Source organism: Bos indicus, chromosome 11 (genome assembly GCF_029378745.1).
Source record: "Bos indicus isolate NIAB-ARS_2022 breed Sahiwal x Tharparkar chromosome 11, NIAB-ARS_B.indTharparkar_mat_pri_1.0, whole genome shotgun sequence".
NCBI lineage: Eukaryota > Metazoa > Chordata > Mammalia > Artiodactyla > Bovidae > Bos > Bos indicus.
The window spans coordinates 9,070,204-9,131,151 of NC_091770.1; the positions used below are offsets into that span (position 1 = coordinate 9,070,204).

Consider the following 60,948-nt stretch of genomic DNA (forward strand, 5'->3'; position numbering starts at 1 on the left):
GGACCGCTTTTGGATCCTCTATGAAGACTTCTCAGGAGAAATGCAAATTTACTCCTTTTTCATTTTCCCAACACCTGATTGAAACCTGCCCGGGGAGCCAACCTTGTAGTGTGGGGTCTTCCTCTCCATGTGGAGAGTGAGGGGTTCACCCGAGCTCTCCTGATTGAGTCTCACCTGCCATCAACCTCTCCGCCGGAGATGCCATCATCACTGTTCCCTTGCAGCTTCCCCACTGTTGCTTAAATTTTTCTCCTGTGATTTCAGTATGCTACCTTGAAGTGAGGGGCAGGTGGTGGGAGGGGCATTTTTCATGATGGTGATTAATGAAGCAGAATATTGCAGGTCAGTTACGTGAGGACCTCAGTTGCAGGTTGCAGAAGCCCCACACTTGGACTTGACACTGAAAAGGAGGGTCTTCTTGGGAGGCTGCCGGGGTATGTGACCCCTGAGGGAGGGGCTGGGTGGACGTCCTGCAGGGCAGGAAAGGGGCTGGTGCTCAGCTCCCAGTCCAGGGTCTTGCTTGCTTGTTCCTTGGGGTTCTTCCCACAGACTACTTGGGACCGAAGGCCACCCCCAAGGAAGCCGTAGTGGAGCAGGGACAGGCCTGGCAGACAGTCCTGTGCCCGGAGGTGAGACCTGGGCACCAGGGTCGGGCTTGGGTCTCTCACCTCAGGGCTGTGCAGAGTGGTCTGGGGCCCCTCACCCCTGGCCCCAGGCTCAGCCGTGCCTGCAGCTCCCCAACAGCGCCAGCGGGGTGGCCGACCCCTGACACTGCCACCAGGTCCAGCTCTGACCCTCCACCTGGCCACCCTGCCTGGTGCCCATGAGCAGCCCAGCCGCTGGCCCCAGCACCCCTCCTGCCCTCGCATCCGCCCATCCTCAGCCCAACCGTGGCGTGCGGTGCTGGTCTGTGCACCTGTCTCCTCCATTAGACGCGGGCCGTGGACTCTGCTTCCTGCCCAGCACCTGGCTCGCAGGGGGCGTGGGAGTGAGCAGGCCACCTCGGGGAGGGCTGTCACTGCCGACCTGTCGTGGGTGGTTCAGGTAACTCAGGAGCTGAGCCCGTCTGCCTGTCTGACCCAGATCGTCCATCTGCCTGCAGCGTCTTCACTGGGGACAAAGCGCTTTGGGGTCCCGCAGGACAGGGGTTGCAGAAAACCCTTGATGGAGTTCCTGTCCTCCAAGCCGTAAGTGTGTGTCTAATTAGAGACACACAACAAACAGAAAACAATTAGACGGCAATTAGGCCCTGCTGGGAAATGTCGACTGAGATAATGACTCGGAGCCAAAGATGGGCCGCCCTCACCTGGCAGGTCGGCTCAAAGCCTGGAGTGACAGCTGCTCAGGAGACCACTGTCCTCTGTCCCCACAGCCTCTGCCCTCCGGCCTGAAAAATGGGGCAGAATCCTGGCGTTCCAGGGCTCCTTGGACCCCTCAGAACCGAAGTGAGACACGGGGCAGTCTCAGAAACCACTCCTAGAGAACCACTGTGACTAGCAATTTGACCAGAAACATTAAAACTGCCCAGAGAAGGAGGTGGGTCCTGCCCACAGGGCAGCGGCCAGAGACTGCACCCTAGCTGCTCCTGGCAGTTGCCCCACTGCACACCAGCCGCCTGCCTGAGGAAATGACAGGAAGTCGGTGCCCACTGTTGCTGCCTGGCGCTGTGCCCTGGGCGTTGCCGTGTCGCGAGGTGGGCTGACCTCGCCAGGCTGGCTGGATTCCTGGTGAGGTCCCTCTTCCAGGCCCTCCTGGATCTGGCTTCCCTTCACTCTGGCCTGGCTGCCCACAGGTGGCGACAAGGGCATCAGTGAACTGTGGCCTGTCACACGGCGTAGGGGGGCTCCCCCTGGAGGCATCTCTGCATACAGATGCCGAGCAAGCTGGAGGCCCGCACACACATCGGCACCAGGGGTTCTCAAGTTGATGCAAATTGAAACCATGAAACTTCCAATCCATGTGGGAACCATGGATCCATGTGGGAACCAGGGTATGAGATGGAAGCACAGGCCCCTTGCCCTGGAGAGACGTCAGGTAGGAGAGTACCACTGGGGAGGAAGGAGCATCGTCCAGTGGGCGGGAGCCTGGGGCTCGTTCGGTCCAGTGGTCACCAACCAGAGGCTCCCCACACGGGAACCAGGAGGTCAGGGGCCAGACGCGGGGTCCCACTGGGGTGCAACCTCTGACACCTCTGACCTTTTCTCAGACGGGGACACCGAGGTGCACCAAGGGGGTGGCTTCCCTTATTGCTGGGTGACAGGGTTCCGAGTTTTTATTCCAACATGCCAACTGATCAAATCCTGACCAGCTGTCATTCCTGAATCATCTGGAGACGTTGATTCGTTGAAAGTGAAGAAGCCAAGTGATGACTATTTCTCTTCTATCAAAGGATATTAATTTATTATGTGCCTGTATTTGATTTATAGAATCTACTTGTGTCTAGATATCTTTAGGCGGTGAAATTATGGATAATTTTTCACTTTCTCCTTTTATGTGTGGTTTGAACTTTTTAAAGCTCATTCATAACTTCTATCACATAAAATAGTGATTTTTCACCGTGACGTGTCCAGATTTTTAGCGGGCAGTACCTTTGTTTAACCACAAGGTGGAGTAGTTTACAACAGAATAAGCAACTCCATGCGGTGAGGTGAAGGGGTGGATTCCCCGGCTCCTCCCCAGGTTCACCTAGGTGATCCATGGATGTTCTAAGGCCCTTGGAAACAGGCGTATTAATTATATTTTCAGATCCATCCGTTGCAGATGAAACTAAATTCTGATATATTTTCATATGCTTACATTTGAATATATAATTATCTCACTTATAAAATTGATTCCTTTTTACTATATTAGTTTTAGGTGTGCAACATAATGATTTGATATTTGCACACAGGCATACTTCATTATTTTACTGTGCTTCCCAGATACTGCATTTTTTTTTTTTACAAATGGAAGGTTTGCGGCAAACCCGTGTTGAGCAAGGCTGTCAGTGCCATTTCCCAAAAGCATCTCCTCTCTTTGTGTTTCTGTGTCCCGTTTTGGTAATTCTCTTGATGTTTCCAACATTTTCATTATTATTAAATTTGCTAGGGTGACATGTGATCAGTAACCTTTGACGTTTTTGTACTGTAATTGTTTTGGGCTGCCATGGGCCATACCCACAAAAGACAGGAACTTCATCGATTAACGTGTGTGTGTTGTGACTGCTCCACTGACCAGCCGTTACTGATCTCTCTCCTTCTCCTTGGGCCTCCACCTTTTCAGAGACACAATATTGAAATTAGGCCAATTGATAGCTCTTCAGTGGCCTCTAGTGTTCAAGTGAAAGGAAGATCCACGTCTCTCTCACTTGAAATAAAAATTTAGAAATGGGGCTTTCCTGGTGGTCCAGTGGTTGAGAATCCTCCTGCCAATGCAGAAGACATGGGTTCAATCCCTGACCCCGGAAGATCCCACGTGCCGCGGAGCAACTAACCCGATGTGCCTCAACAGCTGACCCGAGCTCTAGAGCCCGCGCTCTGCAGCAAGAGAAGCCACTGCCATGAGGCCCACACACCGAGTCGAAGAACCCCCGCTCGCCGCAACTAGAGAAAGCCTGCACGCAGCAACAAAGACCCAGTGCAGCCAAAACTAAATAAATACGTCTTAAAAAAAATGCCAAAAATGGTTAAGCTTAATGAAGAAAGCACATCAAAAGCCACGGCAGGCTGACAGCTAACATTCTTGTGCCAAACAGCCTGCTAGTGGATGCAAAGGAAAGGTCCTTAGAGAAAATGAAAAGTGCTCCCGTGAACACACACAGATGATAAGACATTCTTGCCTCGAAGCAACTCAGCCCAAGAGTCACAACTATCAAGCCTGTGCTCCAGAGCCTGGGAGCCGCAGCCACTGAAGCCCATGCACCCCGGAGCCTGTGCTCTGCAACGAGAGAGCTCACTGCAATGGGAAGCCTGTGGATCAAAACTAGAGAGTTACCCCAGCTCGCCACAACTAGGGAAAACTCTCGCAGCAATGAAGACCCAAAATACAATGAATGAATAAATAATTTTGTTTGAGTTTCTTTCAGAATAATACTGCTTACTGAGAGGGACCCAAGAGTATCTCTGATGGAGACAATGAGATTAAAGTTGTTTTCATGCCAGCTAGCACAGCATCCATCCTGCGGTCCATGAAATTACTCAAAGAGTAATTTCAACTTTCAAGTCATTATTTATGAAAAACATTTTTTAAGGCTATAGCCACCATTGATAGTGACTCCTCCAATGGGTCTGAGAAAAAAAAAATAAGACTCACTGAGGGCTCAGATGATGGTTAGTGTTTTTTAACAATAAAATGTTTTTAATTAAGGTTTGTACATTTCTTAGACATGATACTACACTTAATAGACTATAGTATAGCATAAATGTGACTTTTATGCACTGGGAAACCAAACATTTCATGTGACTCACTTTATTGTGATATTTGCTGTACCCATGGAGGTCTGGAAGCAAACCCACAGCACCTCCGAGGTCTGCCTGTATTGCAAAAGGATCACCATAAGAGGTTGAGTTCCCATATGTTGCTGCTGCTGCTGCTGCTGCTGCTAAGCCACTTCAGTCGTGTCCAATTCTGTGGGACCCCATAGATGGCAGCCCACCAGGCTCCCCCGTCCCTGGGATTCTCCAGGCAAGAATACTGGAGTGGGTTGCCATTTCCTTCTCCAATGCATGAAAGTTAAAAGTGAAAGTGAAGTTGCTCAGTCGTGTCTGACTCTAGCGACCCCATGGACTGCAGCCTACCAGGCTCCTCTGTCCATGGGATTTTCCAGGCAAGACTACTGGAGTGGGGTGCCATTGCCTTCTCTGTTGCTGCACATAGTGACAAATAAATTATTTTTGTGTTGAGGATAAACTGGGTCCTTTTCCAAGAGGTGGATTGTTGGAGACGACCAAGATCTGCCTTCGCAGGACTTGGCCACAGCATCCTGCAGAGAAGGAAGTTTCCTGCAGAGGGAAGGCTGGATGCCCCAGCTGCCTCCTCCAGCTGCCACCCCCAGGACAGCATAGCTCCCCTGAGATGTTGAGTTGCTATTTCAAAATATACATTTACATCAGCGTTTTTAATATTAATAAACTGTCTAAATGCTAGTTTACAAAAAAAAGAAAAGTGGAGAGAATTTAACTCAAAATAGTGGAAGGCAAGTGTTACAAGACTGAGACACAGCATCAACCCATTTAGGATGGTGATTCATCCTGAGTCTCAGGTGGGAGGGGTGGGGGTGGATGAGACCCCACCCAGGGACATGCCCCCGGGGCTCAGAAGCTCCAGGGACTTGGCCAGGATGGCCATCTCTCCACTTCCCTGCCCTCCGCCCACAATCCATCCTGGCAGGACACGTGGACGGAGAGTGGCAGGAGTTTAATCAGCATGTTTTCTGCCAGAAGCATCCAGGTGCCTGCGGGCTGACCCGGGCTGCACTGGGGAAGGAGACAGCCCTGGCTGGAAACACTCAGCCTCCCCCATCCAAGGCAGATGTGTCACAGAAATGCCGTCTCCTTAGACCTCCATACTGTCAGAGGACCGCGGGGAAGAATTCAGCCATGACCCCATAGACGGCAGCCCACCAGCTCCCCCGTCCCTGGGATTCTCCAGGCAAGAACACTGGAGTGGGTTGCCATTTCCTTCTCCAATGCATGAAAGTGAAAAGTGAAAGGGAAGTAACTCAGTCGTGTCCAACTCCTAGCGACCCCATGGACTGCAACCCACCAGGCTCCTCCATCCATGGGATTTTCCAGGCAAGAGTACTGGAGTGGGTTGCTATTGGTCACACAGAGTCGGACACACTAAAGTGACTTAGCAGCAGCAGCAGCTCTTTCCAATAGGCTGAGAACTAATAAGATATAAAGCTGCTTTTCTGTTGTTCTAACCAGCACTGGCAGCACTCAGATTCAAAGTGAATTTACCAAATGGAGAAAGAGAAAAACCCATCCGGGCTTCCCAGGTGGCTTGGTGGTAAAGAACCCATCTACCAATGCAAGAGACTCAGGAGATGCAGGTTTGATTCCCAGGTCAGGAAGATCCCCTGTAGGGGAAATGGTAACCCACTCCAGTGTTCTTGCCTTGGAAATCCCATGGACAGAGAAGCCTGGTAGGCTATAGTCCTTGGAGTTGGAAGCAGTCAGACATGACTTAGTGATTGAACAAGAATAATAAATCTTACCATGATCCCCAACTGACAGCTAGTAGCATTTTCAGGAGTTCTATTTTGCATATTTTCACATGAGCGCATATTTTCTGTAGTTGTAATTGTAGCATACATACGATTTTAAAACAGATTTTCATTTACTATCGTAACCACTCTGAACTCCATAATTATCATTTTAATGACCTCATAATAGTCCCTCTACTGAGCATATGCTCCCTCATGGACTTAGCTAGTTTCCATACTGTTGGTCACGTGGGCTTGTTAAAAATGATCCTGTAAATAATGTGTCGCCAGCATTCTTGCATGTCTATTTTTTCTTTCATTTACCCTTAGGGCCTGGCTTCCCTGGTGGCTCAGATGGTAAATAATCGCCTGCAATACAGGAGACCTGGGTTCAATCCCTGGGTTGGGAGGATCCCCTGAAGGAGGACGTGGCAACCTGCGTCCTATGGAAAAAATACAAGCACATCCTCGACCGCTACAACCCACTCCAGTATTCTTGCCTGGAGGATCCCCAAGGACAGAAGACCCTGGTGGGCTACAGTCTGTGGGGTTGCAAAGAGTTAGACATGACTGAGCAACTAAGCACACCCTCAGGGTCAGTGCCCTGAACTACCTTGATCAGGTCAATGGCATGAATTGTGACTTTATCCCCAGAGCACCCTGCCGTTTCTGGGGTGCATGTGCCAGCCCCATGGCCAAGGTCAACACTGACCATTCCCTTTTTCAAAGACTCCGGCTTTCCCATGGGCTCTGCCTGGTGGACACCGACAGCCAGCTGTTCCTTCAGCTCCATTCTGTTCTCAGGTGTTCCTCTGCTGAGAGTGAGTCTTGTCTGGTCAGCCTGTCCTCTGGTCTCCCAGACCCAGGAGGTCTGCACAGCTCCTTTCCTTGGTGGGAGTGTGCCTGTTGCTCCCCAGGGCCACCCCCCCACAGCCCCCACCCACTTCCCCTCCTCCTGGTGCCTGTCCATATCCTTCCACACCCCACACACACCCTGCTCTGCCAGGCCCTGGCCCAGGATGCTTCCACCACATGGGGGCCTGGCTTTTTCCAGTATCACCAGGGTGTTAACTGCAGAGGCCCTTTCACTTGGTCTCTGTGAGGCCTGGATCTCATCCTTCTAGACACTTTCTCTCACCTTGGAGCCTGTGTCCTCCTGCCACTTCTCTGTAAGTATCAGCTGTCTCCTCTTTGTTGACCCAGTTCCTAACCATCAGTGTCCCCCAGGTAGGATGGATGGCTCGTGGGGCAGTGCAGTGGGGCCTCACCCCTCTCTCCAGGCTGTCGTATCGGTTCTAAAATTTACAGAAAGTGGTCACAACCCAAGTGCCCATCAACAGATGATGGAGAAACAAAATGCTGTCTGCGTGCGATGGAGTACCAAGTGTGGAGTCCGGGAGGTTTTAGCTCATCCTGGTGCTCACGTGTCTCTGAGCTTGAAATTAAGACGAATGCAAGATTTCAAGCAATATTCTGATACTATGCAAATAAGACAGCAAAGTTTGTTGAAAAACATTAGCATAAGTAACAGGTAAAGTTTATGGGTTTTTCTAATGAGAAAGGCAAGAAATAAAGCTGAGTGTTAATTCCTGCCGATTCATCTATATGATGAGAGGCGTCAGGATGTTATCAAGAAGGAAGCATGCGGCTCCTAGTGAGTCCGGCAGCACCTCTGCATTTAAACTGGAGGGATGTCCCCCTCCTCTCATGTCTCAAAACTTTGTTCAGGGGTTAGAAAGTCCTGGAACATGAATACATTAAATGGAAAACTTCCCCTTTCATCACACAAGAACTTTCCCTGATCACCCGCTGGTTTGCATCAACTACAAAGCAGGAAAGAGCTCATAAAAGGCATTTTTACGCTACTGACTTTATTTTGTTGTGTGTGGGGGAGGCTATTTTTGCACGTAATGGTGAATATGGCTAATTTTTAATTGTTTCCCTAACTTGAAACTCCAGTTTTAACTGGAGTCTTTCCTCCAGTCTGAGGTCAAACAAAACTGTTGTGAGCCTCTAGGTACGTATTTTTGTGTGAACCTAAGTCTTCTTTGGAGAAGGAAATGGTGGCCCACTCCAGTACTCTTGCCTGGAAAATCCCATGGACAGAGGAGCCTGGTAGGCTACAGTCTATGGAGTCGCAAAGAGTTGGACATGACTGAGTGACATCACTTTCACTTTCAAATCTTCATTTCTCTGAACAGTGACCCAAGCGTGCAGGTCACATGGTCACTGCCTATTTGGTTTTATGAGAAACTGCTGAACTGTTAGAGGCTTCCCTGGTGGCAGAGTGGTAAAGAATCCACCTGCCAATGCAGAAGATGTGGTTCGATCCTGGGTTGGGAAGATCCCCTGGAGAAGGGAATGGCAACCCACTACAGTATTCTTGCCTGGAGAATCCCATGGACAGAGCCTGGCGGGCTACAGTCCATGGGGTTGGAAAGAGTCGGACACGACTGAACTATTGGCTGGGGGACTGAACCATTTTACGTTCCCTCTAGCCAGGTGTGAGAGGTCCAACGTCTCTGCATTCGATGTTGTCACTGGTTTTTGTTTTAGCCATTCTGTGTTGTTTCAGTGTAGATTTAATTTGTGTTTCCATAATGGCAAAAGGAAGTGAAGGTGCGGGGAGGAAGTGAAGCGGGGAAAGAGAAGAAGATGTTAGGAAAGGGGGTGACATGGAGGAGAGAAGCCCTGGGGAAGCCAGGGAAGTGAGGACAGAGGAGGCTGTAACCGCAGACAGGAGAAAGCTCCCTTCTTCTGTTAGACTGGAGGGAGGCAGAGTGCAGATGCGGATCACAGGTGCATTTGATGGTGAAAGTGGTATGGACCAGTGACTCTTTCCAGGATGGAAAATGGGGGGGGAGGCCTTTGGGGGGGTGGTTCTCAGTGATTGAGGGGTAATGCTGGTGTTTCCTGCACCAGGGCCAGGAGGCCAGGTGACCTGCAGTGCTAAGACAGGAACTCACCTTTCCAGAAAATGATCCACTGGAAACGGTGCTTGCCGACACAGCCACTACTCACAGCTGTGCGTACAACCGTACTCAACCTGATTTCTAAATACTATTTTGTACTAAAAATGAATCAGGGCTTGTTGGAGAAGTCGCTCCTGTGTCCAAGGCAGGGAATGTACGTGGTGACCTTGGGTGGCCTTGTGCCAGTATCTGTACAGTTCAGTTCAGTTGCTCAGTCACGTCCAACTCTGCAACCCATGGACTGCACTATACAGGCTTCCCTGTCCATCACCAACTCCCCGAGCTTGCTCAAACTCATGTCCATCGAGTTGGTGATGCCATCCCACTATCTCATCATCTGTCGTCCCCTTCTCCTGCCTTCAATCTTTCCTAGCATCAGGGTCTTTTCAAATGAGTCAGTTCTTCACATCAGGTGGCCAAAGTATTGGAGTTTCAGCTTCAGCATCAGTCCTTCCAATGAATATTCAGGACTGATTTCCTGTAGGATGGACTGGTTGGATCTCCTTGCAATCCAAGGGACTCTCAAGAGTCTTCTCCAACACCACCATTCAAAAGCATCAATTCTTCAGCGTTCAGCCTTCTTTATGGTCCAACTCTCACATCCCTACATGACTACTGGAAAAACTATAGCTTTGACTAGACAGACCTTTGTCAACAAAGTAATGTCTCTGCTTTTGAATATGCTGTCTAGGTTGCTCAAAGCTTTTCTTCCAAGGAGCAAGCATCTTTTAATTTCATGGCTGCACTCACCATCTGCAATGATTTTGGAGCCCCCAAAATAAAGTTTGTCACTCTTTCCATTGTTTTCCCATCCATTTGCCGTGAAGTGATGGGACCAGATGCCATGAAGTAATGGGACCGGATGCCATGATCTTCGTTTTCTGAATGTTGAGCTTTAAGCCAACTTTTCCACTCTCCTCTTTCACTTTCATCAAGAGGCTCTTTAGTTCTTTTTTGGTTTTTGTTATAAGGGTGGTGCCATCTGCATATCTGAGGTTATTGATATTTCTCCCAGCAATCTTGATTCCAGCTTTTGCTTCATCCAGCCCAGTGTTTCTCATGATGTACTCTGCATATAAGTTAAATAAGCAGGGTGACAATATACAGCCTTGATATACTCCTTTCCCGATTTGGAACCAGTCTCTCGTTCCATGTCCAGTTCTAACTGTTGCTTCTTGACCTGCATACAGATTTCTCAAGAGGCAGGTCAGGTGGTCTGGTACTCCCATCTCTTTCAGAATTTTCCACAGTTTATTGTGATCCACACAGTCAAAGGCTTTGGCATAGTCAATAAAGCAGAAATAGATGTTTTTCTGGAACTCTCTTGCTTTTTCCATGATCCAGAGGATGTTGGCAATTTGATCTCTTGAGAAAGGTTCTGAATCTTTAATATCATACATGTATACACACTGTGTGGATCACAATAAACTGTGGAAAATTCTGAAAGAGATGGGAATACCAGACCACCTGACCTGCCTCTTGAGAAACCTATGAGACTTCCCTGGTGGCCCAGTGGATGGGAATCCGCCTGCCAGTGCAGGGGACACGGGTTCGATCCCTGGTCTAGGGAGATTCCACATGCCTCAGCCAATTAATCCCACGGGCCACAACTACTAAAGCCTGCGTGCCCTTGAGGCCGTGCTCTGCAACAAGAGAAGCCCGCCCACACACCGAAACAGAGAGGAGCTGCCTCTCACCACAACTCAAAAAGCCTTAGCAGCAACGAAGACCCACACAGCCAACAGTGAATAAGTCAATTATAGAAAAGAAAAGGAAAGCACGTGGAGGCTGCAGGTGAAGTCTGGGGCTGTGGGTGGGGAGCCAGCGGGGCCTTTGGGTGCTGGTGGAGTTCTCTTCCTTGGTCTCCACAGTGACGGCACGCAGTGTCCCCGGGAGAATTATCCGTTCAGCTGCACACGCCTGAACGGATGTTGTGTCCCACAATAAGAAGTGACCTTCCGTATTCAGAGAAGCAGCAGAAATCCAGGTGGCCCACGTAGAAATGCTATTTCAACCCACGGATTCCATTTCACTAATCAAAGTACCTGTTGTCTTTGACAAGGGGAGATGCCTGTGCAATGTAAAATAGAACTAGTTCTTACATAAATGTTATTGAAAAAGCCAGTTTTGAAAATACAAATAGGGCTTCTTAGATAAGCCAAGATGAGAGATACCAAGTTGTCAGAAGATAAACAGTTTTCTAATAATTTGTTGTTGTTTTGTAGTCCCTTCAGTAGTATCCAACTCTCTGTGGCCCCATGGACTGTGGCCCACCAGGCTCCTCTGTCCATGGGACCCTCCAGGCAAGAATACTGGAGTGAGTGGCCATTTCTTTCTCCAGGGGATCGTCCCAACCCTGGGATCAAACACTCATCTCCTGCATTGGCAGGCAGATTCTTTACTGCTGAGCCACTTGGGAAGCCCTTTTAATAATTTATCTCTCCCCAGTTTAGAAGGCTTCCAAGATGCCTTGAGCTAGAAAAGGTCTCTGTGTGTGCATGCTCAGTCGCTCAGGCTCGTCTGAATCTTTGTGACCCCATGGATTGTAGGCCACCAGACTGCTCTGTCCATGGGATTTCCCAGGCAAAAATACTGGAGTGGGTTGCCCTGCCCTCCTCTAGGGGATCTTCCTGACCCAGGGATTGAACCCAGATCTCTCACATTGCAGGTCTGCTGAGCCAATACTCTTCTAAAAATGGAACGAGGACACGAACTGCAGAATCTCCTTTATTTGAATTAACATCCAGCTAACTTAGGGTCTTAAGTGAGAAGTGGCTTTCTCAGGCTTCCTCTGAACATATTAATTATCAAGCAAAATTTGGTTTTCATAAGAACCTTGAGGGGAGCTGCTTGGAGACTACTGTTTCCCAAGGTTCAGGTCCGGGGCTGTTTTGGCCTCATCTTCCCTTCAAGATGTTCTCTGCAGCCTTATCATTACACTGATGACAAAAGGCTGGATGATCAAAATTGAAAGTAACAGGCAGATTCCATCTCTCCTATCTCCATCTTGGGTGAAAATCTCTTCATTTTCAGAGGCTTGGTGTTTTTTTTTTCTTTTTTTTCCCCTTCATTTTAACACATTCATTCTGCTTTGCCCAGAAAATTATTTCGGTCTCAGACAACTCTTATTTATTCATTCCCACGGATGAAAGCAGAAGCCTGGATAATGCAAAATGATACAAATGCAGAAACTCTTTATATTTGACTTTCAAATGTGAGCTTTTACTTACATTTGATTATGCGTGTGTTTAATATTCTGGGGATTTGATTCAGACAAAATAACCAAGTCACAGGACGAGCATCTAACCGGCAAAGTGCGAGCTGCCTCGCTGGGTCCCGACCACATTCCTGAGCACATTGACAGCCCGGAGGACGAGGGCGGGCAGGACTCCAGACAGACAGAGCCTCCCAGCCCACCCTCTTCTGGCTTCCTGGGCATCCCGATGCTCTGCGCCCCCAAACCTGCTGTTCACCTGACAGCAGGTACCGCACGTGCTCTGAGCTCCGTGGCGGGAGCTTCGCCACAAAGATCACACATCTTTCTTTCCTTCCTGTCCAAACTGAGGTTCGGTTGTTTGCACCAGTCCCCCACAGTCAGGAGAGCAGATTCTACCCCTGGGGGCGGGGGTGGGCGTCACGGGGCTGTCCTGGAGTAGTCTTTCCGCCGTATTACCTGTGTTTATAACCAGCCTGTCCCGCAGAGTAAAGCCAACACCTGTGCAAACAGGGTGTGAGGAGTTGCTCTGGGCCAGCCCCTCCGTCCCGCCCCCCTACCCTTGTCATCCACACTGAGGCCCTTGTCCTGATGGTACACCAGCATCCCCTGGCTGGCACCAAGGTCCTCCCCAGCTTTCCTCTCCCCCTCACACCTCCTGTTCTAGAAACTGCAAAGGTTTATGTGTGGCAAAGGTTTCTGCTGGGATTTTATCACCAGGAAAGAACTGGAGGATGCTGGCAGGAAGCTGACATCATTGGTTATATATCAGAGAGGGGTTGGGTCTTACAGATGGAAATTACTAGAGAAGGGAAAAGGAAAGACAAGAAGGAAAAAGAAGGGAGAAAGAGACACCCAGGGAGGAAGAGAGCTTGAAGGCTGGGCCCCAGCATCTCTGGGAGGCAACTGGGCTGGGAGGGAGGGCTCGAAGTCCGGGACTGCTGATCTGGGCACCCCTCGTGACCTTTCCATGTGGCTCAGACTTCTCCCAGCCGGAGAGCCATGTTCTGAATGGGCTTATCCCAAGAGGGAGCACTGGAGGGTGAGTGCTCCAAATGACCCAGATGGAGGCTACATGCCTCTGACGATCTGGTCCCAGAAGACCCCACTGGACCCTTCCTCCGTTCTCTGTTGGCCGAAGCCACCCCAAGCCCATCCAGATTCAGTGGGTGGGGCGCAGACCACACCTCACCCCGTATGATCATCTCAACTCTCTTAGTTTCCAGCTAAGGTGTGAAAGCTCCCTTGTCAGGACAGCCGATTTCCTCTGATGTAGGAGCGTGAGGGTTCAGGTTCCTGTGATGCACGGAGCACTTGGTGGTTAATCATCTGCGGCTCATTATGATGATCTGTGGTCTCTATAACAGTCAATGGCCTGGAACCACAGATGTATTTACTGCCTTCATTTAATTGCTAACATTAGGCTTATTTTCAAGTATTTTCTCTCCATTTGGATGGAGTGCCTTTTATCTGAGCTTACCTTCAGTGTCAATAAGTTTCCCATTTCTTGACAGCTGGACACCCTGATAACATACAGCTCTCCTTCTATTAATCTTCTGTGAACTGATCATTAGGGTTGTGAAATCCATTCATCGCCAAGAGTTGTCCTTTCACAACTGCATGGTCTTCCGTTTAGCTAAACCAAACCCTATTTCTTTACCACGACTAAGGCTCTTTGTCATTTTAATAGTTCTTCCTTAGAGCTGGCACAGAGTGTCAGACTGTCCCCCAAAGAACAAGTAGATGCCGGCAACACTCCATGTTACCTTGGGTGGTAGTTGTTCAATCACTGAGTCATGTCTAGTAGATGCCGGCAACACTCCATGTTACCTTGGGTGGTAGTTGTTCAATCACTGAGTCATGTCTTTTGCATGCTGGACTGCAGCACGCCAGGCTTCCCTGTCCTTCACTATGTCCCGGAGTTTGCTCAAATCCATGTCCCTTGAGTTGGTATTGCTAACCATCTCATCCTCTGTCGCCCCCTTCTCCTGCCTTCAATCCTTCCCAGCATCAGGGTCTTTTCTAATAAGTCAGCTCATTGGAAGGGTTACCTTGGGAGCCTTTGGTAAATTTATTCCCGAGAAGACCCATAGACCTGAATATCCCTCAGATATTCTCCACTGAAGTCTTCCTGTTGGGCTGCTCTCCCCTGAGTAGAATTGGACGCTGAGTGTCACTAGTCCATCTCACTCCACAAAAACTTTAATCTTGGTTTTATTCACCTACATCGTCCCTCATTGATACAAGCAAAGTACATCAAATGGTTTTAAAAACCAGTACAATCCGGATTGTGAGATAGGAAAAGAAAACAGGAAGTCGTGAGTGGGGGAAGGGAGGGGGAGAATAGAGAGAGGAGAGGAGCCTTCCCACTCAGGGCGGCAGATTCAGAGCAACCAGGAGGAGAAGAGGCAAGGTCAAGCGGTCACAATCGGGGAGACTGGGACACCCCTGCCCAGGGCACATTCCTTCCCCCCTCCGGCCCTGTCCTGCCCCCAGGAAGGGTTTGGGGAAGTGCACAGGTGTGAGTTGCCCAAGCTAATGGCTGGGAGGTCCTGGCTTGGGCCGAAACCTCTTGGGAGGGGGGCCTGTGATCTGTGTGCACGCTACACGAGGCACCCCTTGCACCCATCTAGTGGATGACGGACAGGTGTCTGGGTGACGCTGATATTGTTCGTTGGGCTTCCCCAGTGGCTCGGTGGTAAAAAATCTGCCTGCCAATGCAGGAGACGCAGGTTTGATCCCTGGGTCGGGAAGATCCCCTGGAGAATGAAATGGCAACCCACTCCAGTATTCTCGCCTGAGATAAGATGCCATCCAACCATCTCATCCTTTAGGTCCTTGTTATTTATCTATTTAATAAGTGTGAAACTCCTGGAATTTAAATAAAAATTCTTTGTGTGCCTTTTTTCTGGAAGGATGGCCTTCAATCAAAATTCTCAAGGCGTTCAGGCCCAGAAAGGAGTGTCTGGGCCTGGGAGGGGGTCACTGTTCTCTAATTCCTGCTCCACAAACTATCGCAGGCAGGTAACTGCCAGCTCACCGCCTGTCCACCACCAGCTTTAGCGAAAGTCAGGGCCCACCAAGGCTGAGCCGCACAGGTAAAGCGCCGGAACAGACCAGGCAGATGACAACAGTCAGCTGTCAATAAATCATAGTCAGATGATATTAAGAAGTTATTCTTAATTTTGTGACATAGGATAATGATATTGTGATCATGGTTTTTTAAAGTCTTTAGTTAGCCTGGGGGAGTGGGGAGCAGATCAAAGAAGAAAGAAAATGTTGACAATCTTTCAGGCTGGAGCTGAGCACTCCTGGGTTCAGGATACAATTTTTTCTACTTTTGATTTTTAAAATGCCGTAATAAAAAAGTTTAAAAAATAAAAATAAATCCAAGCTACTCTTCATAACAAGATGCAAATCACTCAGCCAGGCGGAAGTGTAACTTCTCCCAGAGAGGGCAAGTTCAGTCGCCACCCTGCACCTTGCAGGTCTGTCTGTCCGACAGGTGCCACGCTTTCGGAAGGAAAACAGGTAAAAGGTGGGTCCCGCTCTTAAAGAGCTGGCGCCCCTCCTCCTCCCCCGCAGCGAGCCCCTCCTGGCCTCGGTTTTGCTCTCCCTGAAATGGGCTGACGTCCCCGTTGGAAGAGGCGCCGGCAGTGAAGGGGGGTGGGTCGGGAGCGCCTCCAGGATTGCCCAGGTGAAGCAGAGGCCGGCATTTTCCAAAGCTGGCTGGGGACGCGGGGGTGGATGGAGAGACTCGTGATTGGGAAGGAGGAAAACACACAGACACACACACTCATCTCCCTCCATCCTCTTCCTCTCACTCCGCCCCCCGAGGGGCGGTACCCTGGTCCCTGGGGGAGGTTTAGGCCCAGGACCCGGGAGCGCGGCGGGCCGGGGAGAAGGGCTTGGGTTTCGCAGCCCCAGCCGGGAGGCCGGTGGTGCGGCGGCCCCTCCCCTGCGATCCCTTCCCCTCCTCCCCGTCTCCTCCGCCCCATCCTCCTCCGGGTCCCCGGCAGCCGAGGCTCTGGGAGCAGCCGGCGGCGCAGCGGCCGCGCAGCCTTTGTCTCGGGGCAGCCGGGCGGAGGGCCCAGCGCAGGCGTAAGTGACCGGTGGCCGGGCGGGGGGGCTCGGCAGGGAGCGGGCCCGGGTCGGGGGCACTCCCTGCGGGGGATGCGGGCCAGCCCGGTTGTCCGGAGCTCGGGCTGTGCGCGCCCGGCCAGGTGGTGCCGGGGCGCGGTGGGCGCGGAGGGGCCGCCGCCGAGAGGGCGCCGAGAGGGGCGCTGGGGTGCGCGGAGGCGGCGCAGGGGTCGTGGGGGAGGTGCCGAGCCGCCGCGCTCTGGGACACTGTGCGCTTTCGCTGGGCGCCGCAGCCTTGCGCCTGCGGACGTGCGGCTTGGGTGCGAGTCCTGTCGGCCGTGTTTCTCAGGGCAGAGGCCACACGGGGACGCAGGAGGCAGAGGACAGGCAGTGATGAAGCAACGGGAGAGGACCGGGCCGGCGTCACCAGCACCAGCACCAGCACCAGCACCATCACCATCACCATCACCACCATCACCATCACTGACCTGCGCCCATCCCGGCTTCCCCCACCTCCTCCCCGGTGTAAAGACAACTTTATCAGATTATTTCCTTTTCACGGGTAATACTTTGAAAAAGCATCGGAGCTCCTCAAATCAGAGATCAGAGGGGCTTGCAGTCATCTGTCCGGGGCCGGTTAACTAAGGTAGCAATCAGGCTTCGATGCTCTCGGTTTTTCTAATTCTGGTCTTGGAGAGGTCTGATTAAAAACTCCCCCTCACTTGGTAATGATGATGATGATGATGTTGATGATGATGATCAAGTATAAAGTAATATCCTCACTAAATTAGATAATCAGGAGTTTAATTTTTTCTCTCTCTCTTTTAATTTTTGGGTGTGAAAATACCAGCAGTAAGTGGAGACAAGAGGAAAATGAAGCTTTTCCAAAAATAATAACCAGGAATAGGGGTAAAAGAGGTCCTTTGTAGAAAAGTCACCCAAGTGGGCTGAAGGCAGTGAGCCCCATCACGTGTGGAGAGTGCTTTTGGTGGTTGGTAGATCTCGATCTCATTACTCTGGATGTGTGTAGTTTCTCACGCTGCCCCAAGAATGTTTCCGTTGCTGTTTCAAACTGGCCTTTCCTTGGTCCAAGGGACCACAGATCAGACCAAAGCACGCACGCGGCTCTGGAGCCATCAGGGCTGTTAGGGAGCCCAAGGTGAGCCCCACAAAACCGGCTCCTTACGAAAAGTGGCTTTCAGAAAATAAGCAGCTAAGTCCCCTCTGTTTTTGCCCACTGGTTAGAAATGAGCCTTGGACATCTGGGTTTTGTGTTCTCGTCCAACTAGACGTAAAGTAGACAATCCTACGTATCTTGATATGCTTGGAAATTTTCTTGCCCAAAAGTCAGGGTAGCAGGACTCCTTTTTTAAAGATGATTGTTATTTATTATCTATTTGTGGCTGCACTGGGCCTGCATGGCTGCGCGGGCTTTTCTCTGGCTGTGGCAGCGGCGGCTGTTCTCTGGAGGCAGTGCTTGAGCGTCTCATTGCGGTGGCATCTCTTGTTGTAGGGCACAGGCTCTAGAGTGTGGGCTTCAGAAGTTGTGGCTCACAGGCTCAGCTGCTCCACAGCAGGTGGGATCTTCCCAGACCAGGGATCAAACCCATGTCTCCTGCATTGGCAGGTGAATTCTGAGTCACCAGGGAAGCCCTAACTTCTTTCTGTTTACTGAAGTATCATTTATACACTTAACTCACTGCACAGCTCAAACTTTACCTATGTTGACCCCCACATAACCTGCTCCCAGAGTAAGAGAGAGAAAATCTCTGTGGTCCGTGAGTGTTCCTCTGTGTCCTTTTCCAGATATAACTTCTTCTTTGGCTGTTCCCAACATAGAAAAATAATTTCTTTTCAGTGTGTTTCAGTCACTCAGTTGTGTCCAACTCTTTGTGACCCCATGGACTGCAGCACGCCAGGCTTCCCTGTCCTTCACCATCTCCCAGAGCTTGCTGAAACTCATGTCCATTGAGTCGGTGATGCCATCCAACCATCTCATCCTCCATTGTCCCCTTCTCCTCCTGCCCTCAGTCTTTTCCAGCATCAGGGTCTTTTCCAATGAGTCGGCTCTTCACATCAGGTGGCCAAAGTGTTGGAGCTTCAGCTTCAGCATCAGTCCTTCCAGTGAATATTTCAGGACTGATTTCCTTTTAGATTGATTTCTTTTCAGTATCTCACATTAAATCTGGTTGGCCTATTCCTTTAGCAAATAGGACTGGAGACTTCCTTGGTGGCTTAGTAGTAAAGAATCTGCCTGCCAATACAGGAGACATTGGTTCAGTCCCTGGTCTGGGAAGGTTCCACATGCCGAGGAGCAACTAAGCCCAGGAGCCACAACTATGGAACCCATGCTCCCTAGAGCCCATGCTTTGCAACAAGAGAAGCCACTGCAGTGAGAAACCCACACACCACAGCTAGAGAGGAGCTCCCACTCGCCGCAGCTAGAGAAAGCCCATGCAGCAACAAAGACCCAGCACAGCCAAAAATCTAAATAAACAAATAATTTTTTTTTTTTAGAAATTTATGACTGAGTCCCAGCCCTGGGCCCAGCACTGCATGGACAGGAGCTCCCCATGGACAGGCAGATAAACCAGATACTTAGATAAGCGGGGGTGACACTGCATGCAGATACAGAACGTTCCAGGCCATATCCTAGTTTTTTTTTTTTTTTTTTCCTGAGGGGGAAAGGGAAGGCTTCTTGGAGGATGTGAATCTTCAAGTTGAGAACTGAAACATGAGCACAAGGTCATCAGTAAAATGTGGTCAGAGGAAAAGGAAAGTCTGTTATGAGTGGCAGGAAGGTCATACATCATGGTTCAGAAAGAAGAGAGTGTGGAGGGTTTGAGGAACAAAAACTCATTGAGGCTGATTGGAGCACAGTCTGGGGGAGGAGTGTGTAGACAGCCGGGGGTCAGCAGGGCCACCAGGAGACTCAGGCCGGGGCAGGGGTGGTGGTGGTTTTCTGGCAGGGAGGAGGCCTGGACACGCATGGAGGATGAGATCTGATTGTCAGCTGGCTGCTGTGCGGTGGGGAGACTACAGAAGGGATGGGGGCCGGGTGACTGCCGTGGCATCCCAGCGAGACACCATGGTGGCCTAGCCAGGCAGTGGCAATGGGAATCAAGGATTGAAAGAGACTTAGGGAACTTCTCTGATGGTTCAGTGGTGAAGAATCCACCTCGCAACGCAAAGACCAGGGGTTTGATCCTTGATCAGGAAACTAAGATCCCACATGCGGCAGAGTGACTAAACCCAGGAGCCACAACTACTGAACCCATGCACTGCAGATGGAGAGTCCGTGTGCTGCCACTAAGACCCACATGAAAAGATAACATAAATAAATATTTAACAAAGAAAGAAACTTAGCAGGCAAAATCAACACGTGTTTGACCTGTGAAGATTCAAGGATGCCCCTTTGGTTTCTTAGATCTCACAAAACTGGTGGACGATGGAGCCATTGGAGATATTGGTGGGGGAAGAATCTGGTTTATATAATATCCTTTTGTGATATATAACTCTCTGAATACCCCTGATCTCAGTTGCCAGTTAGCTTGTGGGATATGTAGGTAGAAATGTCTCCCAGGAAGTTGTAACAGATGTTTTTGGAGCATGTGCTATGTGCTAGGCATTCTGGGGTCACCTAGATGCAACTCTGAATGAACCACACAATGCAAGGGTGAACTATGACCTTGTGAGGCTCACATATATCAGGCCAGAGCTGCAGTCTGGGGGCTTCTGAGTGTAGGTGGTGACGAAGGCTTCAGAGCGAATGGATTTGTTTGGTAAGATTCTAGTGAAAGAGTAGAAGCCAAGGGTTAAGTCTCAAGGGACACCAGCAGACTAAAAAGGGGAGATGGCAGAGAAAGCAAGAAAGGTGTGGTGTTCCGAGGTCCAGGGAGAGGTCCCCAGAGCCACCTGCAGCTAAGTTATGTAAGGTGAGGTCTAGAGGGACTTCCCTGGTGATCAGTGGCTAAAGCTCAGCTCCCAACGCAGGGGTCTGGGTTCCATCCCTGGTCAGTGAATCAGATCCCACGTGCCGCAACTAAGACCCAGTGCTGCCAAATAAAATGAGTAAATAGTAGGAGAAAAAAGATGAGGATCAGCAGCAGCAGCTGACACCAGAAATATAAGTTCTTTTAAAAATTTATAATTATAAATTTATAATTTATAAATTAATTTATAATTGCTCTACAATGCTATGTGTTTCTGCTGTACAACAAAGTGAGTCAGCTCTATGAACACATATATCCACTCCCTCTTGAGCCTCCCACCCCCACCTCCATCCACCCTCAAGGTCATCACAGAGCACCGAGCTGACCTCTCTGCGCTCTTCAGCAGCTTCCCGATAGCTGGCTGTGTTACACCTGGGAGTGTATGTATGTCCGTGCTGCGCTCTCACTCGACCCCTCCATGTCCACAAGTCTGTTTTCGACATCTGTTTCTCTGTTCCTTCCCTGCAAAGAGTTCATCAGTACCATTTTTCTAGATTTCATTTATGTATATTAGTGTACGATGTTTGTTTTTCTCTTTCTTACTGAAGTACACTTTGTATGACAGACTCTGGGTTCATCCACATCACTGCAAATGACTCCATTTCAGTCCTTTTTATGGCTGTATATTTCCATTATATGTATGTATTACATCTTCTTTATTCATTCATCTGTCTATGGACATTGGGGTTGCTTCCACGTCCTGGCTATTTTAAATAATGCTGCTACGAACATGTGGGGTGCATGTGTCTTTTTGAATTATGATTTTCTCAGGGTGTATGTCCAGGAGGGGGATTCCTGGGTCATTGTAGTTTTATTCCTCTTTTCTTAAGGAACCTCCGTAGGTTCTTCTTAGTGGCTGTGTTAATCAGCAGTCTCCCAGGACCACCTGAATCTGAACTGACCCTCTGAATGCTAACCAGACTTCCAGGTGATTCACACGCCCCCCGCCCCCAGAGTTTGAGAACCACTGCTCTACTGTATTAACTAACAAGAAAGTCAGTCACAGGTGCCTGGGAGACTTGGTGAGAGTAATTTCACTGGTGTTACAGCCTGGTTAGGCAAATTTTTTTTAAATTTTAACAAACGTGTTCGGAATTTTTTATTGGGAAATTTCCAATGTTTTATTTTCTTTTGCATGTTTTGAGTTTTTTCCCCTTCTATACAGTAGTTGATCACAGATTCATATTTTGTTTCACCCTGTTCTGTATGATTTGGGGAGTTTTGTTTTTATCTACTTTGAAACACTTCCATGTATACGTACATCCACCTACATCACTGATAATTGATTCGCTGCCCTCGGGTCTGAAAGGGAGGAGTGAAAACAGCAAAGCAGAGTGGAGATGGGTGGATCTCAGCTCTGAATGGCAGCCTGAGAAAGCACCTAGACACCTAAAGTTGTTTCTTCCAGAAAGTTCCAAGACACTGTCTGGGGTGTATTTCTAATTATTTGCACTTGTCGTCATGTGAAGTAATTGGATATGTGTCCTTTTCATCTAAAGTGGGCCAACAGTATAACCTTAATTGTTGTACTTCTGGTGTGCTAATAAGGAGGAGGGCTGCTAGGAACTAGGTCTTCCCCTGACTTTGCTGTCAGATCCCCAAGTATTTCATTTCATTTGATGGGAAGAATTGGAGCATATCACTCTGGTTTGCTGTCATTAGGGGAAATCTGTGGTGGAGGTTCAAGTGAGAAGAGACTAAGGTAGACCTCCAGGCACAGATCCAGGATGCTGTGGACTCGGACCCCGACCCACCCCCACCCCAAGTAAAGCGAATGCCGCAGTGAAGCAAGTCACACAAATCTTTCGGTCTTCCAGTGCATATAAAAGTGATTGGAGGGAGGGACTTCCCTGGTGGTCCAGTGGCTAAGATTTGGCTTTCCCAATGCAGGTGGCTGGGTTTGATCCCTGACCAGGAAACTAAATTCTGCATGCTTCAACTAAGACCCAACACAGGTATGGGGAGGGAGGTGGGAGGGGGGTTCAGGATGGGGAACATGTCTACACCCGTGGCGGATTCATGTTGATGTATGGCAAAACCAATACAATAGTGTAAAGTAATTAGCCTCCAATTAAAATAAATTTATATTAAAAGATTTAAAGATTATTGATACATTGACACTACACTGCAGTCTGTTCAGTGTGCACTGGCATTGTGTCTAAGAAGACAATGTGTATACCTTAATTATAAACACTTTATTGCTGAAAACTGCTAACCATCACCCGAGCCTTCATCGAGTCATGATCTTTCTGCTGGCAGAGGGTCTTGCCTTGATGTGACGGCTGCCGCCTGACCAGGGTGGTAGTTGCTGTCAGTGTAATAACAGAAATAAAATCTCGCTGAAAGTAAACAATCAGCCTCCTTAACCAGAAGCTGAACAAAGTATTAGTTTGTGCACTTGCTCATTTTTCCCATCTGCTGGGTCAGAGGAACCAAATGGACAAAACAGAACATGTTTCACACTTTTCCTGCTAATGACTGTTGACATTCAGTGCCCATGACTTTGGGCCTCAGGCAACAAATGAACTGACAACAGCTCAAGGCACGGAAGCGCTGTGTTCTATACCTCCACAGGTTTCATTAGCGAAGACTCGTTGCCTTGTGGAAGGTTTTCTAGAATATTCTACCTTATGCAGTTGTCCAGGGACATCAGGTAGAAAAGAGTTTGAACAGGAGAGACAGACCTGGGTTTTGGTTCTGACTCCACCTCTGTCCATCCCTGGTGGCTCAGACAGGAAAGACTCTGCCTGCAATGTAGGAGACCTGAATTCAATCCCTGGATTGGGAAGATCCCCTGGAGACGGGAATGGCTACCCACTCCAGTATTCTTGCCTGCAGAATTCGATGGACAGAAGAGCCTGGTGGCTACAGTTCAGGGAGTCAAGAAAGAGTCGGACATGACTAAGTGACTGACATCTTCACGTTTTTTCTGCCTCCATCTAAGTGTCTGACATTTGCAGGTCGCTTACCCCCACCCAGCCCACCCCCACCATCTTGAGCCTCCATTTCCTCTTTTGTTAGCAGGAAGGAAGGTACACAATTGTTCTTCCCAATCCTGCGATAATGCGATTCTGTGCTTCTCTTCCTTCGTGTGCCTTTTCCCATCTTTTTTCTCTTATTCTGAACTTGACACCCGCATACTGGATGCTGTTACCATAATTACCCAATCACAGAGTGCCCCGTGATGGAGAATAAAGTCGCTACTATCTATGCTAAAACTGTTTGGTTATTTTGGAGGGAGGGCGGGTAAGAGCTCCATGCGTGAAGCTCTAATTACAGTAATATAGTACATTAGATTATAGCTCTCTTTTGCCCTATTTTATTGATGATCATAGCTCAGGAAATCCAAGCCAAGATTTTTATTTCCATGCTCACATTCTCTAGATCCCAGGCATCCAAGAAAAGGCCAGCTCTTGAAATGAGAAAAGCTGGACTGAAGTTGTGGCTCCCAGTTGAGGGAGGAGCAGGGAACGGGGCGGGGGCCCTGCATGGCTCTCACCAGTGAAATGCACCTTCCAGTGCCAGCCTGGGCACCCACCCTCTGTATCCTTGGCTCAAGGTCCCCTGGCTGTGCCCCTCACTCAAGCCCATGTCGAGGGGCAACATGGAGGTGTCTACCTAGAGTGTACTTTTTTCTTAAATACATTTGCAGAAGAAATGTTGTTCAGTCGCTAAGTTGTGTCCAACTCTTTGTGACCCCATGGAGTGTAGCACGCCAGGCTCCTCTGTTCTCCAGTCTCCCAGAGTCTGCTCAAATAAATGTCCACTGAGTCAGTGATGCCATTTAACCATCACAACCTCTGCTGCCCCCTTCTCCTTTTGCCTCCCATCTTCCCCAGCATCAGGGTCTTATGACTACAGACATATTAATACATCTTTTGTTACCCAAACGTTATCGACCAGAGTGTTTCATTGTTCACTTCCATAATAAATCTCCAGCCGCAGGCGTTAGTTTCTGCAAAAATCCCTCAGTAAAAAATGTGTTAAAAAAAATACTCAACCTTATAATGGAGTAGAATGCAAGACTTGCATAAATATTTAACATGAGATAGAATGCTTAAGGGCTTCCCAGGTGGCTCAGTGGGTAAAGAATCCACCTGCAATGCAGGAGACTCAGGAGACATGGGTTCATTTCCTGGTTTGAGAGGATCCCCTGGAGGAGGGCATGGCAACCCACTCCAGTATTCTTGCCTGAAGAATCCCATGGACAGAGTAGCCTGGCAGGCTATAGTCCAGGGGGTCACAAAGAATTGAACACGACTGAAGTGTTTGAGCATGCACGCACACAGGATGCTTAAAAGAAACGTCCAGCAGATAGAGGCTAATTTGGGGTCTCTCCCCAGATCCTTACTCATATTCTTCTACTGTTTAGGGCACTTTGGTGGAAATCATTGAAAATGCTAACCAGTAACATTTATGGAGTGCTGTGAGTGGTTCTAAGCATTTGAATGTGATTCTCTGGAGGTTTTATACTTATCCCCATTTTTCAGAGGAGGAATCTGAGATACAAAGAGAAGTTCAATAATTTTCCAGAGTTCACAGAGCTTGTAAGTGGCAGAGCTAAGACTTAACCCCATCAACTTCTCCCTTCCCTTATTCCTCATGCTGCCAACACCCCCCTTACGGAGAAAGCAGCTGCACCCCAAAGGATGAATTGTCCACATCACGGTCATGACAGGTGGATCTAATGAAGGGTGGGGAACCTTGCTCTAGACAGTCTGCACAACTGACCTCAAGACAAATGTGGTGAACGCATCTCTAAAGAATCTTCCTGGACCTTCAGAACAGCCAGACACAGAGCAGAATCTCCCGATGAAGGTGCACTTTCTAGAAGTAGCAGATGCTTCTCTGCATACCCCCTGCTTCCGGATGAAGCCAGCTCTGGTCTCCAATTGCTGATGGGCCTGCTCTCCTCCCTGGACCACTGAGCCAAGAAGGCCTGAAGAGACCCTGCAAGGAGTACACATTCTGTCCTGTGAAATGGATTGAGGAATGTGCTCAGAGAAAGATGAGTAAAAGGCTATGTGTGAATGTCAGTGTGGAGAAGCCATCGGTTCTGCCTTGGGTGATCGAGGAAGGTTCCCTCGAGAGAGTGGGCAAGGAGGGGCATTCTGAGTGGAGGCAAGGCATGTGTGAAGACCCAGAACCAACTGCACAGCATGTGTCTGGAACCCAGCAGTGATGCATTTTAGCGGCAGCAGCAGATCACATGGAAGAGCAGATGAAGAGAAGGCAGTGGATGTGAGGTGGAGCCATTGAATTGCTGGCTTTGAAGGCGAAGGAGGTTGAGTTTTAGGATGAAGCCAGAGATGAGCTGCCCACAGTTATGGAGGAACAGAAAGGAAGGCTAGAGATTGATGTCTTTGCCCACAATCTGCAGAGCAGAGGAGCCTGGAAGAGAGGGAGAGATCGTCAGCTTGGAGGCTAATTTGGGAACCATTTAAAGAATGCAGGCAAGAGATAGTGAGTGGGAGAACAGGACCAAAGCACAGAATATGGAAACTGCATACTCTTAACTCAAGGCTTATTAAGGAGGTAGCATCTTCACTATACACACACACACACACACACACACACACACACACACACACACGCACACACACACACATATAGATTCCTGCTTCTAGGAAGATGATGTACAAGTAATTGTTCTTATTCTTCCTGCTAGGTAGAACTAAACATCTCTGAACATTCTGTGTAAAATAAGCATAAGAAGACTCTGAAAGTGGCAAGAAGGAGGTAGACCCACCAGGGAACTTAGGACATGGAGGATAACACTGCCATGAGTTCCCTGGGTGTTATTTCATCTCTGGCATCCCAGAGTCCCATAACATGACACCCAACACATCTAGGCTTCAACCTCAAATCACTCGTCATACAAAGAATCAGGAAAATCTCAACCTGATTGAAAAACCTCAAGCAATAGATGCTGACACCAACATAATACATGTGTTAGAATTACCCAACAAGGATTTTAAACAAGTCATCATAAAAGTGCTCAGGGAAGTTATGGTACACTTTGCTCAAATGAAAAATGAAAAAAATCTCACTGAAGAAATAGAAAATATGAAAAAGCATGAAATGGAAATTTTAGCACAATAAATAAAAGAAAAGTCTCAGTGGATGAAGTTAACAGCAGAGTGGATGAGACAGAGGAGGAAAATTAGTGAACTGGAAGATAATCAAAAATTACCTAAAGCAAATAAGAAAAAAATAGACAAAAGGAAAGAAAGAAAGAAGGAAGGAAGAAAGACTTAGAGGCCCACGGGACTATTAGAAGAGACCTAACATTCATGTCTTTGGAGCTCTAGACGGAGAAGAGAAGAAGGTCAGGACTGAAAAAGTTCTCAAGGAAATAATGGCCACTATTATTCAAACTAGAAATCAATAACAGAAAGATAACAGGAAGGTCTAAACACTTCAAAACTAAATAACACTTCTAAGTAATTCACAAGTCAAAGAGTACGTCTCAAGGGAAATATAAAGACAATCAAAATGAAAATAAAACATATCAAAATTTGTGGGATGCAGCTAATTCAATGCTGAGAGAGAAATTTACAACATTAAATACTTAGAGGCAAAGTCTCAAACCAATAATCTAAGCCTCCATCTCAAGAAACTTAAAAAACAGCAAAATAAACCCAAAGCAAATAGAAGGAAGAAAATGATATTCAATCAGAAATCTATGAACTTAAGGGGATTAAGAGGTATAAAATAAAAGCTATTATCTATGAAATAAAACTATTCTGTATAAAATTAAAAACTGTAATATATAAAATTTAAAAAGCCACAGGGGTATATTGTAAAACCCAGGGAATTTAGGCAATACTTTATAATAACCATAAATGGAGAATAACCTTTAAAAATTGTGAATCACTATGTTGTACACCTGACACTTATACAATATTATACATTAACTATACTTCAAGAAAGAAAGAAAAAAGAAGAAAGAAACTTGTGAATTTGAAAATAGAAAATCAATGAAACAATTGAACAAAAAGCTGGCCATTTGAAAAGATAAAGTTACTGACAGATCTCTATCATGACTGACAAAGAGAAAAGGAGATCAGATCAGATCAGATCAGTCGCTCAGTCGTGTCCGACTCTTTGCGACCCCATGAATCGCAGCACGCCAGACCTCCCTGTCCATCACCAACTCCCAGAGTTCACTCAGACTCACGTCCATCCAGTCAGTGATGCCATCCAGCCATCTTATCCTCTGTCGTCCCCTTCTCCTCCTGCCCCCAATCCCTCCCAGCATCAGAGTCTTTTCCAATGAGTCAACTCTTCGCATGAGGTGGCCAAAGTACTGGAGTTTCAGCTTTAGCATCATTCCTTCCAAAGAAATCCCAGGGCTGATCTCCTTCAGAATGGACGGGTTGGATCTCCTTGCAGTCCAAGGGACTCTCAAGAGTCTTCTCCAACACCACAGTTCAAAAGCATCAATTCTTCAGCGCTCAGCCTTCTTCACAGTCCAACTCTCACAAAAGGAGAGAACATGCCAATTCTAATACCAGAAATGAAATAGCACTATAAATCCTTCAGACATCAAAAAAAGTAGTAAGAGACTGGTACAAGCAACTCTTTACACATAAATCTGGCAAGTGGGATGAAATAGACCAGTTTCTGAAAGAGTGCAACCTACCACAACTGCCTCAATATGAAACAGATAATTTTAACAGTCCTACAACTATTAAGGGAATTAAATTCCTAATTTAAAATCTCCAGACCAGACCGCTTCACCGGAGAATTATACCATACATTTAAAGAATAGTGGATCAATTCTAACTAATGTCTTCCAGAAAAAATAGAAAGAGAGAGAACTCTTCTTGGGCCTCTTTATGAACGCATGATTTCTCTGCTGTCAAAACCAGAAAACAACAGAACAAAAAAGGAAAGCTAAACACTATGAAAATAGGTGAATCTTCTTCAGAGAGATGCCCTTTCAGCCCCTTTGTCTGTGTTGGAATCAGGCTGTTTGTTTTTACTGTTGAGTTGTAGGGGTTCTTCGTCTATTCTAGACATTAATTCCTTGCTGGGTGTTTGCTTTTATAAGTGTTTCCCATCGGTGGACTTTTCATTCTGTTGTTAGTGTCTTTGGATGCACAAAAGTTGTAAATTTGAACGTCCAGTCTAATTTTCCTTTTGTCGTTTCCGTCGCCTCTGAAGTTTCCTTGTGGGAGAGGGGTCGTGTGGGAATATATCGTCTTTCCTGCTTGACATCCACACTCCTCCGTGGCCCCCATCGGGCCCCCTCCCCACCCAGCAGAGCCTGTGGGGCGCAGCATTGTATGAATTCTCTCCCCTACTCGCGTCTCCCACCAGACGGATGGGAGGGGGTTCCTATTGCATCCTGGGGCTTCCCAAATACTGCACAGCACAGGGTAGGGCTGAAAAAGTGTTGGATGAGTAAATGAAGGCGTGACTGAATAAACGGCTCCTGGAAGGAAGAAGTTGGCCTCTCAGCAGGGCTGCAGAGCCTCAGACCTGGCTGCTTTCAGAAGCTCTTTCTTTCCTTCCTTAGTCCTGGGAGGTTGTCTGTCAGTGGGGTCTGACTTTTATGTAATTGTTTGGAGCATCACAGTACAGCTCTAAAGCTCTAAGGTCGGAGTCTAATCCTCCCCCTTCTCTAATGAAGAGGACGTGTCTTCTGTGGCAAATGGGTGATTTATTGAGTGACCAAAGACTGTTTGTACTCCTGATAGAAGCTAGAGCAGACAGGCTGCTCGCTAGAAGGAATGAGACCAGCTTCTTCTGAATAGGAAATTGCTTTCGTCGCCCCTGGTGTGTCCTTGCTAACGTGGAGCTGGGTGCGTCCTGTGTTCTCCTTCAGATGGACGGCCCTCCTCAGGACATCCTGTCCAGACACCTTTTTAAATGAGCTCCGTGTGCGTAACTCTCCTGCCAGCGCCCAAGGCGCCTGGAACACGCATTCAATCTGAAGTCACAATTGAGAGCCTACCTTCCGTAATAAAAGAAAATCTCCCAAATGAAGCATGAATCGTTGTTAAGGATCCTTTCCTAATTTTTCATCCCTTTTAGGACTGCTGACGTCACTATCCAATAAGGGGTAGCAGGCACCAAAAGCCTTAGGAAAAAAATAAGGAGAAAAAACATGAAATTAAGAAAATTCAATTAATCCTGGTGAAACGGGGAAAAGACTGTTAATGTAAATAATTATTTTATTTTAGTGGTGAAACCCCGCAAAATCAGTCTTTCCTGTCTGTCTGGAGTAAGTCTGGAAAGTCATGTCATTCCAGAAGGAGCAGGACTCAGACAGACCTGAACGAGCATCTGTGGGGTCACTCCCTTCTCTCCATATGATCTTGTACATGTTATGGAACCAGTTGTAGCTTCTGTTTGCTCCTCTGTAAAAGAGGGATGTGATGAAAAATGCCTTACAGAGCTGGTAGAAGATGGAAAAAAACAGCATGTTTAAGGCACTTGCTCAATAAATAACCCCTCCCTTCCTCTCCCCGCTCCTCCCCCTTCTACTATGCAAGGCTTTTGTTGTGGGTACAGCCATTGAGGATGGAGTTACTTATTAGGTGATTACTAATTTAAAAAGTGTTAGACTCTTTAGAGAACAATCTTATCGTTACCAGGGGAGAAGGATGTGGGGAAGGGGTAGTTACGGAGTTTGGGGTGGACGTGTACACACTGCTGTATTTAAAATGGATAACCAACAAGGACCTAATGTGCTGTACAGGGAACTCTGCTCAATGTTACGTGGCAGCCTGGATGGGAGGGGGCTTGGGGGAGAATAGATACATGTATATGTATGGCTGAGTCCCTTCGCTGTCCACCAGAAACTATCACAGCATTGTTAATTGGCTCTACCCCAATACAAAATAAAAAGTATTTTTTTTAAGTAGTAAAAATGGTAGTCTAGTGGTAGATCAGATGACCGAGACCCTGAGGATGAGAAAATGGTATTTTTTTCTAACAAGATGTCATCTCTTTTATCCACTCATTCTTTCATCAAACATTCGTGTCTGATGCCTTGAGAAAGGAGCTGGTGGCAGTGAAGGTTTAAAAACTGAGCTTGTGCCCTGGAAGCTTGACCTGATTTGCAGTTTGCTTTTTCTCCCATGACTGATTCCAAATTGTCACTAGATATTTGGTTGGTCTGGGCGAGCTGTTGTGGCTGCAGTGGTCAATGTGTGAGCCCCCGGCTTTACTGTACGCCCCAAGGATGGGCTCCATGGGTGTCATCCAAGGCTACATCCTGGCGCCCAGCTCCCCGTCAAGAGAGCCCTCAGCATCACCACTGACCACTGACCCACATCCAGCAAAGAACACTTTTTTGGCTTATATACTTCAGAATGCTTTCCTCTGTCTCCAGTCCCTTTCATGTCACTGGGGCAGGAAGGGAGTGCCATGCACTCCTCAAGGTCCTATTTCTGCCTTCATGAAAGAGCAGAGAGACACAGCAGCATATTTGGGAAGAATTTTGTACAGTTAAAGGATTTCTAAAAATCTGTAAACAGACTACACTGTGGAGCCTGAAAGCAAGTGGAGATAATTGGAATCCCGTTCCCCAAAGAGACACAAGGCTCTACCCTATTTTTTATCACAAATATTTCCATGTTTATTCCTTGTGGAGGAATCTATCTCCAGAGAGAGTTACAGTTCAGTGTCCAGAGGGTGGATGCCTCCGGCCTTGCTGCTCAGAGTTGTCTTCTGCTAACAGAATGGAGTGGAGGTGCTGACCAGTCCAGGAGGGTGGAGATACCACGAGGCCCTGAGCCAGCCAGGGCTTCAGGCAGGAGGCCCAGAGCCAGCTGGGGCTTCAGGCGGGAGGGGACATTTCTAGTCTTCACTTTGGAAAAGCAGATTCCCAGCAGAGACATTTCCATGGTCCGTTTTCATGGACCAGCATCCATCCAGTTTTAAAGAACTTACAAGGGCTTCCCTGGTGGCTCAGTGGGAAAGAATCCGCCTGCCAATGCAGGAGACACGGGTTCACTCCCTGATCTGGGAAGATCCCACATGACTCAGAACCGTTTGGAGGGACGTTGGGAGGTCCGGGGGAGAGGATATTGGGGAGCGAGGTGGGGACAGGTCAGGGAGAGGCACACAGAGCCCAGCAGAGACAGGGCTCACTCAGAGACAGCAGGTGGGCAGAGCACTTCGGGTGGGTCTGAGGGTGTCTGCACCCAGTCAGGGCTGTAGAGTTGCGGGCCTGGGGGCAGCACTGTGTCTGCTTTGCGTCCTCTCTAATAATTAGTGCTGTTGAGCATCCTTTCATGTTCCCGTTGGCTACCTGTATGCCTTCTTTGGAGAAATGTCTATTCAGATCTTCTGCCCATCTTTTGACTGAGTTTTTTTTTTTTTTTTTTATATTGAGTTTTATGAGCTGCTTATATAGTTTGGATATTAACCCCTTGTCGGTCATGTCACTTGCAAATAATTTCTCCCATTCGGAAGTGAGATGTGTTGAGCTTCAGGTGTCACGGGCGAATTTCTGGGGACATATGCGCAAACCTGGAGAAGGCAATGGCACCCCACTCCAGTACTTTGCCTGGAAAATCCCATGGACGGAGGAGCCTGGTAGGCTGCAGTCCGTGGGGTCGCTAAGAGTCGGACACGACTGAGCGACTTCACTTTCACTTTTCTCTTTCATGCATTGGAGAAGGAAATGGCAACCCACTCCAGTGTTCTTGCCTGGAGAATCCCAGGGACGGGGGAGCCTGGTGGCTGCCATCTATGGGGTCACACAGAGTCGGACACAACTGAAGCGATTTAGCAGCAGCAGCACATGCAAACCAGAAGCGAAGTCTTGGGTGGATGCTGGACTTAGGAGTCATGAGTTTCGTTAGGAAGCCATCAGGTATTTGATCAAGGGAGGAACCAAAAGACCCAGTGTTTAGGGGAACAAGCATCACATGTCATTTTGGGAGTCAGCTGGAGAGAGATGATCCTGAAATGGGATGGTTTAGGAGCTATTACACTGACCTAGAAGACTTGGCAGAGGATAGAGCCATAAGCTGTCTTACAGACTCAGAAGCTGATTGGATGGGAGGAAAGAGGCAGAGGGAGGAGTCAGGGATGACTCAGGTGACAATCTAAGTGCTCCACGAGAGTGATGAGGCCATTTCTAGACGAGGCAGGAGGAGGGACAGACCTCTCATAGGGTGAGTGGATAAGGGGCTGGGTGGAGAGGAGGGGGAGGAACTTGGTTTTAGGTGTTTGAGTACGAGGTGCTGAGGGTCCCCCTGACTGGCAGTGGATGGAGTGGACGATGGGGAAGGCTCAGGCTTGGTGTCAGAGCTCAGAGTTCAAATCCAGGTCCCGAAGCTTCTAAGCCATGTGACCTTGATCAAGTGTATGCCACCCCTGCACGCCACCCACCCCCCACCCCAAATAAGAATAAGGGGACTCCTAAGAAGGATCATATGGGTTTCCCTGGTGGCTCAGTGATGAAGAACCAACTGTCAATGCAGGGGATGCAGGAGACATGGGTTTGAGCCCTGGGTCAGGAAAATCCCCTGGAGAAGGAAGTGGCAACCTACTCCAGTATTCTTGCCTGGAGAATCCCATGGACAGAGGAGCCTAGTGGGTACAGTCCATGGGGTCGCAAAGTCAGACATGACTTAGTGACTAAACAACAATCAAAGGAGGATGGCGTGCATACTGTCAAACTCACACATAATAAATGCTGGTATTGTTTGGATTTTATTATTACAGTCGCTAATACTGTTTGAATGGTGGCTAGAAATACAGCCAAAACTCAGACAATGGGCTGGAGATCAAGAGTCAGGAGTCCTTGCAGCAAGGTGGGGTGTTTCAGCCGGGCAGGGGAGAGCTGGAGGCAGGAGGCCCCTTGGGGAGCATGCACATGTGGAAGGGAGCCCCCCACCCCACCCCCAGCATAGCCATGGTCTCTGCAACGTGGACATCACTTGCTCAGCTCGATCCAGCCTTTCCATTTTCCAGGAGTCGCCTGGTGGTTCCATCCCAGCACCCAGCACAGTGCCCCGCACACAGTAGGTGCTGTGCTGTAATTATTTGTTGTTTGAAGGAATCTGGTTGGAGGGGGAAATTTTCTGGGGAAGGAGGTGTCTGCAAATATTTGGGTTGCCCTGAGAGACCACCTGATGGAGAGGAAAATGTAACAGAGACTCTGAAGGTGAGGGCTGGGGGCTGGGGATGGTAAACCTTGACCTGGCTCCCTGCAGTCCACCCTGCCATGGCCTACTCAGGCTTAATAAATGGCAAAACGGTTTTCCTGAGAATGGAGCCTTGAAAGATTGTCAGCCAGGCAGATCTAATCACATAAGCAAGTGAAAAATAAACAACCGGAGTCTGGAACAGCTGATCAGAAGCTGGGGGGGAGGCGTGTGGCTCTCCCCAGGGTCTCCTGGCCCCTCCCAGGCACATCCCTGAATCTCACGTCACTTCCAGCGACTCCCGCCACTGATTTATGGCAGGGCACCGCCAAGGGCTCTGTGAGCATCATAAATGATCCTCAGGGCAGGGAAACGATCGTTCGTCTCTTCCAAGAAGGAAGAAGGCACAGCTGGGTAGTCCGTGTCCGCCTTCAGTCATCCTTCGCTGTTGAGACAGAGGCAAACGCTCCGGGCTCAGACTCTGCAACGTGACAGCGTGAACGGCTCCGAGTGGATCACAGACGAGGCAGGCAGGGCCCTCAGGGACTGTCCCCTCCAACCTCACAGCCTCATTTCACGACAGGAAACTGAAGCCTGGGAGGGAACCCGAGGATTAGAGACTGAGCTTCCCCGAGCACCTAGATGGGCCGGCACTGAGCTGGCCACTGCACAGCCCTGCGGTGTGTGCTTCCCCTAAGCCTTATAAGTATTTTCTGTAGGCTGATGGAAGCCTTACTATGTGTGTCGTACTCAATGAGGGCAACTCGCTCGTCCAAACCCCCAGGGAGTGGCCGAGATGTGACCTGAACCCCGAGTCCTTGTCGGGAGGACGAGGTTATGCAGTCGCTGCTTGCTCTTTGAGCTCCATGACTGCCGAGGGGGGCTGGGCTCTCCTGTTTGTCGCCTTCATGCAGGGAAGACTCCAGCATCAAGGGCTTGGAGTGGGGAGAGAGTCAGGGGCTCACCTGCTATTCAGCATCAGTCGGAGGGTACCCCTCATGCTTACTGACCAAGGAGGGCCATTTGCCACACTCAACCTCAGGGAGCAGAGAGGGTGACCCTGTAGCGTGGCTGGAGACATGCAGGAAATGCCTGGGGGTGCACCAGTAACCCCCAACCTCGACACTCCCCCCATCCTTCCAGCCCCTGACAAGCGCTGAGACACTCCCCAGGTGGCAGATCCCCCACTCCTCTCCTGCGCCCCATTTTCTGCTTTCTCAGACTACCTCCCCCTGCTTGGCTGAAAAAAAAAGAGTAAAACCTTTGTTCTTTATTATGGCAACTGAATAAATATAAATATATTGGTAAATACTTACAGCCCCCAGAGCTGAAAGATGATATGCAAAGGGAATTAAATTACAGGCTGCAAGGTATAATAAAACAGTACTTGGGTTTCCCAGACTCTTGATAGTAACGTTTATTTTCTACAATATATGATGCTGCAAAGACATCCTTTTCTAGTCAACTTCTTTTTATCTGCCTTTTTTTTTTTTGCCTCCAAAGTGCATGCAAAACTTTTGCATTAATTGGAAATTCATTTCAGGCAGTAGAGGGATTTCCCAAATAGCATTTCTTCTTTTGCACTTGCATCTTTCAGAAAGTTATTTCTTTTATTCTGGGCTTTACACTTGCTAAAAGTATCGGTGGTAACTCAGGAGAGCTTTCCTGGTGGCTCAGCGGTAAAGAATCTGCCTGCAACGCAGAAACCGCAGGAGACGCAGGTTCAATCCCTAGGTTGGGAAGATCCCCTGGAGGAGGGCATGGCAACACACTCCAGTATTCTTGCCCAAGAACCCCATGGACAGAGGATCCTGGCGGGCAGAGGTTCATAGGTTCGCAAAGAGTCGGACATGACTGAAGAGACTTAGCACTCACGCGTGGTAACTCAGGAAGTCCCCACCACTCCAGCAAGAATCTGTTTATCGGAGTCCTGCCCTGTAGGACAGGATTGAGAACGGCCAGGGAGCCAGAAGGAGGGGCCCCTTCAGGCAGCATGTCCCTGGAGGCCTCTCCATCCTTTAGGGTGTGCTGGAGGTGGCTGAAGCACAGAGCTTTGGGGATGGGTTGTGAGATTGGGTGTGAGTGGTCCTTGCACCCCAAACTTCACAGTGGCTCTTCTGCAACCAGTCAGGGGGTCCTGGCAGGACAGTCCATCCTGACTGAAGGTCCCCACACATCCCTAACCAGACCCCGCCCACCTGCACAGATGCCCAGTTACCTGGACCAGACCCAAGACCCAAGTTCTGTTGACGGGAGAAGAGGAGAGATGCCCAGTGCTGGGGGAGAGGGGCAGGGCTTCAGTTCCCTGGCTGCGTTGGTGACATGGTCACATCCACGGCTTCTTCAGACAGCTCTGGCTGGGATCGCCACAGTAACAGCTTTATTTCTATGGAAAAGAAAACTAGCTTTAGGATAATCTGATTTACAAACCGCTTCTGGGAAATTCCCTGGACAAAATGTGGGGCCAGGGCTTCCCTGGTGGTCCAGTGGTTAAGAACTCACACTACAAAGGACACGGGTAGTGTCTAGAGCCTGTGCTCTGCAGCAAGAGAAATCACTGCAGGGAGAAGTCGGCGCACAGCTGGAGAGTAGCCCCGGCAGCGATGAAGACCCAGCACAGCCAGAAATAAAGATCTTTAAAAAAAATGCGGGGCTGGCCCCCGTTTTACCCCCACCCCACGCAAGGGGCATTTCGCTGGGGGCCTGTTGTGAGCGAGCCTGGGGTCCTCAGAACAGTGGTCCCCATCGATGCAGAGGGTCTGGTGCGCAAGATGGGGAGAAGGAGGGTCTCCATGGAAACCTGTGGGGACTAGCTGCCCCCAGGTGAAGCATCCACTGAGGTCCGTCCAGCCATGGCCTGGCTGCTGACAGAAAGCCACTGCCCATCTCCACTGCCTAATCCCAGAGGCTTCAGCTGCTGTTCCAGATTCTCCAGCGGAGACGTCTCTCCATCACAGCCTAGTGTAGATGCCAGAACCTGGGCAAGTGGGCGGAGCAGTGCAGGTGAGACAGGGAAAGTAAAGGTGTGCACTGCATGAGAGTCTGTTGGAGAGAAGAGATATAAACGGACAACAGAAGCTGGAGGAATGAAAATATTTTTAAAACATTGTAGGCTGCAGGCAGCGGCACTGCCCAAGGCAGCCTGCTGTGGGAAGCAAACACAGGGTGTGGAGCTTGGCAACCCTGCTTCTGACATTTATGACGTGTGTGCTTTGGGATGAGGAGCCTAATTTCTCTGAGCCTCAGTTTCCTCGTCTGTAAATGGAGATAGTACCTTCCATGTAGGACTACATGAAGATTAAAGACTTGGACATGCGATACAGTAAAATAATGGAGTAAAATAATATCTTGTGCATGCATGCTAAGTTGTTAATACGTGTCCAACTCTTTTGTGACCCTATGGACTGTAGCCCGCCAGGCTCCTCTGCCCATGGGATTCTCCAGGCAAGAATACTGAAGTGGGTTGCCATGCCCTCCTCTAGGGGATCTTCCCGACGCAGGGATTGAACCAGCATCTCCCACATTACAGGGATTGAACCAGCATCTCCCACATTACAAGGAGATTTTTTTACTGTCTGAGCCACCAGGGAAGCCCGATAAACATAATATTTCAATGTGATATTTTAAAAATAAACACGAATGCAAAGAAAGCCACGATGAACAAAATAGCAAAATGTTTAAATAAAGACAGGACAATCAGTGTTGTGGAGCCATATCAGAGCCTGAAACAAAAGTAAAAATTGTTAGCTATCATCTTCTATTTAGAAAGTGAGGCCCCTCTCTCACCCCAACCCTCGCCCCTCTCTCCCCCCACCCTCGCCCCATCCTCAACCCCTTGCACCTCTTCTGGGGCCCAGTGGCTCTCAACCCCCTGCACCGTGCAAACAGTTGTACTTTTAAAAAACGCAGGTGCCTTGGGCTTCCCTGGTGGCTCAGTGGTAAATAATCTGCCTGCCAATGCAGGAAACATGCGTTTGATCCCTGATTCAGGAAGATCCCACATGCCACAGAGCATCTCAGCCAGTGTGCCACAGCTACTGAGCCTGTGCTCTGGAGTCTGGGGGCCACAGCTACTGCCCACACATCCTAAAGTCCATGCTGCACACCAAGAGAGTAGCCCCTACTCTCTGCAATTAGCGAAAGACCCAACACAGCCAAAGATGAAATCAATCAGTCAATCAATAAATTTAAAAAAAATGCAGATACCAGGGCGCAGCCCCGGACCAGTGCAAACAGAATGTGAGGGGGTGGGGCCTGAGCATCTGACTGCTAAAACTCCCTAGGTGGTTCTCCTGGGCCCCGGGGTGGTGGTCACTGTGTCTGCGGGCATCTGGAGGGTCCCTGGAAAGCCAGCTGTCCCTCCTGTGTGGCTTCTCTTAGCAGAGAGAGGAAGAAGCAAGTAACTGGACTCTTTTCAGCACAGAAACTGGAGAAAAGCCAACGTGCTCGGAATGGTTCTGTCCATCCCAGATCGGCTGGTTCCCGGAGAGCCTCCTGTGGGTGTGGGCTGCCAGCCAGCTCCCTTGGCTCCCCTGGCAGCTTGGGCAGTCCTGAGTCTGCTCCTCAGTGGCTGTTCCCTAAGCATCCCTTCTCCCCAGAGACCTGAACCTCCCCAGAAGATGGTCGTGAGAAACAAACTCAATGCCAGGACCACTCAGTCCCAGGGATGGGCTGAGGGCAGCTGTAGTTACCAGTACCGCTCAGCTACATCTATAACAGCGACGTTGAGAGTGAAGACGTGCTTTCCTTTAGCTGAGTCAACAAATTCCCCAGATGCGTCTATTCACGCCTTTGATGTGTTCAATGCATGGGTTGGGAAGATCCTCTGGAGAAGGAAGTGGCAACCACTCCAGTATTCTTGCCTAGAGAATCCCATGGACAGAGGAGCCTGGCAGGCTACAGTCAGTGAGGTCTCAAAGAGTCAGACATGACTGAGTGACTGAGCACGAACTCAGTACAGTGTTGAGTAGAGGTTATGTTTTGTTCTGAAGAAAAATAATGCCCAGTAGAAGCACAGAGAGTGCCTGGGGATTCTGTGTCAGTGAGGGTGTCTGAGCAGAGCTGAGAACGAGGTGAAGTGAGCCCTGGCATCATTTGGAGACGTCTTCAGGCAGGAAACCACAGTGCAAAGGCCCGGGGGGTGGAAATGCTGTAGGCTGTTCCAGGAACCACAGGTTTTTGCATCATTAATACTCACATGTGAACTGAATTTTGTAAATTTGTGATTTTTGTTCTCACCAACTGTAAGAGAACTCAGCCTTTGGGGTGCTTCTGGAAAAGCAATCATTTGCTCTTGGAAATTGCATCAGCTTCACTCTTCTGTGTCATCATTCAGCCACTGAGTCATGTCTGACTCTTTGCAACCCCCTGGACTGCTTCACGCCAGGCTTCCCTGTCCATCACCAACTCCCAGAGTTTGCTCAGACTGGTGTCCATTGATTCAGTAATGCTATCCAACCATCTCATCTCACTTTTCTGTATCCGTAGAGAATTTCTCCCCTTCTTCCAGCCTTTGCTGTTTGGTCCTATATCATCTTCTTCTTGGGCAAATCAGTTGGAGGTTGCTTTTTATAACTTTTCTCATTCTGGTTGATTTAGCTATTATTGGACCATTTTTATTTCCTCCTAAAAGATTCAGATTTAATTACATGTTTTTCTTCTGCCTTCGGTTCAAGTGTGCTAATTATGTGGTGTTTAGTCTGTCTCAAGTTTATTATTAGACTTTTCATTGTCCCTGAATTTGCTCAATTGTAGAGAATTTATATTTTTAGGGTTCTTTCCATTCATGGTGTCATTCCTTAAGGAAAGTTTTTTAAAAAATGTATATAAAAAGTAGGCCGAACTCAGTATTTCCAACTCCAAGTGTAGAATCCTGCTTAGTGAATGAGGCTGGTGATTCTGTGGTCAGCCAGCTGGTAAGTGTTACTTTAGGGAAGTTACTCAGTCCTAGAGCTTTTTCTTAAGCGAATGGTTGGAAAACCAGGACAATTGAGAGACTGAAGTGATGTCTCCTCACTGGCCTTTGGTACGTGTGCTCTGGTTTAGCATCTGACTGTGAGGACCCTCTCCTGATAGGGAGCAGTGTCCCCAGGTCATCGCTGGGACTGATGGAGGTGCCCGGAGTTTTAGAGGAGGAAGCTGGCGTCAGCTAAACCCGGGAAGCAGCTTGCAATGAGGACAGAGTGGACGTGCTGGGGAGCCCCCAGGGAGGTCAGAGGTGTTTCCCAAAGAGTATCCCATGAGGCATAGTTTTGGGAGATGTGGTGGAGGGGCCGAGTATTCCAGGACCGCATAGGATTTGGAAAGGCTGGGTTAACTGTGCCAATGGTTTCTTTCACGCAGGACTTCTCAGGGCCTTTATGTGTTAATTCAGGTCAAAACTCATGCTGGGGTTGTGGTATAGAGCAGGGTCCCCAGCCTCCAGGCCATGGACCAGTACCTCCTGCCACATCAGCGGTGGCATTAGATTAGAAATAAAGGGCACAATTCAGTATTCTCCTCTGGGAAATCCCATGGACAGAGGCGCCTGGTGGGCTACAGCCCATGGGGGTCACAAAGAGTCGGACACGGCTGAGTGACTAAATAACAACAACCAAGAGCATAATAAATGTGATGCTCTTGAGTCATCCCTGAGTGGCCCCCCCCCCCCAGCCCACCGCTGCCATCCACACCGCCCCCACCCGTCCTGGTCCATGGAAAAGTTGTTTTCCAAGAAACCAGTCCGTGGTGTCAGAAAGGCTGGGGACGGCTGATCTAGAGAGACAAGAATAAAAGCAGCAGGCGCTGGTGATGAACTGGCAGGAAGGACAGTGTCCAGCCTGACCCCAGGGGTTTTGGCTCATGCAGTCAGTGGGCGGTGGGGGCGTTTGCTGAGGGGCACTTCTTTCGCGGGGAAGAGAATGAACGAAGTTTGAGAAGGCTAATGGTGTTCCCTGACTTGCTTCTGCCTTTGAGAGATGCAAGAAGAGATGATAGTCAGAACAGAGGAGACTTCGGACTCAAGGGAGACTATTGTTCTGCAGACTTGGGAGTAAGGAGGGACCCCGAGCTGATCTGAGGGCCTCTGGGGAACCCCGGTGCCATCAGCCATCCCTGGAGGGACGGTTTGGGACTCCAGAGCCAACATTTCCCGTTACCCCAACCTGTCTGAGACCCTTGACCCTTCCCGTAAAGTACAACTAGAACTCAGGAATCCAGCGTAAGAACTAAATGCAGACTCGAGCTATTTTTAAACACCATGTCAGGCACGTAAGGTCCTCAAGGCACCTTGTCGTTGCCCAAGAATATTAAAGTTCTGAGCAAGCCAAGGACTTCATATCTATTTCATATGAAATTTTACATGACATGTAAGCATAATTTTCATATAACATTGTCCTATGAAATACAAGATTTCCATGCTGGAAATCAATGCTTGAGTCCCGCATTTGGGTTCGAGGAGGTTTTGTTTGATTTATTTTGGGTCTGAAAGGGTTTCCCTTAAGCACCTGGCATCACCCACAGGAAGCTGTGCTCCTGAACTTGCTCTTCCCTGGGGAGCAGTGGTCCTGATGCAGAGGTTTGGAAGATGTTACCTCTGGATTCCGGGCAGTGATGCTGCCTTGTTTGTTTGTGTGTCTACAGGGCCAGTGCAGCAGAGGGGCTCAGGCAACACATAAGACTTGAATTAACGGACAGGCTCAAGCGTCTGTTCATTCAGCACGTGGTCACTGAGTGCCTGCTCCATGTACTGCGTGCCAGGAGCAGAGAAGGAAAAGTGAAAGTGAAAGTCACTCAGTCATGTCTGACTCTCTGTGACCCCATGGACTGTAGCCCACCAGTTTCTTCTGTCCGTGGGATTCTCCAGGCAAGAATACTGGAGTGGGTTGCCATTTCCTTCTCCAGGGGAATCTTCCCAACCCAGGGATCGAACCCAGGTCTTCTTCATTGCAGGCAGACTCTTTACCATCTGAGCCACCAGGGAGTCACAGAGGGGAAAGACAGACATAATTCCTGCCCTGGTGGAGTCAATAGCAGGAAAGCAGATGCAAACCACTGCTCTGCACTGTGATGTGGGCAACAGTGGGGAAGGAAAGGTGACATGGGGTAGGGGGCCCACCCAGTCAGGGCTTCCACGAGGGAAGGACATTTCAGCTGAGATTTGAGGAGTGAGAATTGGACATGCAAGTCCAGAGTGGGGCAAGCAAAGAGAAGAGCCTGTGCAAAGGGCCGGGGGCAGTGGGCAACTGGGTCTGGAGGCGATGAGAGAACCTCACAGCAGGCAGTGAGGAGGGGCCTGGAGAGTCGGGCCGGGGCCAGCTCACCAAAGGTCTCATCCACTAGTGTTTCTCAAACTAGTCTTCACTCAGCCCAGAGTGAGAAATGCATTTACGTCGTAGCTCAGGACACCCAGGGAGGTGGGACTCAGCCTTCACCAGCCATACTCGCCCTGCACGAAGACCTCCACGTCCATCTTGTTCTGCTTTCGTCGGCACTGGTTATGACCCCAGACTTGATCTCATCACCTTCACGGGGTGTCTGCGCACACTCTTGGATGTTCAGGCAGGGAGGCTGCCCTTCATCCCAAGGTCGGTAGGGAGCTGTCCATGGGTTTTCAGCTGGAAGTGGCTGGGTCTTGTCTTTCTCAGGGCTGGTCGGTGGCCGTGACCTTGTTGAGAGGTGGCAGCCCCCCAAACTGGAGCAGCAGCAGAGTGGGTGGAGAGAAGTGGGTTCAGTTCAGTGGTTCTTTTTTTTTTTCCCTCTTAATTTTATTTATTTTGGGCTGTTCTACGTCTTCACTGCTGTGCAGGCTGTTCTGTAGTTGTGGCCCGTGGGGTCACTGTTGAGTTGCGGTGCATGCGTTTCTTACTGTGGTGGCTTCTCTTGTTGCAGAGCAAGGGCTCTAGGGACACCCGGCTCAGTAATTGCAGCTCATGGGCTTAGTTGCTCAGTGGCATGTGGGGTCGTCCCAGATCAGGGATCAAACCCACGTGTCCTGCATTAGCAGGTGGATTCCTAACCACTGAGCCTCCAGGAAACACCCTGCAATTCTTAAGGCAGAGGCTAGATGATTAGATGGTAGCATGGAGTGGGGGGGAGGGTCAAAGATGACCCTGCGGGGCTGGTGGGGCTGGTTATTGAGATGTGGAGCGATGAGGGGACAGCCTCGTTTGGGGTGAAGATGTTGAGCTCTGATTCGGGCAGGCTGGGCAGAAAACAGACCAAGAGTTGATGTTCCAAGGACCATGGGAGTCAAGAAAGGGGGCTGGATGTGGCTTCTAGAATTGGGCCTGAGCAGTCTCTTGGGACGTTAGGAGTCTTGGAAGAGAAGGGATCCCTTTAGGTGAGTGTGTGAAAAAAGCCAGGGCAGACCCCGGGACCCTCATGGTTCCTGCTCCAGCATGATTTTTGTCTCCAAGTAAGAAGGCAGCCCTCACCTTCCATACACTGGAGACGTCTGGATAATATTACCTGAGGAGGTTAATGCAGAACAGGCCTGCGTGTCTGAGCAGACTGTTAAACATCATCTCAAGAAACCTGAATCCAAGCCTCCCTTATAGTAAATGAACTATTCCCCGGCTGATTCTGGGGGAAGCCCAGGTGGAACCCGATGACCTGTGGGCCCAATCACCCTCCGGCTTTGTGTGTTTCGAATGTTTTCTGTCTTGGCTGGTTTAGAACTAAACGTGTTCCTCATGCAGGGGAGGACGTGTTTGATGTTATTACCATCCTAAGCAGTAAAAAGATGTTGCGAATTTTTAGAAGTTGGAGCAGCTGGTATTGAAATCTTTTGGCCCTGGGTTCAAATTAGTGAGTTGCCTTTCTTGATAAGAAGTCATATTAAATTCCAGGCCTTTGATTTAGTAAAGGATTTGCTTGCTGTCTAGGAAATGGCCAGAAATGGCGGATTGTGCCTGTCCCCTCTACCTGCCTCCCTCTCAACTGTCTGTTCCCCCCAACACCATACCCATCATATCCATGATTCTTGAGTTCAAAACATACATAGTGTAAAATTGAAACATAGATAAAATGCTGTGAAATGAAGTGTTAGTCACTCAGTCATGTCTGACTGTTTGTAACCCCATGGACTGTAGCCCACCAGGCTCTGCTGTCCATGGAATTCTCCAGGAAAGAATACTGGCGTGGGTAGCCATTCTCCAGGGGATCTTCCTGACCCAGGGATTTAACCCGCATGTCCTGCATTGCAGATTCTTTACAGTCTGAGCTACCAGGGAAGCCCATAAATGCTATACATTTTTAAAAAATGAAACTTTTATGGGAAAAAAATGTGGCCTGTTATCTGCAGAAAGTTTAGAATATATAGATTTGCAATGGAAGAGAAGTAAAATCATTCATTCAATGAATGTTTGTTTTTTAAAATTATTTTATTTTTGGCTGCACTGGATCTTTGCTCTGCATGCTGGCTTTCTCTACTTGCAGCGAGCAGGGGCTACTGTCTAGGTGGTGTGTGGGCTTCTCGTTGCAGTTGCCTCTCTTGTTTCGGAGCACAGGCTCTAGGGCGAGAGGGCTCAGAGCTTGCAGGCTTGCAGGGTCTAGAGCAGGGACTCAATAGTTGTGGCGCACGGGCTTAGTTGCCCCACAGCAGGTGGGATCTTCCCGGACCAGGGATGAAACCGGCATCCCCTGCATAGCAACACGGATTCTTAACCACTGGACCACCAGGGAAGCCCCACTGGATGAATTTTGAAGAACAGCTTCTAAGCTGCCTGAGTTGCTGGAGATGTGTGGGCAGGGTCCCCGCCAAGAGGAGGTGCAGGCTGCACTCCCGGTTGGATGTTGTCAACGTCAGTGGGCAGCAAAGGACACACCGAGATGGGCTTTTGAAGAAACACTTGCAGGAAGTAAGGGAGAAGGAGAGTGAAAAGGCTGGCTTAAAACTCAACATTAAAAAAACTAAGATCATGGCATCCAGACCCATCACTTCATGGCAAATAGATGGGGAAAACCTGGAAACAGTGACAGACTTTATTTTCTTGGGCTCCAGAATCACTGTGGATGGTGACAGCAGTCACGAGATTAAAAGATACTTGCTCCTTGGAAGAAAAGCTATGAGAAACCTAGACCTATCCCCTGGAGAGGGAAATGGGTACCCACTCCAGTTTTCTTGCCTGGAGAATTCCATGCACAGAGGAGCCTGGTAGGCTATAGTCCATGGGGTCGCAAAGGGTCAGACATGACTGAGTGACCAACACTTCACTTCATAAGGGACATCATACGATATTTCTCTTCAAGAAGGAATGCTATCTTTTAAGGAGTTGTCTTGGTGCTAGGAGAATGTTGCTATTTATGGTTGAGCAAGGAGAAGACTCTTGAGAGTCCCTTGGAATGCAAGGAGATCAAACCAGTCGATCCTAAAGGAAATCAACCTGGAATATTCATTGGAAGGACTGATGCTGAAGCTGAAGCTCCAGTACTTTGGCCACCTGATTGGAAGGGTCAACTCATTAGAAAAGACCCAGATGCTGGGAAAGATTGAAGGCTGGAGGAGAAGGGGACGACAGAGGATGAGATGGTTGAATGGCATCACCAACTCAATGGATGTGAATCTGAGCAAACTCCGGGAGATAGTGAAGGACAGAGGAGCCTGGCGTACTGCAGTCCATGGGGTTGCAAAGAGTCAGACACGATTGAGCGACTGAACAACAGCATGGTTGAGCAGGTATTCCTGCTGATGGAGGAAGTTTGGTCAATATGTAATGCAAAGACCAATGCACTCTTTCTCTGTCTGACTGACTTCACTCAGTGTGGTGATCTCTGGGTCCAGTTTCCCAGGCTGAGAAGCAGAGGCAGGACGATGCTTTAGGTCTGGAGTTCCCTGACTGGACCGGTGCCAAAGCCTCCTGTACATCACTGGTCCATCTCAACTCCGTGATGGTTGGGTGGTGGTTTGGTGGAGGCAGAGGCGAAGGAGTTAAGCTCCCTGCCCAACTGATACTTGTTCACTCAAGGGTCACGAATTTCCACATGGGCCGAGGCTGCAGGACTGACAAGGTTCCAGTGCTGTTTCATCTTTATCACAAAGGTGGTCCCTTCGACACCACTTCCCTCATGGGTGGACCCAGCTGGGATTGTCAGGGCGGGGCTGCCAGATTAACAGCCCTCTGGACAACAGTGTTAGGGACTCTGGGAAAATAAATTTAAAACTCTAGGCCTTCCCTCGTGGCTCTGACATAAAGACCCCACCTGCCAATGATGGAGACAAGGGCCAGGAAGATCCCACATGCTGTGGAGCAACTGAGCCCAGGTGCCACAACCACTGAGCCTGTGCTCCAGAGCCTGGGAGCCACAACTGCAGAGATCACGTGCCACAAGTACTGAAGCCCCAGCGCCCTGGAGCCCATGCTCTGCAACAAGAGAAACCACCGCAGTGAGAAGCCCACACACCACAGCTAGAGAGTAGCCCCTCCTTGCCACGACCAGGGAAAAGCCCATGCAGCAACAAGGACCCAGTGTGACCAAAAATAAAATTAAATGAAATTAAATGAAACGCAATCAGTCACCTGCAAACAGACGCAATGGGTATTTTTTGGGGCGACGGAAGTGTTCCAGAAGTGGACTGTAGTGACAGTTGCCTAACATTATAAATTGACTAAAAATCATTGAATTGTAAACTTACAATGGGCAGGTTTTATGATATGTAAATTGTGCTTCAGTAAAGCTGTTAAAACATTAAAATGTTATCAAAAGTCATTTTAATAGAATTTATCAGCTGTGTTTTCTTTATTACTAATGAAAAAGCATATATATATATATATATTTTTTTATCAGAGTCAGGGTTTTCTTTTTTCAGAATAGGGGGATAAAATGTTAGAAAAATTGCAAAGGTACCCAAGAGTTTAAAAATAGTTTCTGAGGAAGTCAAGTTCAAGGGAAGGATGGGCACCTGCAGATGTGATTTTGGAGAAGGAAAAAGGTTTTGCCAAGCAGCCAGGCTGCAAGGCTGAGAAGTCTGAGGAGCCCGCGTGCATCCAGGGTTTCTAGAATTTAAAGGAGCCGCAGCTGCACTGGGAGCCTGGTTGGGTGGGGGCCGGTGGTAGGTGGCAAGTGGCTTGGGACATCACCTGTTCTACATGGAGAAACTCGACATTGGCAGATCTTATTTTTTAGCATCTTGAAAAAGTGCTAAGTGTCTCAGATCTCATTAAAACATCAAACTGTGTCTGTTTTTAAAGAAGCACCATATGCTTTGTGCCTCAAGCAAAATCTTTATACCTGGTTCAGAGACTTTAAACACCACCCCTTAGATGCAATACTTCTAAATCAGAGAGGGGGGAAGTTGGCTTTTCACAGTGGAATGCATAAACACAATTTTTAAGAATTACTTGGAACCTAAGGTCCCTAAGTGAGCCATATGCTTTAAGGGTGATATAAAGATACAAAGGGCTTCTCAGGTGGCACTAGTGGTAAACAAGCTGCCTGCCAATGCAAGAGAAACGCAAGCGATGCGGGGTCAGTCTCTGGGTCTGGAAGATCCCCTGAAAAGGGCATGGCAACCCACTCCAGTATTCCTGCCTGGAGAACCCCATGGACCGAGGAGCCTGGTGGGCTATAGTCCATGGGGGCGAAAGCAGTCAGACACGACTGAGCAACTAAAGATAAAGATGAAAAAAATGGGCATTTGGTAAAGGTTGGGTGGGCTATTTGGACTTCTCAGAAGGATGTATAACACCAACTGTTCTATGTCATAACTAGAGCAAGTGTAGGCAGTCAGTGGATCCAAGTCAGCATCTGAGTCTGTAGAAAGGGATTTGTCTGCACAAGGAAACCCACCTGCACCCTGAGTGGGCACCGCTAACAAGGCCCCAGAACAGAGCAGGGATCAGGGCCCAAGAGGAGGCAGAAGTGACCGGAGGCCCTCTGTCCACTTGACTGTTTTCTCATCTTTAAATGGGAATATTAATGTAATCGAGTGGCTGTGAACATTTTTTATATTTTTAAAATTTTGTTTTTAAAAATTATTTATTTGGGAGATGGGAGGGTGGTTCGAGAGGGAGGGGATATACATATACCTCTGATTGATTCATGTTGAGGTTTGACAGAAAAAACAACATTCTGTAAAGCAATTATCCTTCAATTAAAAAATAAATAAAATTTAAAAAAATAAATTTATTCCCTATGAAAAAAGTATTTGTTTCTTTTGGCTGGTGCTGCGTGTGGGCTTTTCCCTAGTGTGGTGAGTGGGGCCTCTCTCGTTGATGTGCGAAAGCTGCTCACTGCTGTGGCTTCTCTTGTTTCAGAGCACGGGCCCCAGGCTCATGGGCTTCAGCACAGGCTCAGTAGTTGTAGAGCACGGGCTTAGTTGCTCCACAGCACACGTGATCTTCCGGGACCAGGGATCAAACCTGTGTCTCCTGCAATGATGGTCAGATGCTGATCCAGTGAGCCACCAGGGAAGTCCCGTTTTGTGCATTTGAAATCTTATCCAAACAGTAGGTATTATTACTGTTTTCTTTGGTCCGAGCAAGAATTCAGTCTGTCTTAGACCCCCGTGTTCACACAGAGTCCTGCAGCCTGGTTCCACAGACTAGAATTTCCCAACTGGGTGCCTGACCCCAAAGCAATGCCCAGGCTGCCAGTGTGTCCAGGCTTTAGCCCCCTCAGGCCCAAGCCTGGTCACTCCACAGAGCCATATGAATGCTCTTTGTACATATCCATGGGGTGGCATTGGGGACTGAACAGATCAGATAGTGTCCCTGTATCTCCTGTGGATGTGGCAGTCATCCTACATTCTCTGCAGCCAGCAGCGTTAACTCCAGGGGGACAAGGAGTTCTCACCCACTTCTCTCCAGAAGCACCCGGGAGAGCTCAGCTATGCGTGTCCTACGCGTTCAAGGGCAGCCAGAGTCCTGGGGTCCGTCCACGGCTGCCGTGGCCCCATGTGCTCCTGCCCGTCTCTGTTCCCACAGAGCCTCCAAGCTACTTTGTTCCTGCCTCCTCCTATTCCTGCTGAAAGACTCCACTGCTCCTGTCCCAAAATACTAACTCACTGCTAATAAGAAAGACCCGTGTGGCTTCCCTAGTGGTCCAGTGGTTAGGAATCCTTGTAATGCAGGGGGCGCTGCTTCAATCCCTGGTCCGGGAAGATCCCACATGCCAAGGGCAACAAGCCTGTGAGCCACAACTACTGAGCCTGTGCCCTCGGGCCCAGGAGCGGCCACTACTGCGCCCACGTGCTACAGCAAGAGAAGCCGCTGCAATGGGAAGCTCAGGCATGGAAGCCAGAGAAAGCCTGCAAGCAGCAATCAAGACCCAGCACAGCCAAAAATAAATAAAGAATAATAGTTTTAAAAAACCCATGTATGTGAACGCCCACTTAAATCTCATGGAAGTGGCCCAGCTCAGGGTTAAGCCAGCCCTCCTGGGTCTTAATGTGGGTGTCTTTTGCCACCACTTTCTAGGTGAAGGACTGCAGTCTATAAAACTGCATCAGTGGCAGGGTTCTACAAGGTAGGCTGTCAGCAGCTCCCAAAATTGAGGATTGAGAACTTTAAATTCCCTAGAGCCATAGTTAACAGAAGGCTTGCTGGGCCCCCAACCCTGGGGTTGTGATTCAGCAGGTCTGGTGGCCCTGATAACCTGCATTTTTAATAAGTTTCTATACCCTGGCCAATGCAGGTTCAGAGGACTCCTGAGCTATCACAGGGCTAAGTCTGGCAGTAATAATGCACACAATACATTTCAGGTGATCCTAAGAATCCGCAGTAAAGCTGTGCTTCATTAAAAGCCTCCCCGATTCTGTTCTCTCCCCCTTCCCCCACTTTTTTGTCTGGCCACACCATGGGGCATGCAGGATCTTAAGTTCCCAAACCAGAGATGGAACCCACACCCCTTGAAGTGGAAGCACAAAGTCTTAACCAGGGAAGTCCCTCCGATTTTGTTCTGTTTGAAAATTTTCCTCCCAGGAGTCTTGCCTGAGCTGAGAAATAAAAAATATGGTCTCTCTCAGCTCACTTTTCTTAGAAGCTGAGACACATAGCCTAACACCTGTTTCTAAGCAAAGCTATTGATGAATTACTTCTGGCAGCTCTTGCCTAGTTTTCATTGCCAATAAAGTTATTGAAATTGGGATATACCATCTGTTTGAGAGTTTGTATCAAAAAGACAGGTGACGCGGCTGCAGGTAAAGACAGACTCAAGCTGTTTCCATGGTAGACTTCCCCATCTGCCCAAGCTGACATCACTCCTTAGATCCGGCATTTGTGAACCAGCATTTTCCTGGAGTAAAGGATGAAAAGTCCTGTATCACAAATGTGATTGGTTACTGGAAGCAATAACCACAGCTTCAGAGAAAGAACTCACCAATTCCCCACCAGCAGAGACAGCAAGTTCTACTGGAGATTACCATGCCCGACTCTCTGCAGTCTGCCAGGCTCCTCTGTCCATGAGACTCTCCGGGCAAGAATGCTGGAGTGGACTGCCATTCCCTTCTCCAGGTAGATCTTCCTGACCCAGGGATCGAACCCACGTCTCCTAGATTGCAGGCAGATTCTTTACCACTGAGCCACCAAGGAAGCCCCAGAGATTATATACATATTTCTAAATCTTGAATTAAAATGTAGATGTGCTGCTGTGAAGTGACTATTAGAATTATTTTTAATATTTCTGGAAAATAGTTCCCTAAGAAGTGCTTGCTCCCCAACCCAGTGCTTTGAGAGTTTATTCTTCAAAGTGGATGGTGGCCGCACCCCAGGGAGACTCTCCGGACACCCAGGGCACAGCTTGAGGAAGGCCAGCGCCCACCTTTGCTTGAAGGACGTAGAGGAGCAGCATCTATGGGGGCAGCCAGAGCAGCAGTGGGGTTCTGAAGATAGTGGGACTAGTGGGCAGCTGCTGTTGCTGTCGTGTGGGGAGGGTCAGTCATTTTTCTGAACACCCAATGGTGATTCTGGCTTTCTGGGCCGGACCAATCTCAGACTTGTGTGAACTGCCAATGCCACCAGCTATATCAGTAAACATCAGGCCATCACATTACAGCCACCTTGGCGATGCACTCTGAGGGGGCTCAGAATGTGCAAACACAGGATACTGGCCGTGGAGAGCTGAGGTGCACATCAAAGGACTGATTTCAGTGAGCCCAGACTCCTGCACCTTCTCGCACTTAGAAAAGCGGTAAATTCCTTAGCTTGAGATGTCTGGTTTTCTTTAATTAACAGTAATCTCTGGTTCTGACTACCTGGTCTTGGTTGTAAAAACTCCTGCATATCCTGGCTTCCTGCTGTCGGTCCTCTCCCCAAATCCTGGCACTTCTTCAGAGCAGCCCCTCTGAGACTGCAGAGAGGCAGTCTCCTGGGCATAAGACCTCAGTTTTGTCCTCCGAATAAAACGTAACTCTCAACGTTTAGGTTGCACATTTTTTTTTTTTTTTTCAGTTAACACATGTAATAAGACGATCTGCTGCCTCCACGCAGACCCACCTTTGGACAATCCTGCTTTAGTCGTGACAAGAAAGGAGGCATGAGCCTCTGTTGAAAACCCTTTGTGGGTGCTAAGTTGCTTAAGTCATGTCCGACTCTTTGCGACCCTACGAGCTGCAGACAACAAATGCCGTGCTCCGTTCAGTGTCTCCTCTCTGCTCACTGCCAGTGGCTCCTTCCACCCCGGGGTAGACGCAGCTCACTAAGCATGCCGCCCAGTGGACCCCTGCTCACAGCGGAGCACAGGCTGTCACCTCCCCTTAGTAAATGAAACCTCAGTTTACAAGGCTTGTTATTTTTTCTCAACTTTTTCTTTATTCTTTAAAATATGTCAACAGTTTTTTAATTGGAGTACAGTTGTACAACGTGTTAGTTTCCACTGTACAGTGAAATGAATCAGCTATATATATATACACAGGGGCTTCCCGGGTGGTACCAGTGGTAAGCAACCCACCTGCCAATGCAGGAAACAGAAGAGACACAGGTTTGATCCTTGGGTCGGGAAGGTCCCCTGGAGGAGGAAATGGCAACCCACTCCCGTATTCTTGCCTGGAGAATCCCATGGACAGAGGAGCCTGGCAGGCTAAAGTCCACGTGGTTGCAAAGAGTCAGACATGACTGCAGCAACTTAGCACAGCACATGTGTGTACGTATATCCCCTCCACCTTGAACCTCCCACTCACCTCCCACATCCCACCTCTCCCCTTTAGGTCAATAGAAAATGGACATGTGGACCCAATAGGGGAAGGGAAGGTGGGATGAATTCAGAGAGTAGGACTGACATAAATACACGACCATGTGTAAAACACGTAGCTAATGGCAAGTTGCTGTATAGCACAGGGAGCTCAGCTCGGTTCTCTGTGAGACCGAGATGCTTATTTATCTTCAACACCTGCACGTCTACTTAGCCCCAGGGTGGGATCGATTGCATGGGAACTACAGTCAGTGCCTTGAAATGGTTCCGTTCCCAGCTCGATGCTTCCTGGGCTTACAATTCCCATCACGACCCCTCTCTTCCACATACAAGCCGCAGGAGAGATGCTGAGAGCTGCTTCAGACTGAAGAAGGCCCCAGAACATCTCCCGTTTGCCTGTTACCTCTTACTTTGATCTTTAATGTGCCCGAATACTTGCTAAGAAAAGCGCTGTTGATCTGGGGACAAACAACAGGACTGTGACCAAAACGCTGAATTAAAATATCTGAGAAAAGTTGTTGCCCAGAAGCCCAAACGATTTTAATCTGATTCAACCTCAAGACACATATTTAAAAAAAAAAAACTCCTTGCACCATCTGTTCCTTTGGTTAAGCATGAAATCGCTCCCTATAATTACGTTGTAGGAAAGATCCACTCTTACAGCGTGGAGACGGGGGCAGGTGAAAGGCTCAGCCAGGATTGATAAACACATGGACATGCAGGGGTTTGTCTTTTTCTCAGTGGCCCGTATTCTGTGCTCCAAGAGGGACTTGATCCACCAGGGCTTCAAGCATACCTGTCATGGTTCCTGTTATTTAATTCAAGAGACAGAAATCCATGAACTGGAAACAATGAGGGATGTGGAATTAACTTACTAATTACTAGTTGGTGAGTTATTGACTAATGCCCTTCTTTGTACCAGGCCTTGCACATGTTCTTACAACCCTGGGGGTAGACATGTGGTTGGTTTCATTTCATAGATTGGAAGACAGAGGCACGGGAGTATTGTTTCGTGCTAACTCAAGTATCTGTGATCTGCAGAGAGCTACTTTTCACTTACAGAATAACACAGAAGATCTCTGCTTATATAGCTCAACCTCCACAGTTTTGGATAACCGCTTCCACCACTGAGATAAGCCTGTTCTGGCCATGCTCAGAACTGGAGCTCAGACCGTGGGTCTACCCTGGAGCACTGAGGACCAGGCGGGCCTGAGCTGAAGTAACATCACCAAGACATTGTCACTGGCAGAGCCTTTAGACTATGTGGTGTGAGACCTCCTGAATTTCTTCGCCACCCCAGTCCTTCAACTTGAGATCTCTATGATATTGACTCTAAGGAATCTGGAAAAAAAGATGCTTCTCACCAGCACAGAGGAAGAAGTGGGAGCAAATAAGTGGAAAGCCAGAGGGCTTCCAAAGGAGAGAAGCTGCCATATCCCTAAGGTGTCTCTAGGAGCGTCTACAGGTCTGATTCACACCTGGCTCATGCATTTTGTTTCTGGCAGAAGGTAGTGGAAAGAAGAAACAATTCAGTTCTCCTTCGAATGTTTTCATTCCCAGACCGCTGCCAGTGGCAGGGGGCTCTAGTCGGTCAAGTGTGTTCTTTTGGCTCCTTGTGGGCCCTGCCCACACTAGCCCAAGCAAGGGACTGCCCATGTGATCCCTCCCTACCGCCAGTGGGGCTTCCTCTGGGGGAGCCTGAGGAACCCAGAGCTGATGCTGCCTCCCCTCCTGGTTCCATGGCCACCTCAGTCACCTACATGCTCCACTGCAACAATCTTTTTACTGAAATTATGAAACATTTATTTCTCAGGGGAAATAAAGATTGGGCCTATAAAAAGAAAATTGAGTCAAATTGTTGGCTCATTAAGTCTTATATTTTTAAATTGCTTTATCCTTTTAGGTAATTTTTAAATAAAGTATATAATAAATGATATCTTGTTTAATAATTCAAAAGTGCTTCCATTATATATATACACACACACACACATATGAAAATATCTTTATTCATCCATCAATGGACATTTAGCTTGTTTCCATGCCTTGGATACTGTGAATAATGTCCAGCATGGTGAGTACAGTTCACAAGATTGTATTATACACTTGAAATTTGCTGTAAAGAATGGAAATCATAATTTCATGACCACATGCACACACACCCCAAAACTGATAATTACATGAAGAGATGGAGCTGTTAACTAACTTTACTGTGGGCATCACTTCACAGTATATATGTGTATCACATCATCACCCTAAACTGACACGTGTGATATGTCAACAGTCTCTCAGTAAAAGCTCAGGTACAAGAAGAAAACAAAAGACCAGCTCGGGCAGTGATCTGCCTGCCTTGCTCCCAGCACTGAGGGCCAGGCCCCGCCTGTGCTCCCCGTAACAGGCCTCCCTGGGCGACACGTCACAGGCAAAGAAACAAAGACTTAAGAGAAATTAAGAAACAAAATCAACTCAGTTGGTAGGATCTATCTGAATCCCAGGCTGGGTTCTTACCCCAACTACTATATACTTGTGTGTGTGTGTGTGTGTGTGTGTGTGTGTGTGTGTGTGTGATGATCAGTCACTCAGTTGCGTCCGACTCTTTTGTGACCCCATGCACTGTAGCCCTCCAGGCTCCTCTGTCCATGGGATTTCCCAGACTTAAGAATACTGGAGTGGGTTGCCATGCCCTCCTCCTGGGGACTTTTCCCAATCCAGGGATTGACCCTGCATATCCTGCATTGCAGGCAGATTGTTCACCATCTGAGCCACCAGGGAAGCCCAACACTCTGGCAGCACCACAGTTATCTGGAGTGTTACCACAGTGGAAACTGGGGGAAGAAGACATGCGATCCTGCTGGATTATTTCTTACAACTGTTTAAGGTCAAACAAGCTTCCCAGGTGGCTCTGCAGTAAAGAACCCGCCTGCCAATGCAGGAGATGCAGGTTCAATCCCTGGGTCAGGAAGATCCCCCGGAGGAAATGGCAACCCATTCCAGTATTCTTGCCTGGAGAATCCCATGAACAGAGGAGTCTGGCGGGCTATAGCCTATAGCGTCGCAAGAGAGACAGACATGACTGAGTGGCTAACCAACAAAAAGGCTAAACAAGGAGTGGCGGCATATACCAACATTTATTTACTCAACAAAGTTTCTGTTGAGCACCTTCTCTGCTGGGGACACAGCAAACAACACAGACAAAGCCCTGCCCTCACGAAGCTGGCATTGCTCCAGCAGTGCCTCATGCAAAGCTTCACTGGATCAGGGTGCTTATAATTCAAGTTAATAAACTGCTGTTCAGTTGCTCAGTCGTGTCTGATTCTTTGCAACCCTATGGACGGCTCACCAGGCTTCCCTGTCCTCCACCATCTCCTGGAGTTTGCTCAAACTCATGTCCATTGAGTGATGCCATCCAACCATCTCATCCTCTGGCACCCTCTTCTCCTGCCACTCTCAATCTTTCCCAGCATCAGGGTCTTTTCCAATGAACTGGCTCTTCACATCAGGTGGCCAAAGTATTAGAGCTTCAGCTTCAGCATCAGTCCTTCCAATGAGTATTCAGGGTTGATTTCCTTTAGGATGTATTAAATAAATGCTGATTGTGGAAATGTTGATTGCAAACTCTGGTCCCCCACAAGGTGGGTCTGATTAGGTTTCCCAGGTGATGTGACAAGGCTTGTCATACTTGTGAAGACCCAGCCTTGTTCCAAGTGGTAAATAAGTGAGTCATCTCCACTCCAATGCTTAAAATACCTGTAAAAGGTAAAAAAACTGTTCTATTCCACACATGCTTGGAAGGTCTAACCCCCTTTTCTTTCCTGCTTCTTTGCTCCAGGCCATCCAGAGCCCACGAAGTTGCACAGCCAGTTGTCACGGAGACGATGAGGCTGTGATTGATGAATCGCAAGTCCCAGCCTGTTGCTCCCAAAGACAGGCTCCTCCCAGCCCTTCCAGCTCCCCTGAGACCCAAGCCAGCAGGAGGAACATGCAGCCCCCGAATCGCTGAGGCCCCTCCTATCCCGCTTCTGCCTCACTGCCAGGGCCTCTTCCACGATGGCCTGTAACCAATCGTCCATCGAGACCTACGAATACCTGCTGCCCAACGGGAGCCACGAGGGGGACTCCAGGGTGCCCCCACCGCCCGCCACGCTCAGGATGTCCCTGGCGGTCCTCATGATGCTGATGGTCGTGGTGGGGTTCCTAGGCAACGCGGTGGTCTGCATCATCGTGTACCAGAGGCCGACCATGCGCTCCGCCATCAACCTGCTGCTGGCCACGCTGGCCTTCTCGGACATCATGCTGTGCTTGTGCTGCATGCCCTTCACGGCCGTCACCCTCGTCACTGTCCACTGGCACTTTGGGGACTCCTTCTGCCGGCTCTCAGCCGCGCTCTACTGGTTCTTCGTCTTGGAGGGCGTGTCCATCCTGCTCATCGTCAGCGTGGACCGCTTCCTCATCATCGCGCAGCGCCAGGACCGGCTGAATCCCCGCCGGGCCAAAGTGATCATCGCCGCGTCCTGGGCGCTGTCCTTCTGCGTCTCGGCGCCGGCGCTGGCCGGCTGGACGCTGGTGGAGGTGCCGGCGCGGGCCCCACAGTGCGTGCTGGGCTATACCGAACTCCCGGCCGGCCGCGCCTACGTGCTGACTCTGGTGGGCGCTGCCTTCTTCATTCCCTTTGCGGTGATGCTCGGCGCCCACCTGGGCGTCCTGCATGCAGTGCGCAAGAACGCGGTGCGTGTGCACAACCAGTCCGAGCGCCTGGACCTGCGCCGGCTACCCCGCGCCTGCCTGCGGCGGCTGCGGCGGCAGCAGCAGCAGGCCAGCCTGGACCTGAGTTTCAAGACCAAGGCCTTCACCACCATCTTGATCCTCTTCGTGGGCTTCTCGCTGTGCTGGCTGCCGCACTCGGTGTACAGCCTGCTGTCCGTGTTCAGCCGGCGCTTCTACTGCGGCCCCTCTTTCTACGCCACCAGCTCCTGCGTGCTGGGGCTGAGCTACCTCAAGTCCGTCTTCAACCCCATCGTCTACTGCTGGCGGATCAAGAAGTTCCGCGAGGCCTGTCTGGAGCTGCTGCCCCCCACCTTCCAGATCCTCCCCAAAGTGCCTGAGCGGATCCGGAGGCGAATCCAGCCGAGCACCGTGTACGCGTGCACGGAGAACCAGTCCGCGGTGTAGGGGAGGGGCGAGCAATAGCCACCATCTGCCCCTCACTTGACTTCCTGGGACTCCCGAGCAGTCAGCGCTTAGCACAAAGGGACCCGCTGGTCACCAGGGAAACGGGCTCCCGCGTTTGCACGATGAATTATTTCTGTTTCTTGCTGCGGAACATTAGTGCAGACCTGTTGGAAACCCGAAGGCATCAGGACCAAAGGGGAGATGCGTGCAGTGATGCAGGTGGTGGCGGTTCAGTCGCTAAGTTGTGTCCGACTATTTCGACCCCATGGACTGTAGCCTCCCAGGCTCCTCTGTCCGTGGGATTTTCCAGGCAAGAATACTGGAGTGGGTTGCTATTTCCTTCTCCAAGGAACCTTCCTGACCCAGGGATCAAACCCGGGTCCCCTGCACTGCAGGCAGATTCCTTACCAACTAAGCTATGAGTGATGCCCGAGTTGGGCCGAAAGTTAGGGAGGAAGGGGAGCAGTAGGGAGGTTGGCTGAGTGGCAGGAGGAAGGCTCTGTGAGCCCTCTCCAGGCCTGCCTTGGAGACGCCCGGGTGCCCTGTTCTGATGTGAGAAACCCCGGTTCGTCCATCTCTGGGTGGTCAGGCATTGTCTGCAGCACCAGCATCCTCCACAGGCGTTGGTATCTGTGTGTGCGTGGTGGAAGCATGCAGAGTTCTTTATGTTGGTCAGATGGGCATTTGGGGTGATGCCAAACCATCCTTTCTGGAAACCAAAGTCACATAGGAGACAGAGGGGCCCTGGGCCTTTCAGCTCCCGTGTGACACACGGGAGACCTCGGTGGCTCGAAGCCCAGAGAATGTTCGAGGGCAGCTCAGCTGAGAGGAGAAGCCCACCCCAGTGCTCATGCATGTCCTCAACCCTCCTGCCCTCCATGGCCCCTCACCTGAAGCCACCTCTGGGTCAGCGGTGACAGCCCTGCCCCTTCTCTTCTTCCTGCTTCCTGCCCCGCCCCACCTGGCCCTCCTTCCATCTGACCAATGAGCGGGCACCACATGCCTTGTCCTGCTGATTCATCATTTCAGTACTTGTGTTGACTTGCTTTCAGGCTCAGAAGTGGCTGGGGGCTTTGTTTACATGTTTCTCGTGATGCCCTGAGGCCCGCCACATCACCCCGTCACAGTGGCGGGAATACAACCCCCACTGGGTTGCCTTCGTGACCTCTGTGTTCCTCTACCTCACGCAGGGCTGCAGGAGTCTGACTGCTGTAGCCTGGGCCACCTCCCCAGGACCCTGGGACCCCGGTCCCCCAGCCCAGGCAGGACCGTGATCCAGAGGGCAGATGCTTGGAGGGGACCCTTCTGCTTGTCCTGGGCACTGGGCCTCTACTCCCTGGGCCCCTGTTACCACCAGGAGCTTCCACTGCTGAAAGTGACTTTCCTGAGTTCAGGGCACACAGTTGGTTCTGTGGACTGTCCTTACACTTTCAGATCTGAAGAGAGTGGGAGATTTAAAGAAAAATGTAGAAAACATGATTCCAAGCCCAACTCAGTTAGAAACTAGTCATGTGAGCTTGCTGGTTTCTCCCCACTTTCTCTGGGCTTTGGTTTCCCCATCCCTGAGGAAACAGGTTTAGAAGGTCTCCAAGGTCCCCGCCACCTCTCACACACTCCGATTCTAAAATGTGTATGTTTTCCACTCGTAGACACCACACCCCCCGCCTGCGTTTATCTATCATTAATTAAGTGCCTAAGAGGTGCAAGGCACTGTGTGGTTGGGGGGTGGGGTGGGAGGGGTTTGGGCCTGGAGGCAGATGTCAGAGTTATCTCAGGATAATCAGGACTCACATTTGGCGCAGGAACTCAGATGTTCCCCATGTGTATTTCTTCTCGTTTCCTTTCCAAGGCTGTATCACCAGACTAGCTCCTCATTCTCCTCCTGTGACAGAAGCAAAAAAGAAAGATAACACAGTTTACACTCCTCTAAGCCCAGAGGAGTTCTTTTTCAGAAAATAGTTGGCACTTTTCTCACCAACCTCACCCTCCCTTTATACACTGACCCAGAGCCCCTAGACCCTTTTATACTCAGAGAGGGAGAGAGAGGTTGATCGAAGATGGGCAGTTGGTGTGTGATTGATTGAGGTGTGTCCCTCACGTCTGTGTCCTGTGAGCCCCCAGCAAGGTCAGGGTTTGCCCTCAGTCCCCACGAGGCAGAGCCGCATGGCCTTGGTGGTATCTGAGAGCACAGCCTGCCCGCCACAGGGACGGAGCCTCTGGGCACCTCCTCGCTCGTGGCCGTTTAAGAGAATGTTCTTCAGGAGCCTTGAGTAAAAGAGAAATCCCCAAACTTAATGAATGAAGGTACCAAAATTTACATCAATCAGTGTTATATGATGTGTGTTGGACAGTAATATATATGTTTCAAAGTAATAATTTTGTATATATTTTAAATAAAGTAGTATTGTTCTTTCCGTGTAGAAGCCTGTGTTCTTGCCAAAATTAGCGCCAGGGCCATGATAGCAAGCCGGGAATCTGGGGTCAAACATCTCCTGAGACACGATCACTTCCTAGAACCTGTAAGCTATTAACGGAGCTGCAATGACTGAAAGACATTACTGATTAGATGACCAATGGGAGATTCAGCAGTAGGGGTCGCAAGGCAGCACCCATGGTTTTAATAAAACTCTCCACCCTGCTCAGTAATTCCAACTAGCTAGTTTCACCTCTGACTTTTTTTTTTTTTTTCTGGCTGTGGTGGGCCCTCCTTGTGGCAGTGGGCTTCTCTTGTTGTGGCGCACAGGCTCTATAGCACACGGGCTCAGTAGCTGTGGCTGGTGGGATCTTAGTTCCCAGACCAGGGGTCGAACCTGCATCCTCTCCCTTGGAAGGCAGATTCTGAACCCCTGGACCTCCAGGGAAGTCCCTCACCTCTGACTTTCATTTCGCCGCCTTCATGATTCCCTCTAGCCTCGCTGAGCCTTCAGTGAACCTTGTCCTAAAATCCTATGTAAATAGCAAGCTCTTGTTTCCTTCCCTGCTGCCCGCAGGGTGACCACTGCTTCTTCATTCTTATATGATCTGGATGTAACCTCCCCTAGGGTCCCTAGCCCTCCCTTTTCTTGAGCACTTTGAGTGCACTGGCCTGGTGAAAGATGTTGGAACACAAGAGCATGGTGGGTGTGTGTGTTTCTGTGTGTGTGAGTGTGCACTTACATGCACATGTATGCAATATTTGGGGTGGGCATCCAAGGTCACTCACTGCGCCAGGCAGTCCTAGTTCACCTTCCGCTGTCTGCCCCGTGGTCCTGGAGGAGCCGGGGATAAGGTGTTCTAGGAATAGGAGACGTGCTGGAGCACGCCTAGCTCCAAGGGAACCAGGGAGAGACTCACAGGGCATTTTCCTACTTAGTCCGATGGGAGCAGAAAGAACTCGTCCGAATGGAAACGAGGTGTGACTGGAATGCTACCTTCTGCATCAGGAATCCGAGGATGCCAATACACCACTCAGGCTGGATGTGTCCAGGTAAACTCCTAACGACCCCCAAGGCTGGGGTGGTAAGGATGATTCCTTTCCCGGGATCCACGTGGTCCAGCTCCCCTGGCTCCCTCCTGCTGCCTCTGGTCTGGCAGCCGCTGTCCCTTCACCAACTATCCCAGCTGGAAAAAAAATAGCCAACCTCGTTTTCAGAAGCATGTTTGAAAAGACAGGTTTGCTGCTCCTTATGAAGTGTCCTCTGGGGACTCGTTTCTCATTTCCTCCCTCATTGAAATGCTGCCATCGTCTCCCCTCCTGACGGTGTTTGGCTGCGGTGTCATGACGACTTCAAATGTTTTATTAAACCGTGAAGAGAGGGTCAGGCACCTCTCCATAAAAGACAAACAGGACTGAATAATTTTAGAAATGCACATGGAAAAGTGCAAAGCCCTAATTTGCTTTCAAGGCGTGCAGAGAGTTAAGGGAGAAACAGTGTGGGAGGCAGGAGGCTCTGACTCCCCAAGGCTGCCACCGGCTTGGATTTTGCGGGCCCTCCCAGGAATTAGGCGGTCCAGGCTGCTGGGAAGTGCTCCCAGGGAGCAGGCAGCTGAGGTGCATCCGCTCAGGCCACACTCAGTGTGGTCACTCGTGGGGTCTCCCTTGCTCTCTTAGGGTGATATTCCACCCAACTTTTGTCCACCAGTG

At 49.3% G+C, this 60,948-nt stretch overlaps 1 protein-coding gene across 2 annotated transcripts; it reads left to right on the plus strand.

The window, feature by feature from the left end:
• The first annotated feature begins 16,126 nt into the window (after window positions 1–16,126).
• On the plus strand, window positions 16,127–59,242 carry GPR45 (G protein-coupled receptor 45). Of its 2 annotated transcripts, none has more exons than XR_011569202.1 (2): window positions 16,127–16,471; window positions 16,800–17,237. XR_011569202.1 is itself a non-coding variant. In XM_070798392.1 (2 exons), exon 2 carries the CDS (start codon window positions 55,704–55,706, stop codon window positions 56,823–56,825), a length of 1,122 nt encoding a protein of 373 aa, XP_070654493.1. In that variant the 5' UTR covers window positions 16,127–16,471; window positions 55,486–55,703; the 3' UTR covers window positions 56,826–59,242. The 2 variants fall into 2 exon arrangements, 1 of the variants encoding a protein (XP_070654493.1); XM_070798392.1 differs by lacking the exon at window positions 16,800–17,237 and adding an exon at window positions 55,486–59,242.
• The last annotated feature ends 1,706 nt before the right edge of the window (window positions 59,243–60,948 follow it).

What these genes read in the sequence shown, in the direction of transcription:
- GPR45 (XM_070798392.1), top strand. Translation starts at nt 55,704, where the DNA reads ATGGCCTGTAACCAATCGTCCATCGAGACCTACGAATACCTGCTGCCC.